This window comes from Melanerpes formicivorus, unplaced genomic scaffold, assembly GCF_026170545.1.
Source record: "Melanerpes formicivorus ecotype bairdi unplaced genomic scaffold, bMelFor1.0.p_v2 SCAF_157, whole genome shotgun sequence".
Classification (NCBI taxonomy): domain Eukaryota; kingdom Metazoa; phylum Chordata; class Aves; order Piciformes; family Picidae; genus Melanerpes; species Melanerpes formicivorus.
The window spans coordinates 685,102-746,394 of NW_027142509.1; the positions used below are offsets into that span (position 1 = coordinate 685,102).

The 61,293-nt window shown below is 47.9% G+C and overlaps 1 protein-coding gene across 1 annotated transcript; it reads left to right on the forward strand.

Annotated features, from left to right (window-relative positions):
- The first annotated feature begins 6,383 nt into the window (after window positions 1-6,383).
- LOC137457021 (potassium voltage-gated channel subfamily H member 1-like) lies at window positions 6,384-60,257 on the forward strand. Its single transcript, XM_068168770.1, has 5 exons — window positions 6,384-6,531; window positions 28,909-29,032; window positions 29,285-29,391; window positions 48,195-48,323; window positions 60,233-60,257. Exons 1-5 carry the CDS (start codon window positions 6,459-6,461, stop codon window positions 60,241-60,243), a joined length of 444 nt encoding a protein of 147 aa, XP_068024871.1. The 5' UTR covers window positions 6,384-6,458; the 3' UTR covers window positions 60,244-60,257.
- The last annotated feature ends 1,036 nt before the right edge of the window (window positions 60,258-61,293 follow it).

Sequence of the window (61,293 nt, forward strand, 5' to 3'; positions counted from 1 at the left end):
GGCCGAGTAACTTGTGCATCACCTCCTGCAATTTGTTATCCTATCAATTAATGTAGGTGAGAGCTTAGCAAAAGACATAGGGTAGTACACAAATGAAATTCAATTTAAAGATTTCCAGGTAAGTGGCAGTTCATTATAACTTTGCCTTACAATCCTGGTTGTTGACAGTTTATGCTTTTGCAAAGAACTTGTTTTACTGAGAACAAAAGGTAGCTTGCACAACAGGGTAGGGCTGCCCAGGGAGGTGGTGGAGTCACTGTCCCCGGAGGTGTTCTATGACTTTGTCCAGCAAGCAAAAAGGCTCTGAATAAAACCATTGCTTTTCAATAATTTAATTAATTAAATTAATTAAATAATTCTATATAAATTAATTGATATTCCCAAACCCCTGTGTTTCTTTACTGATTTGATGGTATGAAAGTGCAGTGGCAAGTCCTGAAGAGCTGACAGAGACTGACAGCAAAAGCATTATGGAACCTGGAAAGAACTGGGCTTGTTCAGACTGAAAGGCAGCAGGGGCAGACAGGGGAGCGTTATAGCAGCTTTTCATGTGCTTGGAAACTTAGGAAAGGCTTGATTTTTGGTGTCTGCAGAGGAAGGACAGCTTTACTAGCTTTAAAGACCAGATGACTCAGCAGTATTTTAGGAAGAGCCTTTGTTAGATGTTGGAACAAATTAGCCAGGGACACTGTATGGCTGGCTGAGGTTAAGTCTTTAAAGGAAGTTACAGTAGTAGCTCTCAGGAGCGAAGCTTGTGATGAAATCAAATAAATTAGCTCTGTCCTGTTTCAGCATTTTTATCTCATAGATGGCATGGAGTTTAGTGACATTCCCACAAGTCAGTGCCCAGAAACAATGCATTTATTGATGATAGTGTTCTACACGTTTGTGTGTATCAGCAGTGGAGTTAAGGTCATGTTGGTAAATTGGTTGGTGTAAATACAGGCTACTGCCACAAAGGGAGGTGTCTCAGCTGCTTTTCCTTGTTAACCAGCAGTGCTGTGTTTCTTTTCAGGCTGCTTTTCAATTCAAGTGGTCTGATAAATATGCACAGCTTAGATGAAGGCAGATCTGTCCTTTTTCTTGCAGCAGCAGCAGCAGCTGCTTGAAGTACCTGAGAAACAGTGGCTGAAGGCTCTGCAGCCAAGGCACAGTCACTTCCTGGCATACTACTAAAAGTCCTGACCTAGGGCCTTTTTCAGGAAAGAAACCCCAACAGGCTGAAAGAGCAGCATAATAAACCACAGATGAATGTCCTCTAGAGCAAACAATGACCTTTTCTATTAGGCTTAAGTGGAAGTGGTTGGTATTGAGCTCTGTTCAGTTTGCTTTAGAAAACAGGCAAATTAAGCAAGCCCAGTTTTCAGCTTTCCAAAAACAAACACACAAAAAGGGTGACTGAAGATAACCATCAATGAAATCGGGTAGAGCTGCTTCAGGTAGAGCTGCTTCAGGTGGGGCTTTGCTACCAGCTCTATATAACTTGCAAGATTTGCCACTAATGGCAAGAATATGAGTATGGAATGCAAAACAATCACAGTGAAACGTTAGCACAGACTCCCTCTGCCCCACTTGTGAAAAATTTGTATCACTGGCAGGAATCATATTTTGCAATTGGGAGAAAGTATAAAGGTGGAAAATGAAAGACAGATCTTCCATTGGCTGTAATATTCTATTAATTTGCCATGGTACAAGATCTATGTACATCTCTGACTAACTAAACTGGTACCTTTGGCACAGAACTTGTGAGGCTCAGTGTGGTGCTCTGAAAAACTAGAGAATAGAATAGAATAGAATAGAATAGAATAGAATAGAATAGAATAGAATAGACCAGGTTGGAAGAGACCTTCAAGATCATCGTGTCCAACCCATCAACCAATCCAACCCACCTAAACAACTAAACCATGGCACCAAGCACCCTATCAAGTCTCCTCCTGAACACCTACAGTGATGGTGACTCCACCACCTCCCCAGGCAGCCCATTCCAATGGGCAATCACTCTCTCTGTGTAAAACTTCCTCCTAACCTCCAGCCTGAACCTCCCCTGGCGCAGCCTGAGACTGTGTCCTCTTGTTCTGGTGCTGGCTGCCTGGGAGAAGAGACCAACCTCTGCCTGTCTACAACCTCCCTTCAGGTAGTTGTAGAGAGTAATAAGGTCACCCCTGAGTCTCCTCTTCTCCAGGCTAAGCAACCCCAGCTCCCTCAGTCTCTCCTCATAAGGCTTCTTTTCCAAGACCCTCACCAACTTTGTTGCCCTTCTCTGGACTTATTCCAGCAAGTCAACCTCCTTCCTAAACTGAGGGGCCCAGAACTGGACACAGGACTCGAGGTGTGGCCTAACCAGTGCAGTGTACAGGGGCAGAATGACCTCCCTGCTCCTGCTGGCCACACTGTTCCTGATGCAGGCCAGGATGCCATTGGCCCTCCTGGCTGCCTGGGCACATTGCAGGCTCATGTTCAGCCTACCATCGACCAGTACCCCATCATCAGAGCCAGGACCACACAGTGCCACACAAACTACAGCCATCCTGCACTTCCTGGGAGTTCCAGGAAAAAAAGTTATCTTTTCTTTCTGTGTCTCCTTGCTCCCCACTTCTGGATACTTGCTGATTCAGTCTAAAATCTTGCCTTTCTTTAAAGGCCTCAAAGTTTCTCTAATGTACACCAGCTGCCAGATGTCTCCAAGTCATAGTGGTTTAGAGGAGCAATGAAACAATCTTTCAGATCCCAGTTTTTCAAAGCCTCACTCTTGGTTGTCAGTGGTGTAAATTCAGTGCCAGATGTCACAGATACAATTCTTTTTTTCTGGGGAAATTGCTAGAGAGTTCCTTAGAATCATAGAATCAATAAGGCTGGAAAAGACCTCAAAGATCATCAAGTCCAACCTGCCACCCAACTCCTCATGACTACTAAACCATGGCACCAAGTGCCACGTCCAATCCTCTCTTGAACACCTCCAGGGATGGGGACTCCACCGCCTCCCTGGGCAGCACATTCCAATGGCCAACAACTCTCTCAGTGAAGAACTTTCTCCTCACCTCCAGCCTTGGGTGTGGTTCATGCTACTGAGACAAGCAGGAACTAAATAACCTGGAGTCTGTGTGTGTACAGTTGTTAGGGATAGGTTTAGATGTGTAAAGATGCAAATAAGTGCTTCTACAGCAACATTTCAGGGAGAATTAGTAGCCTTTTTTGCAACTTCAGGCACTTGATTTTTCTCTCCTAACCTGCCTGGCACTAAATACAGGGGTGGCCAGTATACAGTTCATGAGCAGTTTAAAAGCAGCTTCCATGGCACCGCTGCTTCATAGGCCTAGCTGCAGGACTGGGCCATTCTGGACTTTGAGTAATTGCCCAGGTCTCTGGCTGTGTGAGGAGCTGTTGACACTACGGTGCTCTGGGGCCTGGTCTGTAGCTCTGGCTACAATGAAGCTGTCACCTGCTTCCCCCCCTCAACTCTGAACAACATGCAGTGCATGTCCTTGCACTTAAAAATACGGTGGCAGGCAGGAGGCTGGTGGCAGGAGGATCAGGCTTTTTTGCCAGTGTATGCACAGAGTCAGCATTCAGTCACAACCATGGGCTGCACTGTGTGGTTGAATCAGACCATGCAGGTGGCCATGCTGGAGCTGGCTGCAGTTTCTGTCTGAGCTGTGGCCTAGCATATGGCCCTGGCCCAAGCATCACCTAAGGGAGAACTCACTGGGCTGTGCCAGGGTTCTGTGGGAGCAGTGCTAATGCTTCCAAACTCCAAGTTACACGTGTCATTGTCTTTGCCATGCTTATTTCCTCATATTGTGAAAAATAGCTTTTCCCCAGGTGTGTGATCATGCAGAAACATCATACTCATGTCTTGAATGTACCCTCAGATGCATGCCTGAAGGAGCTACACTCAATGAGGCATTACAACCAGTAAATGCCAATGCCAGCAAGAAAACCTGCCTTCTGCCTTAAAAAGATTTGAGTGGGGCTTTTTTGTGTGTATGCTTTGTTTGTATTGGTAAGGGGGAAAGAACAAAGTCAATTACCATCCTTTACTAGCAGTGCTGGCTAACCAGGTAGGTCCCAACTGACTGGAGATCAGCAAGATGACAGCAAGATGTCAGCCTGTGGCATGGAGAGCAGCACTGTGCTGGCTTAGGAACTGGCTGGAGGGCCAAGCCCAGAGAGTGGTGGTGAATGGTGCCACATCCAGCTGGAGGACAGTCACTAGTGGTATCCCCCAGGGATCAGTGCAGGGCCGCATCCTGTTCAATATCTTTATTGATGATCTGGATGAGGACATGGAGTCCATCATCAGTAAGTTTGCAGACGACACCAAGCTGGGGGCAGGAGTTGATCTGTTAGAGGGTTGGAGAGATCTGCAGAGGGACCTTGCCAGGCTGGACAGATGGGCAGAGTCCAACAGGATGGCATTCAACAAGTCCAAGTGCTGGGTGCTGCACTTCGGCCACAACAACCCCATGCAGTGCTACAGGCTGGGGTCAGAGTGGCTGAGAGCTGCCAAACAGGGAGGGACCTGGGGATACTGATTGAGAGCTGGCTGAACATGAGCCAGCAGTGTGCCCAGGCAGCCAAGAGGGCCAATAGCATCCTGGCCTGCATCAAGAATAGTGTGGCCAGCAGGAGCAGGGAAGTCAATGTGCTCTGTGCTCAGCACTGGTCAGGCCATACCTTGAGTCCTGTGTCCAGTTCTGGGCACAGAACAGGTTTTTAAGAAGGACATTGAGACACTTGAAGGTGTCCAGAGAAGGGCAATGAGGCTGGGGAGGGGTTTGGAGCACAGCCCTGTGAGGAGAGGCTGAGGGAGCTGGGGTTGCTTAACCTGGGGAGTAGGAGGCTCAGGGGTGACCTTATTGCTGTCTACAACTCCCTGAAGGGAGCTTGTAGCCAGGTGGGGGTTGTCTCTTCTCCCAGGCAAGCAGCATCAGAACAAGAGGACACAGTCTTGAGCTGTGCCAGGGGAGTTTTAAGCTGGAGGTGAGGAGAAAGTTCTTCCCAGAGAGAGTTGTTATCCATTGGAATGTGCTGCCCAGGGAGGTGGTGGCATCCCTGTCTCTGGAGATGTTCAACAGGGGACTGGACGTGGCACTTGGTGCCATGGTTTAGTAGTCTTGGGTGACAGGCTGGACTTGGTGATCTTTGAGGTCTTTTCCAACCTTATTGATTCTATGATTCTATGATTCAATGTGATGCTCATCTACAAGGGCTAGAAGGAAGATCCAGGGAACTACAATCTGACTTTGATGCCGGGGAAAGACCACGGAGCAGATCATCTTGCATGTTGTTATGCAGCTTGTGCAGAACAACCAGGTGATCAGACCCAGTCAACATGGATTCATGAAGGGCAGGTTCTGCTTCATGAACTTGATCTCCTCCTATGACAAGGTGACCTACTTAGTGGATGAGAGAAATGTGAATGTTGTTTACTTGTACTTTAGTGAAACCTTTGATGCTGTCTCCTATAACATCCTTCTTGGGAAGCTGGCTGCTCATGGCTTGGATGGGTGAATGCTTTGCTGTGTAAAAGAACTGTCTGAACACGTGGGCACACAGAGTGGTGCTGAATGGATTTAAGCTGGTGGATGGTCACAAGTGGTGTGACAAGGTCTTTTCCAGCGGGAATGATCCTGTGAAAACTCATTGTAAATTAAATATTTCCAAGAGTTTAAGACCTATCAAAGGTTATATTAAACAGTTTATCTTGCTGCTTCCGCTGAGCAGTTAATCAGTTGGACCACATCACATTATGCCAAGTGTTTCTGAACGAAGTATCAAAGGCAGGTGTGAAACGTGAGTAGGGTGACAGTGGCAGGTGGCAGCAGCCCACCGGGAGGGGAGTGCAAAGGCTTCAGTGTTTCTCGGCGGTGTCCCACCGGGGCGGTAGACACAGGTTGCCTCTCGCCTCCCCGGAGAGCTGCGGCCACGGGGCTGTGAAGGGTTTTAAAGCACTCCTGAGTTTGTGAGCGCCCGGGGAACACTGGTGAGGGGCCGAGCCCCGCCGCAGCCGCCCCCGGGCGGGTGACGAGGACGCCGTGAGGCACCAGCTGCTCCCTGACGGGGACAGTCTCCTCTGGGGTTCCGTCGAGGCCCTGGCGCGTCACGTTTGTCCTTAAGCCAGAGGCGTGAGCGGCGCGGGTAGCTGTTCCCAGCTCCCCGGGGCAGGCAGCGCGGCCGGTAGCCCCTCAGGCAGTGCAGCGTTTCTGCCAGGCGATGGCGATGCAGCACCGGCCTTACGACGGGGCGGCACGGGGTGGTGGGGGCCGGCAGGGGGCGCTGCAGGGAGGTCCGGCGGCGGCGGCGGCGGCGGGGCTGCGGTGCGCGGGAGGCGGCGGCGGGAGCTGATGCCGCACAGCGCTGTCGGTCCCGGCGGAGGCATGAGGCGCGCGGGGCGGGCAGAGCGCGGGTCGGCGCGGCCCTGAGCGAAGACCTCCTCGCCGCGCTCCCGCAGAGCGACTATGGCCGGGGGAAGGCGAGGGCTGGTGGCGCCTCAGAACACGTTTCTGGAGAACATCGTACGAAGATCTAACGGTAAGGGGGCACCGGGGCGGCGGGGAGGCGCCCCGGGGATGAGAACGAGCGGTCCCTAGGGCGAAGCAGCCTGCCGCTTCCTCGGCGGGGGCAGCTCCGAGCGGAGAGGCGCTGAGCCGCGGCCGCTCCCATGCGGTTCCGCCGAAGCGGCGCATCCCAGGTGTCGGGGCCGAAGCTGGCGCTGGCTGCCGGCTGCACCGCCCGAGTCCTGCGGAGAGCCCCTGGCCCGGGCGGTGCGGCGGCCGCCTCCCAGCGGGGCTCCGGCTGCAGGTGCGCCGGCACGGGGAGAGCTGCCGCTCCAGGTCCGCGTCCGAGAGGCGAGCCGGGGGCAGCACCGGGGCCTGACCCGGCGCGAGAGCGGGGGCGGTCGGGGCAGCGGTGGGGTCCGGCGGCCGGTGGGGGCGGCGGCTGCCGGGGCGCAGCGGCTTCGGCCGGGGAGGCGGTGCGGGAATCCAAGATGGTCTCTGGGAAGGGCAAGCCCGGTGCTGGGCGATCGGCGAGGGCTGCCCGGCTGAGTTGAACGGGAAGGTTTGTCACAAGTGAGGAGAGAGTTTGCCGTTTGGAGGGCTGAGGGGAGGTCATTATTTTTATTTTTAATTTTTTTTTTCCCCCCCCTAATGCACTGTAACCAGGTCTTTCTCTTGGAAAAGTGTGGAGTGGAAAATGCCTCGAATTTCACAACTGCATGCAAATATGCATTAATGTTAACCAGATTCTTCCACTAAGAGACTTACCAAAAGCTGCTCCCTCAGTAAGCCTGGGACCATGCAGGGGTTGATGCTTAAACCTAGGCATGTGCATTGCTGCTTCTAATTCGTGTTTTTTTTAAAGCTCAGAGCCTATGGCTTGCCGTTTTTAATGCTTCCATTACCTCCAAGTAGGGTTACAGAAGGTCCTAAAAACTTGTAGTACGATTGAGAACATGCAGAGTCAGGACAAAATTAATGAATTTAAAATGTAGCCCATTTAGTTCTGATAAGACAAAGAGAATTAACCCTCTTGATAAGCAGCTAAGCCCTCCAATTATCCAAAGAACAATTTCCAATTGTTCTTTGTTTTATGTTTTATCCCCCTGTTGTGGAGATGTCATTAGAGAAACAGGCTTTGATAAGATTGTCCACATGAAATTGTGAGGCTCTTCTTATAGGTTTCCTCTCTGCAACTTTCCTGTAGATAGGAAGGGCTTGAAAGCTGCATCCCTGAAAAAAAAACCACTTGCCAGTATTACAGTGGATCTTGCTCTCCTTCATAAAATCTGAAATGCTACATTTCTTCCCATCCAGGCTGCTTCTCTGATCTTCCAACACCACTGACCTAAGGTTTTTGTCAAAACTGTCTTGAGATTGTCGATTATTTTCTTCGTTAAATCCCAATTTTCCCTTCTGATTTGCAATGCTGAAAACCTCGATGCAATAAGTCAGCTGAGGTTTGGAGATGGGGGAAATCATGCAGCAGAAGCTATGCTCTGTTTCATTCCCTCTTTCCCTGTTATTAAGAAGGTGTCATAACAGTGTGGTGCTAGACAGCGCAGGTAAAATGACCGCACTCTGTTTTCCAATGCTCAGCAACTCCCAAGTGCTGTAATCAATACAAGTTTTTAGGTGAAACTTGGTAGGAGTTGATGCACAGTTTAGGCATATTAGGAGAAGCTTATGGAATTGACTCAGATTTAGAAGCCAAATGTCTTCTTTTTTCCCCTTTTTCTTCTTCTTCTTCTTTTTTTTTCCCCCCTGGGCCCAGCCCAGCTCTGCTGTAAATGTGATGCTGTTGTATGCAAATGCTGTATGAATCAGTAAGGTGGGACCATCAGCCTCTTCTCACCTCTGTCTCTTTCAGGAAAGGAGGATAGTCTCCTTTCTCCCCTCCCCTGGCAGGGCTGTGCTGGCCAGGTTGGAGGCAGTACAAAACCAAACCGATTCCTTGTTGCCTGTCTCATCTTAGCCTGCCGGCTTGGCCTTGGTGGTGATTTGGGATGCCCACAGGATGAGTGCTTAAATAGGCTGAAAAAGCTTGAGGTTTGGCTGCCCCTTCTTGGTCTCATTCAATTGGGTGGCAATGTGACCCACAATGAAACTGTCTAGGCCATTTGGGATTTGCCAAATAAACCGTGGGCTTGGTGTCAAACTGTATTTGCTGGCACATGCAAGCAAGTTAAGTAGTGCCAACAGAGGCTGAGTTGATACAGATATGGGAATGCTGCTGATTGGGGGAGGATTTCCTTTGCAAGGAGAGGAATTTGGTCACTGAGCTGCTTTACCTGAAGGTGCTTGTGCATGACATGCATTCCAGAATCAGAGATGAACTGAGGGAAAAGCATTCTTGCTACTTGTCATATTTTGGGTCAGGGGCTGCTAACTCAGTGAAGGAGGCCATATGATAATAACAAAGTAATTGGCATGCCACCTCATTTGGGAACTTTTCTCAGCACTAATTATATATATATATATATTTGTATATATATGTGTGTGTGTATATATATATAGAAATCAATAATTTAACAAGGAATTCTTTGGACAACCTTTTACATTAGGTGTGGGACTTGTAAGCTGATGCACAGTCAAAGGCTAAAGGTAGTAGCAGTCTACATACATGTGCAGGGTTTCTCCATTAGGTTTAATGTTTTGCTCTTGTTTATATCACACCATCTGCAGCAAGACTGACCTCAAACTCCTGCTGGTCAGAATCGTCTCCCTGAGAGTTATTAGGGATGAGAGCTGCTTCTTGGTTTGCAAATCAACTGAGACAGATTCCCGTACACTGAATGCCAGCCAGAAGAGCTATGCTAGGGTTAGAAGGTGCCCAGCATCTCCTCCCTGCACACTGGAGTAAAGAATAAACAGAGAATTTCTCAATCCACCCAGGGATGGGATGGCCTTAAGGCAGCACACACAGTGAAGCCTATATAAGGTGTCATCCACCTAGCCTTGTGCCTGTCAGGTAGCCTTCTGTGATTTCTTCTCTGAAGATGACCATTGGGTGATGTGTGAACTTTAGAGCCTCTCCTCTTTGAGACGAGGGACATCATGATCCTGCTTGTCATAGTTGATGTTTTAAAGCTGTGTTTCTATACCAGCCATGCAGCTCTAGAAAAAGAAATATATGAATGTTTCATGCAAGGCATGGTTGACAAAACATCGTTTGGAGCATTGAAATATTTAAAGGCCGGAACACCCGATGGGACAGAAAATGAGGCGATGCCGTAAACCAGTGCAGTATGTAAAGAATCCCTAGCCTCTGATGGCTACTGCTAATGTGGTATTAATGTTTTTCTTGGGTAATATAATGCACTCACAGTATAAAAGCACTGTAACAATAGCAGCTGTAATCTTGGTTCAAGGCACTCAGTTGAGGTGGTGCAGTGTGTTACAAGCACTGCTGGTTGTGGTATTCCAACACTTTAGCATTAACTGGAGGCAGAAATACTTCTCGAGTTCATGTAAATGCCAGATACATTCTGCAGCCCTTCCTTTGCTAAAATACTCTCTGAAGTGTCTTATAGCTGTGCATGTGTAAGGATGACAGAAGCAAGTGCTGTGTTTGCGTGGCTTTGGAATTGCAGTGTAAGTCACAAAGGCTTTTTCTGATACACTGACTTTGCCAACCTTATTGATTGTATGTATGATTCTAAAATGAGAGGATGAGGAGAAGGGGTGGGTAGAGTGGAGAAGGGTTGGGTAGAGTGGAGAAGGGTTAGGTAGAGTGGAGAAGGGTTGGGTAGAGTGGAGAAGGGTTGGGTAGAGGGGAGAAGGCTTGTGGGAATTTTCTCTTGCTCTCACTGAATTCCCTGGGAACACCTGAAGGAGACATTAGGTGTGGAGGCAAGCAACCCTTTGATAGAAAATGTAGCAAGCTCCCTGTAGAGGGAAAGACAAAGCACCTTCAGACACAAATGCTGTGAATAACAGACATTTGTATGATTTATGGCATTACTTCCATTGGAGACTATTAAACCCCAGTACAATAAACATTTTGCAACATGGGCAGGCTAACCTTGTAACGTTTCCTGAGACCTGGGAGAGAAATTAACTTTATTGTAAACAGCTCCAAAAATGAAAAACCTGGGCTTGTGCTCAGCCAGAGGGAAGCATAAAAGAAACTAACAGAGAATGAAGAAAGGAACAGGGGTTTGTTTTCACACTTTCACACTCGAATACCGTGTTCATTTCAATCAAATGCTTGCAAAAGATCCTTAACTTGACAGTGCTGTGTCTGCTGCAACCTGGCCCTGCCTGCCTTGCTTTCAAAACCTAGAGCAGTGAGCAGCATAGAATCATAGAAAAAATAAGGTTGGAAAAGACCTCAAAGATCATCAAGTCCAACCTGTCACTCAGCACCTCATGACTAACTAAACCATGGCACCAAGTGTCCAGTCCCCTCTTGAATACCTGCAGCGATGGTGACTCCACCACCTCCCTGGGCAGCACATTCCAATGGCCAATTACTCTTTCTGGGAAAAACTTTCTCCTCACCTTGAGCCTAAACTTCCCCTGGTGCAGCTTGAGACTGTGTCCTCTTGTTCTGGTGTTGGTTGCCTGGGAGAAGAGACCAACCTCCTCCTCGCTACAACCTTAGTATCACAGAATCACCAAGGTTGGAAGAGACCTCAAAGATCATCGAGTCCAACCTGTCAGCACAGACCTCATGACTAAACCATGGCACCAAGTGCCACATCCAATCCCCTCTTGAACATCTGCAGGGACGGTGACTCCACCACCTACCAGGGCAGCACATTCCAGTGGCCAATTACTCTTTCTGGGAAGACCTTTCTCCTCACCTCAAGCCTAAATTTCCCCTGATGAAGCTTGAGGCTGTGTCCTCTTATTCTGGTGTTGGTTGCCTGGGAGAAGAGACCAGCCCCCACCTGGCTACAACCTCCCTTCAGGGAGTTGTAGAGAGCAATGAGGTCTCCCCTGAGCCTCCTCTTCTCCAGGCTAAGCAACCCCAGCTCCCTCAGCCTCTCCTCACAGGGCTGTGCTCAAGGCCTCTCCCCAGCCTTGTTGCCCTTCTCTGGACACCTTCAAGTGTCTCAATGTCCTTCTTAAACTCAGGGGCCCAGAATTGGACACAGGACTCAAGGTGTGGCCTAACCAGTGCAGAAGCTAGATGTGAGGAGGAGGTTCTTCACCATGAGAGTGGTGAAGCCCTGGAATGTGTTGTCCAGGGAGGTGGTCGAGGCGCCGTCCCTGGGGGTGTTTAAGCCCAGGCTGGATGAGGCTCTGTCCAGCCTGATGTAGTGTGGGGTGTCCCTGCCCATGGCAGGGGGGTTGGAACTAGATGATCCTTGTGGTCCATTCCAACCCTGAATGAAACTATAACTATGAGTACAGGGGCACAATGACCTCCCTACTCCTACTCTTCATGCAGGCCAGGATGCTATTGGCCCTCTTGGCTGCCTGGGCACACTGCTGGCTCATGTTCAGCTGCTGTCAATCAGCACCCCCAGGTCCCTTTCTGTTTGGCAGCTCTCCAGCCACTCTGACCTGTAGCACTGCACGGGGTTACCATGAGACCCAGATCTGGCTGCAGGTAAAGTGACTTGTGTTCAGAAGCAGTATAGGCATGCTTCTCCAACACCTTAAGTGTGGTGGGTCTAATGGCTTTCACACAATGAGCTGTTATGTTGGTGATGAACATGACAATCTGTGCATCACTCTTTGATGTATGGCGTGCCAGGGGTGGTCAGGTCAGGGCCATCACTGGGGTACCTCATACTACTGCAGTGCTTCAGGTAAATAGTCATCATGAAAGTATTTTGATAGTAAGAACAGGAGTGTTCTTGTTGAGATGAACAAGTGTATTTTTGGGGTGGAGTACACTGCTCTGTTTCCTTTTTGGTGGCATATGTTTGGTTTCCTGACACTTCATAAATTTCCATAATTTTCAATGAATCTTCAAGCAGCACTGGGTGAAATTCCTTCTTTGCAGAGCAGGAGCTCAAAAGCCTTGTGCTGCAGGTGAATGACATCCTAGTGTGATCTCGTGTTGAATAGGGAAATGTATTTTAGTGACTTTTTTAGACATGAAAGTATTGAGAAGGACAAAGTTAACTGTGCCCAGGGAAGAGCTTTATTGAGGTGAAATGACTGGTTTAAGCTATCCTAGCTCTTCAAGCTTACAAATGGGCTGACTTGGAAGGCTGTAGCAGATATGCAGGAGATTTTCTGCTTCATGCTGCCAGTTTAAAGTCCCACCCACCTCCAGGACTTTCAGTGAGTCAACTTCAGCATAAAAAAAACCAATCTAAGGGAGCAGGGGGATCTGGCTTGGAGAATACTTCTCTTCCCTTGTGTGGAAGGCTTTTTGCCAGTCATGTCTTGCGTGTCTTGGGTGCTGGTTGATGGTAGGATGACCATGAGCCTGCAGTGTGCCCAGGTGGCCAGGAGGGCCAATGGCATCCTGGCCTGCATGAGGAACAGTGTGGCCAGCAGGAGCAGGGAGGTCATTCTGCCCCTCTACACTGCACTGGTTAGGCCACACCTTGAGTCCTGTGTCCAGTTCTGGGCCCCTCAGTTTAGGAAGGAGGTTGACTTGCTGGAAGGTGTCCAGAGAAGGGCAACAAAGTTGGTGAGGGGCTTGGAACACAGCCCTGTGAGGAGAGACTGAGGGAGCTGGGGCTGCTTAGCCTGGAGAAGAGGAGACTCAGGGGAGACCTTATTGCTCTCTGCAACTCCCTGAAGGGAGGTTGTAAACAGGCAGAGGTTGGTCTCTTCTCCCAGGCAGCCAGCACCAGAGCAAGAGGACACAGTCTCAGGCTGGAGGTCAGGAGGAAGTTTTACACAGAGAGAGTGATTGCCCATTGGAATGTGCTGCTTGGGGAGGTGGTGGAGTCACCATCACTGGAGGTGTTCAGGAGGAGACTTGACAGGGTGCTTGGTTACATGGGTTAGTTGATTAGGTGGTGTTGGATGATAGGTTGGCCACGATGATCTTGAAGGTCTCTTCCACCCTGGTCTGGTCTATTCTATTCTATTCTGTTCTGTTCTATTCTATTCTATTCTATTCTATTCTATTCTATGCATGGAAAACTGCTAGATCAGCAATAAGCTGGTGCTACATGTATAGAGTGCCTTTAGCTGAAGATTTGGTTTCTCTTGCCATTCCTACTGCTTGCCCTGTGCAAGGCAAAGTTAATTGTTATCCTCCACAAATCTGACATCCAGGGATTGAACTGTGGTCTGTACCCTTTCGTATCTCATCCTGCAAGATCCAGTTTAGTCAAGATGTCCTGTAAAATCACTTTTTAGCTGTAGATATGTCTGGCACTGATTAAAACAAGACGTTTCACCACGAAAGCAGCAGACCTTCAAAAGCCACAAGGGCAAACTTGTTGGTTGTGTGTTAAGGACATTTTCCCAAGCTGAGAATGAACAAAGGGAAGAGTTTTGATTCTCCCTGATCTTCCTTCTTTTCTAAATTACCAGCCATGGAGATGCTTTTAGTTTCATACCTGCTTATCAAAATAACTATTCACTATTGACTCAGTTTAGGAAGGACATTGAGACACTTGAACGTGTCCAGAGAAGGGCAACCAGGCTGGGGAGAGGCCTTGAGCACAGCCCTGTGAGGAGAGGCTGAGGGAGCTGGGGTTGTTTAGCCTGGAGAAGAGGAGGCTCAGGGGAAACCTCATTGCTGTCTACAGCTCCCTGAAGGGAGGTTGTAGGCAGGAGTGGGTTGGTCTCTTCTCCCAGGCAACCAGCACCAGAACAAGAGGACACAGTCTCAAGCTGTGCCAGGGGAAGTTTAGTCTGGAGGTGAGGAGAAAGTTCTTCCCAGAGAGAGTTGTTAGCCATTGGAATGTGCTGCCCAGGGAGGTGGTGGAGTCCCCATCCCTGGAGGTGTTCAAGAGGGGATTGGATGTGGCACTTGGTGCCATGGTTTAGTCATGAGGTCTGTGGTGACAGGTTGGACTTGATGATCTTTGAGGTCTCTTCCAACCTTGGTGATTCTGTGATTCTGTGACTTTTTTGTTTGGTTGTTATTTTCCCCCTCACTATGACCAGAGTTGAATATAAAATGTGTTTTTTTACCCCTGGCTTATACTAGGTCAGAAGCTTCTAGTTTTGTGCATGCATCTTTGTGCATTAGCAATGTACAACCCAAATGCCTTAAAATGGCTTTCACAGATAGTAAGGGAAAAAAAAAGGATATACAACACAGACATGAAAGATAATGTGTTTTAAAATGAATGTCCTGAAAGCTCAAGGAATTCTACTGGGACAATTAAACATAGCAATCAATTTCTGTGTTAAATCCTAGAGCAGATCACAAACCAAGTATTAAGGAAACTCCTTTACTGGGGAATGTTCATGCAGGTTTGTAACTCATAACTAAAAGTGAGTAAGAAGTTAGGTCCTGTCAAAGGCATTACATAGAATCAATAAGGTTGGAAAAGACCTCAGAGATCATCAAGTCCAACCTGTCACCCATGTGGCAGTTTCAGGCTATGCCTTTAAAAGTTAGAATTTCCCATCAACACACCCAACACCTCCTGACTAACTAAACCATGGCACCAAGTGCCACATCCAATCCTTTCTTGAACACCTCCAGGGATGGTGACTCCACCACCTCCCTGGGCAGCACATTCCAATGGCCAATTACTCTTTCTGTGAAGAACTTTCTCCTCACCTCCAGCCTATTCTTGTTCCATTATTCTGCACTAATTTGTTTTATTTTGTTTTCAAATACAGTTAATTAAATGTTTTTTGCAGCTCCTAGTGTTGGTGTATTTTTTATGTCTCCTGAAACTGAAACATTCAACAGGTAGAGGCCTGCTGTGAAATATTTGCTACAGTAATGCAAAATAAGAAATGCTGAGATGGAACCTATGGTTTTTATCTATACTGCTGTCTGAAATTGCCATCACTTCTGTGTGATGATTGAAATTGAGTCACTTGACTCTTGCTATTCATGGCAAGGATATTTTTTACTAATTCTTTTCTGCCTCTACAAGTCCTGTGCTTTGGAGTACTTAGTATCATAGTATCATAGAATCAGTCAGGGTTGGAAGGGACCACAAGGATCATCTAGTTCCAACCCCCCTGCCATGGGCAGGGACACCCCACACTACATCAGCCTGGCCAGAGCCTCAGCCAGCCTGGGCTTAAACACCTCCAGGGACGGGGCCTCAACCACCTCCATGGACAACCCATTCCAGGGCTTCACCACTCTCATGGGGAAGAACTTCCTCCTCACCTCCAGCCTGAGACTTATGACAGTGTAAGTCATGTTTGAATAAAGCACAAAATGCCTGCATTTAGGGGATTGTTTCATGCCATAGCAGCCAGGGAATTTCTAAATCCATTTCTATTTGCAAGACCTGGAAGCACAAATGAACCTCTCCATAGAGTTTTATAATACATTGGGTTTTGTTAGAGAGAGGCTACATGTGACAATAGTATGGTTTCAATAATAAGAATCATAGAATCAATAGGGTTGGAAAAGACCTCAGAGCTCATCAAGTCCAACCTGTCACCCAACACCTCCTGACTAACTAAACCATGGCTTCAAGTGCCACGTCCAGTCCCCTCTTGACCACCTCCAGTGATGGTGATTCCACCACCTCCCTGGGCAGCACATTCCAATGGGCAATTCCTCTTTCTGGGAAGTACTTTCTCCTCACCTCCAGCCTAAACTTCTCCTGTGTCCTCTTGTTCTGGTGCTGGTTGCCTGGGAGAAGAGACCAACGCCCACCTGGCTACAACTCCCTTCAGGGAGTTGCAGAGGGCAATGAGGTCTCCCCTGAGCCTCCTCTTCTGCAGGCTCATCAACCCCAGCTCCCTCAGCCTCTCCTCACAGGGTTGTGATCCAGACCCCTCCCCAGCCTTTCTCTGTTGCCTTTCTCTGGACACCTTCCAGCAACTCAACATCTTTCTTAAACTGAGGGGCCCAGAACTGGACACAGGACTCAAGGTGTGACCTAACCAGTGCAGAGTACAGGGCAGAATGACCTCCCTGCTCCTGCTGGTCACACTGTTCCTGATGCAGGCCAGGATGCTATTGCCCTTCTTGGCCACCTGGGCACACTGCAGGCTCATGTTCAGCTGCTGTCAACCAGCACCTCCAGGTCCCTCTCTACCTGGCCACACTCCAGTCACTCTGACCCCAGCCTGTAGCTCTGCATGGGGTTGTTGTGGCCAATGTGTAGAACCTGGCACTTGGACTTGTTGAATGCCATCCTGTTGGACTCTGCCCATCTGTCCAGCCTGTCAAGGTCCCTCTGCAGATCTCTCCAACCCTCTAACAGATGAACTCCTGCCCCCAGCTTGATGTCATCTGCAGATTTACTGATGATGGACTCAATGCCCTCATCCAGATTGTCAATAAAATATTGAACAGGATGGGGCCCAGCACTGATCCCTGGGGGACACCACTAGTGCCTGGCTGCCAGCTGGCTGTGGCACCATTCACCACCACTCTCTGGGCTCAGCCTCCAGCCAGTTCCTAACCCAGCTCAGAGTGCTGCTGTCCAAGCCAGGGGCTGACAGCTCGGCCAGGAGTTTGCTGTGGGGGATGGTGTCAAAGGCCTTGCTGATGTCCAGGCAGACTACATCCACAGCCTGCCCCACATCCACCAGGCAGTCACCTGGGCATAGAAGATCAGGTTGGTGAGGCAGGACCTGCCCTTCCTACATCCTCAATAAGGCTGTACAATTTGAGGACACTATATTATGATGCTATAGAGAGGTCAAGTTGTTTAATGGAATATTTAAGCATTGATGCAGTTTCAGTCTAGGAAGAATAAAAGTTGATACATGATGAGTGTGTGTCCATGTAACACCTTTGACCTCTCTACAGGAGAATGTGGGTAGGAAAGCAGAATTTTGTCTTGCTACTTTCATTCTACTCTGTGTGTAGTATTTGGGTCCTTTGAGGAGCTCAGTACACTTTGAATACAGTTACAGTGTTTCTGTTAAGATTACAATCTAATTGGTTCCTTTCCAGTATCTGAAGGGGGCCTACAGGAAGGCTGGGGAGGGACTGCTCAGGATCTCAGGTAGTGATAGGAGTAGGGGGAATGGATTGAAGCTGGAGGTGGGGAGATTCAGGCTGGAGGTGAGGAGGAAGTTCTTCCCCATGAGAGTGGTGAAGCCCTGGAATGGGTTGTCCAGGGAGGTGGTTGAGGCCCTGTCCCTGGAGGTGTTTAAGCCCAGGCTGGCTGAGGCTGTGGCCAGGCTGATGTAGTGTGGGGTGTCCCTGCCCATGGCAGGGGGGTTGGAACTAGATGATCCTTGTGGTCCCTTCCAACCCTGACTGATACTATGATTCTCTCCTCCCTGCAGTGTGCCCTGAGCACCATGCATGGAAAGAAAGGATTCCATCGGTGCTTGAAATTCAGGTGGACTTATTTGTGCCAATTTAGGGCCATAGTTTGATCTGGGAAGTTCCATTTGAACAGTGTATCTGATGAGTGTGACTAACTACTTCTGCTTTCTCCAAGCAAAGACTCGACATGAGCAATAATTCCTACATACCTGTCCTTTGCAAACTGCTGAAGCCAAAGCAGGATAAGAGCTGATTGTAGCAATTGTGACAGGCCTCCTTACAAACAGCTTTCTATTTCCATGCATCCTGCTCCTTACCAAACCTGAAACTGCTTCTTTTGTCCCTATGTCCAAATAGTGCTGCTTTTGATGGAAAGCACCAAGCTGGTAAACACTGGAATTATTTAGTTTGTCCCCTGTGCTTAAGCTCTGTGATACAGCCTTTGATCACAACAGATGCACATGATTTTCACTTGCTGCAGGTTTATTGTGCTGTGACACAGCAGCTATGCTGCTTTATGCCCACTGAACAGTAGCTAAGGAGCCTCTATCCCCCACTCCTATCCCCACTGATCATGGGTAGGGTAAGAAACCTATTTACTAAGTAGTGCTGTTAGTTGTGCTGTAGTAGTGGCTTGTGCTCTGTAATGCTAGAAGTTTGCTTCACTGAAGATCCATGGAGGAATCTGAGATGTTGTCTCGGTCCAGAGAGGGAAAGAGACTCAAGTTCTTTTGAACATTCCAGTGATGTGAAATTAGAGGCACAAATGAGGCCAAAATATCAACAGCTAGACTATTTATTACATAAATTAAGGGGAAATAAGAAGGGGAGAGGGAGAAAATAGAGAGGGAGAGAGAGAAGAGAGGGAGAAGAGGGAAGGAATTATATTACCACACCCCTCACCCCCCCCAAGACAGTTTGAGTCTGTGGAGGAAAGGTGCTGCAGGAGATGTTGGGTTGGTACAGGAACGGTGCTGAGGCTCTGGCTGGAGAAGAGCTGTGGTCCTCTGGGCAGCCTGGGTCTGTAGGGAAAGGGGGCTGAGGCTTTGGCTGGAGAAGAGCTGTGGTCCTCTGGGCAGCTCCATGGCCTCTTTTCTCCGGAGCAGCATTGTCCCAGGCTTTTCCTTCTCAGAGGCATGGTCCATCTCCTGTGTTTTCCTTCACCTCTGTTTTTCTCCTGCGCTTTTCTTCCTTTAATCATCCAGTCAGGGGGACACAGTCCCCCACATTTTTCTTCCACATTTTTCTTCTTACCTAGCCAGTAGTGGCTCCAGTCTTTTATACAGTTTTTAGTCCTTAGGAATGTGTCCAAGTATTGTCCCTCAGGAATTCCAGGGGCCAGGAAATCATCCTTAGGTAAATGTCCAGGTATCGTTCCCCTGGAAATCTTTCTGTGAGTTCCTTTGTGTTTGGATGGAGGGGGAGGCCTCTGCCTCCTCCATCCTCATCCAGACAAGCCCCCACACTCACTACACATCAGGAAACAGGTGGTGAATCCATTGTGTCACCCTTCCCAGGGTACTTGATGGGTGGAGATTATCTTGTCTCATGCATATTCCCAAAGGTGGCCTCGGTCCATTGTTGTAGGCCAGCTGTGGCCCAGTGAGCAATGTTATCTTTGCACCTTCCAAGAGTCCTTCCAGTGGCTCTGCCCAACAGATATCAGCTATTGTCTGGGCAAGCAGCAAGTGATTTTATCTTTGTTGAGTCACAACAAGAGAGACAAACTTTTAGTCTCTCACAGATGTGCTGGTCTCAATAACCAGGGTCCTCACCCAGAGTGGTAAAGGATGTGGTCTGGAATGAGAAGGACAGTTTCTGTCCTTTTGTAGACTGATGGGACAATTAGCAAGTTGGGTGAGGAGCAGGTCTTCCCCTCATGGTGAGCCTGATTCTCCTTTCACTTAAAGGGGAATAAATTAGAGGCAAATTTTTGGAGTGTGATGACTGTAGGAAAATATATTAATAGATTTAAATTGTGTTTGTGTAATATGCCAACTTCAGCACAGCTGTGGGGGCTTGGAGAGACCTGCAAACATATGTGAAAGTGCAGTGGGCACCAGCCTCAGCTGACACCAAAGTCTGCACTACAACCCAATGAGCAGAGGTTTTCTCTTGGCATCCTCTGTGTGTTTCCTCTGTGCAGACAGCAGTGCAGAAAGGTGTCTGATAGTGTCCAGTTCTGTGCCCCTCAGTTTAGGAAGGAGGTTGACTTGCTGGAAGGTGTCCAGAGAAGGGCAATGAAGTTGGTGAGGGGTTTGGAACATAAGCCCTATGAGGAGAGGCTGAGGGAGATGGGGTTGCTTAGTCTGGACTCAGGGGTGACCTTATTGCTCTCTACAACTCCCTGAAGGGAGGTTGTAGACAGGCAGAGGTTGGTCTCTTCTCCCAGGCAACCAGCACCAGAACAAGAGGACACACTCTCAAGCTGTGCCAGGGGAGGTTTAGGCTGGATGTTAGGAAGAAGTTCTACACAGAGAGAGTGATTGCCCATTGGAATGGGCTGCCTAGGGAGGTGGTGGAGTCACCATCACTGGAGGTGTTCAAGAGGAGACTTGATGGGGTGCTTGGTGCCATGGGTTAGTTGTTTGGGTGGTGTTGGATTGGTTGATGGGTTGGACACGATGATCTTGAAGGTCTCTTCCAGTCTATTCTATTCTATTCTATTCTATTCTATTCTATTCTATTCTATTCTATTCTATTCTATTCTATTCTATTCTATTCTATTCTATTCTATTCTATTCTATTCCATTCCATTCCATTCCATTCCATTCCATTCCATTCCATTCCATTCCATTCCATTCCCTCAGTCAGCTAGCCCTGACCAGATGTGTCTGTGAGGTGCTGCTTGTCCTCAGGCATTTTGGAAGCTTGAGGTGATGAACAGTTTTGGTTAAACAAAGCACTTCATGTAGCAAGGAGACTCAGTGACTACAGGAGTTTTGGTGAAGCTGGATGCTCTGAAGTCTCGCTGCTGTTGTTGTTACAGTGCCCTTCTTTGAATCAGACATTTTGTGATTCTTCTGTGAGGTTGTGTTGTGTGAGTGGTACTGGCTTCAGCTGCTGAGCACAATCCATTCTTGGATTTTGGAAGGAGTTAAAATGTTTTTCTTGTTGCTTTGAAGTGATAATGCAAAATGGGTCTGACATTTGTGTACGGGCTGGTGTGTGGAGAGAGATGCAGGGAACAGAACTGACGGGTGGAAAATGCAGGCTGGAAAATGTGAAGGGAGGCACTTCACAAAGTAACCACTGCTGCAGACCCTCATCACAGAAGCCTGCCTGACTCATGCCAGTGATTGTGCTGCCTCTGAGTTGCTACACCTCCTTCATGTGCTTCTGCAGTGTGGTTGTGCTCTGTCTGCACTTGTGCACGTTTCTGTGCTTCCCAGTGCTCTTGAGAAACCCATGTCTTCATTTCTATGAGCCCACCTTCTCCAATTCCTATCTCAGCTCTCCTTGGCGCTGATAAGAAGGGCCAGTGATGCTTACAGCTTCTCCTTGGGCCAAGCAATACTGCTAACCCAACTGGCATTGTGATAGAAATTGATTTCCTGGGAAGAGGAATCAGTTTGTGTCCTTTCAAAGAGGTGCCTCAAGTCACTAAGTAGTTTGAGTGTTGCAGCTATCACATGTACATTTTACCAGGTGGCTTTGAAGAGAATGTAGCTGTGGGTTTCTTCTTGGCCTTGCCCTAACCAACTCCATTCCTGGCCTTGTTGACCCTCTTGTGAGCCCCCAAGAGGCTTTGCCCTGTGATGCTCAAAGAGTTCACCCAGCACATGGACGTGTTCCATCTCATGCCGTTGGACTCCACCCATCTGTCCATCCTGCAGAGGGACCTCGACAGGCTGGACAGATGGGCAGAGTCCAAGGGCAGGAGACTGAACACATCCAAGTGCCAGGTTCTGCACATTGGCCACAGCAACCCCATGCAGTGCTACAGGCTGGGGTCAGAGTGGCTGAGAGCAGCCAGGCAGAGAGGGACCTGGGGGTACTGGTCGATGGTAGGCTGAACATGAGCCTGCAGTGTGCCCAGGCAGCCAGAAGGGCCAATGGCATCCTGGCCTGCATGAGGAACAGTGTGGCCAGCAGGAACATGGAGGTCATTCTGCCCCTGTACACTGCACTGGTTAGGCCACAGCTTGAGTCCTGTGTCCAGTTCTGGGCCCCTCAGTTTAGGAAGGAGGTTGACTTGTTGGAACGAGTCCAGAGAAGGGCAGTGAAGTTGGTGAGGGGTTTGGAACATAGCCCTGTGAGGAGAGGCTGAGGGAGCTGGGGCTGCTTAGCCTGGAGAAGAGGAGACTCAGAGGTGACCTTATTGCTGTCTACAACTACCTGAAGGGAGGTTGTAGACAGGTGGATGTTGGTCTCTTCTCCCAGGCAGCCAGCACCAGAACAGGAGGACACAGTCTCAGGCTGCACCAGGGGAGGTTTAGTCTGGAGGTCAGGAAGGAAGTTTTACACAGAGAGAGTGATTGCCCATTGGAATGGGCTGCCTGGGGAGGTGGTTGGGTCACCATCACTGGAGGTGTTCAGAAGGAGACTTGATGGGGTGCTTGGTGCCATGATTTAGTTGATTAGGTGGTGTTGGATGATAGGTTGGACACAATGATCTTGAAGGTCTCTTCCAACCTGGTCTATTCTATTCTATTCTATTCTATTCTATTCTATTCTATTCTATTCTATTCTATTCTATTCTATTCTATTCTATTCTATTCTATTCTATTCTATTCTATTCTATTCTATTCTATTCTATTCTATTCTATTCTATTCTATTCTATTCTCTAGAGCATCCCTCATGCTTCTAGTTTAACAAAGCCACAGCTGTTTCCTGGCCTCTAGGGCCCTATGTCCCTGCAGTTGGAGAGGCAATATTTGCCTCAGTGGATGTTATTTAGTATTTTCTTTTGTTAGGAACAATTGTTTAACAGCTTATGAGCTGTCTCCAAGCAGCACATTGTCAAGGATGTCAATACAATTGAATATAAACAATAGCAATGAGAACAGCCCTTCTACCTCCAGGTTATCTGTCAGAATAAGCTATGCAGGGGAGTTATAAACAGGAGTCCTTATGTTATGTTATTTTGCCAGTGTTTGCACAGGCAAAACACTGCTGTTGGAGACACTCTAAAGAAATGCAGGTGTGTTCTCCACATCTGCATAGGTGCATAGGTTGTGTCATTGTTTTGTCTTTAAAGAGATCTGGGAAGAGGGGGGAGTACCTGAGAGGAAATTGCCTTGTTTGTCTCCAGGACTCTCTTTGCAGCTGCTGGGGGCTCCCACTCTGTGAGCTGTTGGGACACAGCAGGCTTAAAAACAACAAAAAGTCTACAGGAAGTTTTGAAAAGACCAGTGCAGGTCATCTGTCCTTTTGCAACCAAATCAGGAACAAAGGAATTGATCATTCTGAGCCTGGTGACCTCCTAAGGGAGTGATGGGTTGGAAGCCTCTTTCCTGGCCTGATATTTTGGATGGTGCTACACTGATGCTCCTCTTAGTTGCTTGGCTACTGTGCTCAAGAGGGTCTACTGGCTTCTCTACAGGCTTTCAGCTACGTGGACGGGTTTCCAAGCACTGGTTCCTGAAGGACATTTTTTGGATCTCGGAAACAAACCTAGGGCAAGAACTAGAGAAAACGTGACAGTGGAGTTGGAGGAGCAAGGCTGAAGATCAGTTAGGGAATGGTGTTGACTCCAGAGAATTAATCCAGCTTCAGTATTTACTTCCTGTGTGTTTGTAAGCTAGGTAAACCCTGAATCAAAGAAGTGTGAAGATGCATAAAGTGCATAAAGGCAGCCAGTACCAGAACAAGAGGACACAGTCTCAGGCTGTGGCAGGGGAGGTTTAGGTTGGATGTCAGGAAGAAGTTCTACACAGAGAGAGTGATTGCCCATTGGAATGGGCTGCCTGGGGAGGTGGTGGAGTCACCATCACTGGAGGTGTTCAGGAGGAGACTTGATGGGGTGCTTGGTGCCATGGGTTAGTTGTTTAGGTGGTGTTGGATTGGATGATAGGTTGGACACGATGATCTTGAAGGTCTCTTCCAACCTGGTCTGGTCTGGTCTATTCTATTCTATTCTATTCTATTCTATTCTATTCTATTCTATTCTATTCTATTCTATTCTATTCTATTCTATTCTATGCTATTCTATTCTATTCTATTCTATTCTATTCTATTCTATTCTATTCTATTCTATTCTATTCTATTCTATTCTATTCTATTCCATTCTATTCTACCCTACCCTACCCTACCCTACCCTACCCTACCCTACCCTACCCTACCCTATCCTATCCTATCCTATCCTATCCTATCCTATCCTATCCTATCCTATCCTATCCTATCCTGCTAGAAGTGGGACACTTGGAAAACAGTGGGATCATCAAAAACCTCTTACTTATCTTCAAATTGATAGGTGGCCAAGTTTTTGTCTTTAAAGCTTTGCAGGTACATAAAGATCTCGCAGCATGGTTGTAACTCACAGCTAAACCAAACCTGGCCTCTCCGGTGAAGTGTTCTACCTCTGTCTCCCAGTGAAGCTCACTCAGTGTAAACTAACAGAATTGCCTAAAAGGAATGCATGAAGCACAACAGCCAAGCCACACTGGGCTTAAACACTCAAGTGGCGGCAATGTTATCATCTGTTCTCTTCAGCAGCTTGATAGTTGGAACAGTTGTTCAAGCCCCTGTACTCTACATCGGTTAGGCCTCACCTTGAGTCCTGTGTCCAGTTCTGGGCCCCTCAGTTTAAGAAGGACATTGAGACACTTGAATGTGTCCAGAGAAGGGCAACAAGGCTGGGGAGAGGCCTTGAGCACAGCCCTGTGAGGAGAGGCTGAGGGAGCTGGGATTGTTTAGCCTGGAGAGGAGGAGACTCAGGGGTGACCCCATTGCCCTCTACAACTACCTGAAGGGAGGTTGTAGCCAGGAAGGGGTTGGTCTCTTCTCTCAGGCAACCAGCACCAGAACAAGAGGACACAGTCTCAAGCTGTGCCAGGGGAAGTTTAGGCTGGAGGTGAGGAGAAAGTTCTTGACCGAAAGAGTCATTGGTCATTGGAATGTGCTGCCCAGGGAGGTGGTGGAGTCCCCATCCCTGGGGGTGTTCAAGAGGAGATTGGATGTGGCACTTGGTGCCATGGTCTAGTCCATGGGTCTGTGGTGACAGGTTGGACTCGATGATCCTCGAGGACTCTTCCAACCTTGGCGATACTGTGACACTGTGATACTGTAGCTGAACTGAGGGCTGAGCTTTCATTGCCTGTGGTTGGTTCTACATCTCACAGGAGAACACCTGAACTGTTAGGCTGTCAGTGGGGAGAGGAATATCTGTACCTTCTCTAAGCATCCCTTGGAAATTTTCAGTCCGAAAAACCCCAGGATTCAATGGGCCAAAAGGTAGGTTAGGGGGAATGTGATTCCCGAGCTCCTGCAGTAATGGCAGAGAACCTGGGGCATTGTCTGTGAGAACTGGGCTAATCATAAACACTAGATATCCCCTTTTCTCATTGTTTTCCATAGTCTAACTAGAGCAAGTTACCATTTTCTATCCTATTTTGTTTTTCAGTTCTGTCTCACCAACACTATGCACAGAGCCTCCAGCTGCTAAATCCCTGTGAGCTGGAGATCTGCAGGCTGGAGCAGGCTCTCCTTTTGATGCTTAAATCCTCCTGTGGACTCAGTGCTTTGGTTTTACTTGTAAAAAGGGGATAAGAGTACTGTTGTGCCTCGCAGAAATGTTGCTAGGCTAGATAAAAGCAGGATTAGCACAGTAATGGTCACCAGAAAGTTGCAGTATATAGCTTTTAGTGAAAGAAGATATTTATCTGAAGACAATGTTGAGGTTTAAGTGTGAAAGCAAGGTCACTGCTTAAGTTGGTAGAAGCTCTTCAAGGTGTTCTTGAGCTGGTGAGAGGGGTATGGAGCACAAGCCCTATGAGGAGAGGCTGAGGGAGCTGGGGTTGCTTAGCCTGAAGATGAGGAGGCTCAGGGAGACCTTATTGCTCTCTACAACTACCTGAAGGGAGGTTGTAGACAGGTGGAGGGTTGGTCTCTTCTCCCAGGCAACCAGCACCAGAACAAGAGGGCACAGTGTCAAGCAGCAACAGGGGAAGTTGAGGCTGGAGGTTAGGAAGAAGTTCTTCATAGAAAGAGTGATTACCCATTGGAATGTGCTGCCCAGGGAGGTGGTGGAGTCACCATCACTGGAGGTGTTTAGGAAGAGACTTGATGGGGTGCTTGGTGCCATGGTTTAGTGGATTAGATGGTGTTGGGTGACAGGTTGGACTCGATGATCTCAAAGGTCTTTTCCAACCTGGTTAATTCTATTCTATTCTATTCTATTCTATTCTATTCCATTCCATTCCATTCCATTCCATTCCATTCCATTCCATTCCATTCCATCCCATCCCATCCCATCCCATCCCATCCCATCCCATCCCATCCCATCCCATCCCATTCGTAGAGAGAAGAGTTAAGTTACCTTTTGAGAAGGGAAGACAGTGAGGAGAAATGCATGGATGGAATAACACCATTCAGATCAGGGCAGGACCTGGCCTAGCATTTGTATTTGCATATTTTTCTGTCACTTTATTGTACTTCCTGATGCAAATGTAAAAATACCTTAATGCAGTAGAGTGCAGTGTTTATAGTGGACACTCCAGAGCACTTGATTTGGCCATGACAAATGACTTGGCTTCCTTCTTTGTAGGAAGGGGTAAAAGATGTGTATTGTTTCTGGAACAAAGTGCTTCAAGCAAGCAAAACCCGTGGTATTTAAAGGAGGTTGTGAGAAACAGAGCAGTTAAAATGTCCTGCAGTTATATTACTGGTGTATTTCATTCTAAAGAGTGCATAAAGATGCACTTAATTATGCTCATGGGGTTGGGCAATGGATTTAGATAGCTACAGGAATGTTTTATTTAAACCCACTTGAAGTTCACACTGGGACAAAGGATTTTGAAAGGGCAAGATAAAATAAACAACACTCATTGTATTTAACAGGTAAAATGTCTTGTGTGTGTCTCCTGTTTGCAGGAAGCATGACAGCTGTGTGTGACTGAGCAGCTGTGGGCTGTAGATCCTGAGAAGTAGATGGGGTAGTGGTCTCCCTTAAAGGTTCTCCTTAAATATTATAGAATAGAATAGAATAGAATAGAATAGAATAGAATAGAATAGAATAGAATGGAATGGAATGGAATAGAATAGAATAGAATAGACCAGGTTGGAAGAAACCTTCAAGATCATCATGTCCAACCCATCAACCAATCCAACACCACCTAAACAACTAACCCATGGCACCAAGCACCCCATCAAGTCTCCTCCTAAACACCTCCAATGATGGTGACTCCACCACCTCCCCAGGCAGCCCATTCCAAAGGGCAATCACTCTCTCTGTGTAGAATTTCTTATGAATGTGTCTTAATCTCCTGTGGGTGTGTAGCCTTTCTGTCAAAAGCTAGGTGGTCTCAGCAGCTTTGAAAGGAGTCCCCATCTTCTGCCTGCAAATGCCCAAGCAGTGGCGCTGCTGTCTCCTTTGGTACAGGTATAGTTAGTTGCCTGCACAACAGCCAAAGCAGCAGGGAAAAACAAGGTTCTGGGACCAGTATTGAGTATGGGAAGGGAGATGTGAATCTCTCAGTTTTTCTGTTCCTAATGGAAACTCCTCCTGGCTTGTAGAGCAAAAGTCCTGTGTCCAGTTCTGGGCCCCTCAGTTTAGGAAAGATGTTGAAGGTGTCCAGAGAAGGTCAACAAAGCTGGGGAGGGGTTTGGAGCACAGCTCTGTGAGGAGAGGCTGAGGGAGCTGGGCTTGTTTAGCCTGGAGAAGAGGAGGCTCAGGGGAGACCTTCTTGCTCCATACAGCTACCTGAAGGGAGGGTGTAGCCAGGTGGGAATTGGTCTCTTCTCCCAGGCAACCAGCAACAGAACAAGAGGACACAGTCTCAAGCTGTGCCAGGAGAAGTTTAGACTGGATGCTAGGAAGAAGTTCTTCACAGAAAGAGTAATTGCCCATTGGAATGTGCTGCCCAGGGAGGTGGTGGAGTCACCATCACTGGAGGTGTTTAGGGAGAGACTGGATGGGGTTCTTGGTGCCATGGTTTAGTTGATCAGATGGTGTTGGGTGATAGGTTGGACTGGATGATCTCAAAGGTCTCTTCCAACCTGGTCTGGTCTATTCTATTCTATTCTATTCTATTCTATTCTATTCTATTCTATTCTATTCTATTCTATTCTATTCTATTCTATTCAAATTTGTTAGTTCTTTCTGCTGGTGTAAGTACTAACCCTAGTTGTGTGGTGTCTGTTTTGAAGTGCTGTTCTTTACGTGTCACACAAGAACTGTTGGAGCTTGTATGGCCATCAGTGAAGACAATATTGAGAGGAGCCACTGTGTCTACATTCAGAGAGGAGAAATATCACTCATGATGCTTTGTGTGTGTGTGTGTAAGAGGCTTCATATTCAAACTGAGTGTCATGGTGGATTGGTGCGTGTGGCAGAGAGGGGAAGAGTTTGGTGAACCTGTCATCAGTTGAGATGAATTTTCTTGCTTAACTCTCCTGTGTGTTAACCCACCCTCCTGAGCTGTGCATAAGTAATTAATTAATTACTTCTTAAAACAGGAATTTACTTAAAACTGACAATCATTCTGTTGACTGCTGTGGGAATATTATCTGGGGAAAGCTGTGTAGGGACCGAAGCAGTCAAACTCCTGGCCAAGCTGTCAGCCCATGGCTTGGACAGGAGCACACTGCATTGGATTAGGAACTGGCTGGAGGTCCAAGCCCAGAGAGTGGTGGTGAATGGTGCCACATCCAGCTGGCAGCCAGGCACCAGTGGTGTGCCCCAGGGATCAGTGCTGGGCCCTGTGCTCTAACATCTTCATTGATGATCTGGATGAGGGCATTGAGTCCATCATCAGTAAATTTGCTGACAACACCAAGCTGGGGGCAGGAGTTGATCTGCTGGAGGGTAGAGAGGCTCTGCAGAGGGACCTTGCCAGGCTGGACAGATGGGCAGAGTCCAAGGGCATGAGATTTAATTAGGTCCTGAAATGAATATTTCCTCCAGTGCAACCATACCCTTACCTGATGTCTAACTGATGTGCTCTCTCAAACAGATACTAATTTTGTCTTGGGTAATGCCCAGATAGTGGATTGGCCCATTGTCTACAGCAATGATGGATTTTGCAAGCTCTCAGGATATCACAGAGCAGAAGTTATGCAAAAAAGCAGCACCTGCAGGTATTTGAAAACGGATTTCTCTTTCTTTGTTGTTCAACAGCTTGTAGTGTTGTGCTTGCTGCTCCAGGAGAAAAGTCATCTGTTTATTCCAATTTTGCCTGCTGTCTCCTGGGGCTGCAGCTGTCAAACATGCTTTCCAGGTGAAATAAAATCAAAGATGAGCTCTTTCTAAAGAGGCCCTTTCCATGTTGTAAACAAATGGCTTTGCCTCCTTCTCCAGTGTCTGAGTTGACTTTCTCCCTCTGTTTGCAGTTTTATGTATGGGGAGCTGACAGACAAAGAGACAATCGACAAGGTCCGGCAAACCTTTGAGAACTATGAGATGAACTCCTTCGAAATCTTGATGTACAAGAAGAACAGTAAGTAGTTTGCTTAGCTGGTTCATTAATAAAGGTGTGTCAAGTTGCTTTAAATTGGTGTGGAAACTGCAAGGCTGGCAGCCTGGAGGACCGTGCTTCATCGATGACTGAAGCAGCCCCAGTTCTAGTGGCTGATCCACCAGGCAGAAATGAGAACATTGGAGATGAAGAACAACTCAGGGAGGCAGGATAAGCTCTCTAATGTGTTCTGACATCTAGAGCAATTTGTGTGTGATGTTTTAAGACAACACTGAAGATTCCCTCAGCAGTGGTAACACACAGGCTAGGTTTGTGCAAAGGGTTTCTGTTACAGGCAATGTACCTTTTCAGTTCTTAAAGGCAGTATGTACATGTAGTTTCAGAAGAAAAAGAACCCACCTTTTCTTTTAGAAGCTGAACTAATTTTGATGTTTTCAGATGAAACTGTTTTTTGGTCTGGACAAAAATGTCTTGAATGAGATATGGCTAGATGTGAGGAGGAGGTTCTTCACCATGAGAGTGGTGAAACCCTGGAATGGGTTGTCCAGGGAGGTGGTCGAGGCCCCGTCCCTGGAGGTGTTTATGCCCAGGCTGGATGAGGCTCTGGCCAGGCTGATGTAGTGTGGGGTGTCCCTGCCCATGGCAGGGGCGTTGGAACTAGATGATCCTTGTGGTCCCTTCCAACCCTGACTGATACTGTGATACTATGACTGTTTTTCCTAGGCGTTTCAGTGTGTCTGCAGCTGCTCACATCAGCAGAAACTTGCCCACGACTTGTTGCCCCATCTAGTGTAGACTATGTCATGGCACAGTTATTTTCATTTATTTGCTGTCACCTGAAGTGTAAATATGCTGAGATAGGATAGGATAGATTAGGATAGGATAGGATAGGATAGGATAGGATAGGATAGGATAGGATAGGATAGGATAGGGTAGGATAGGATGGAATAGGATAGAATGGGATAGGATAGGATAGGATGGAATGGAATAGGATAGGATAGGATAGGATAGGATAGGATAGGATAGGATAGGATAGGATAGGATAGGATAGGATAGGATAGGATAGGATAGGGTAGATTAGGGTAGGATAGAATAGGGTAGGATAGAACAGAATAGGATAGAACAGAACAGAACAGATCAGAACAGAACAGAACAGAATAGAATAGAGTAGAATAGAATAGAATAGAATAGAATAGAATAGAATAGAATAGAATAGAATAGAATAGAATAGAATAGAATAGAATAGAATAAGCCAGGTTGGAAAAGACCTTTGAGATCATCGAGTCCAACCTATCACCCACCACCATCTAATCAATCTAATCTTCACCCAGGCCAAATATTAAGATGAAAGTTCACATTATGTAACTTATTTTGCTCATAACAGTTATACTTCCTGTGTCCAGTTCTGCCCCCTCAGTTTAGGAAGGAGGTTGACTTGCTGGAACGAGTCCAGAGAAGGGCAACAAAGCTGGGGAGGGGTTTGGAGCACAGCCCTGTGAGGAGGGACTGAGGGAGCTGGGGTTGCTTATCCTGGAGAAGAGGAGGCTCACAGGAGACCTTCTTGCTGTTTTCAACTCCCTGAAGGGAGGTTGTAGCCAGGTGGGGGTTGGTCTCTTCTCCCAGGCAACCAGCACCAGAATAAGAGGACAGAGTCTCAAGCTGCACCAGGGGAGGTTTAGGCTGGAGGTTAGGAGGAAGTTCTTCCCAGAAAGAGAGATTGGCCACTGGGATGTGCTGCCCAGGGAGGTGGTGGAGTCACCATCCCTGGAGGTGTTTAGGAAGAGACTTGATGGGGTGCTTGGTGCCATGGTTTAGTTGGTTAGATGGTGTTGGATGATAGGTTGGATTCAATGATTTCAAAGGTCTTTTCCAACCTGATTAATTCTGTTCTGCTCAGGACACCAAAACAGTGCATATTAAGTTTGCATTAGATGATAACTGAAGAAATGACCAGTGTTCTGGGAAAGGTTATCCAATCTCTCTCTGTGTGTGAACCATTGGTGTTTCTGTTGAAATGACTACCTTGTGCTGATGGAGTTTGATGAGAGAACCACAGGCACCTTTCACAAAAGCTAACAGATAATCCTTGTATGCTGGTAGTGAGCTGAAGCTGTGTGGAGATCCTTGTTTTGTACCAGAATTAATCTGTTCTTCTAAGAAGTGGTGGACCCCAAGTACATGGAATTGATTTTTGTTATCTTTTAGAGAGATTAAAATTTTGGAGAGTTTTTTTGCTTTACCTCTCTTCTAGTCTTTTTATTCTCTTTTTAGGCTGTACAGAGCATCCTGACCTCTGACACAATGCCATTGCTCTGGGCTCTTCTGCAGCACAGCTTTGCTGGTCCAACTCATTTGGAAAGCTATATGTGTTATCTCTATGACCTTGCTTTGTCCTTCTTTCTTTCCAGTGTTACCAGCCTCCAATGTTTAGCAATTTCTTAAAGGTGATGTCTGTTCCTAGCTCAGTTTGAGGCCATAAGGACCATATACAGCTCATGCCAATGTATCCAAAGCCAAATAAATAAGCTGCAGTCATGGGATCTAGGAGGGTTTGGAATTCTCTCTTAGTTAACGGTGATTTGGCACCAAGGGGCTATGCAGCTACACTTTTGCCATTGCTGCAGCATATGGCCACGGCCTGTAGTAGGGCCTGGGGCCTCTCTGTCTTGTATGCAGAAATAAACCAAGGTAACTGTGGAATGAGGAATGTTTCCTGCCTTACTGTTCACTTCCCTGAGGAGAGGCAGCCTAGAACAAAGTCCAGCTGTGCAGAAGCTGGGTTGTGTGACATGCCAGAAAGCAGATCTGTGATGATTCTGTGTGCACAGAGGGTCACAGGCATGGGAAAAAGGAAAGCACAGAGCTAGCTTTTAAGTTTAACAAAACACAGTGCTCTTATTTTTGTTAGATTCATGGCTTCAGAGGTACATTAGCTACTGTTACAGAGACTGACCAGCACTAGAGAATTGTAACTGAAAACAGCAAGAAGGGGACATGCTGGAGACTTCTCTCAGAATAAACCAGATCATAGAAAACCATTGCCTTGGTCACAGCACCCTGACTGCTAAGTGGTCATGCCTTTGTGGTCTTCTGACCTCTGCCTGCAGCTATTGGTGCCTGCCTTCTTGTCAGTGAGCAGGGTACATTGCAACCTACTCTGAAGATTTTGGAAAGGACCCTGAATCTTTTCTTGTCTTATTTTTCTGCTTTTTGTTTCCATTTTTGCCTCTCTGTTCTTCCCTCATTCTAGTTTTCTTCTTCAAACTAGCCAATAAAGGAGATAGAATAGAATAGAATAGAATAGAATAGAATAGAATAGAATAGAATAGAATAGAATAGAATAGAATAGATGAGGTTGGAAGAGACCTTCAAGATCATCGCGTCCAGCCTATCATCCAACACCACCTAAACAACTAACCCATGGCACCAAGCACCCCATCAAGTCTTCTCTTGAACACCTCCTGTGATGGTGACTCCACCACCTCCCTGGGCAGCCCATTCCAATGGGCAATCACTCTCTCTGTATAGAACTTCTTCCTAATCTCCAGCATAAATCTCCCCTGGTGCAGCCTGAGACTGTGTCCTCTTGCTCTGGTGCTGTCTGCCTGGGAGAAGAGACCAACCTCTGCCTGTCTACAACCTCCCTTAAAGTAGCTGTAGAGAGCAATAAGGTCACCCCTGAGTCTCCTCCTCTCCAGGCTAAGCAACCCCAGCTCCCTCAGCCTCTCCTCACAGGGCTGTGCTCCAAGCCCCTCACCAAATCTGTTGCCCTTCTCTGGACTCGTTCCAGCAAGTCAACCTCCTTCCTAAACTGAGGGGCCCAGAACTGGACACAGGACTCAAGGTGTGGCCTAACCAGTGCAGAGTACAGGGCACAATGACCTTCCTGTTCCTGCTAGCCACACTGTTCCTGATGCAGGCCAGGATGCCATTGGCCCTCCTGGCTGCCTGGGCACACTGCAGGGTCATGTTCAGCCTACCATCAACCAGTACCCCCAGGTCCCGCTCTGCCTGGCTGCTCTCCTGCCGCTCTGACCCCAGCCTGTAGCACTGCATGGGGTTGTTGTGGCCAATGTGCAGAACCTGGCACTTGGATGTGTTCAATCTCCTGCCCTTGGACTCTGCCCAGCTGTCCAGCCTGTCGAGGTCCTTCTGGAGAGCCTCTTGACCCTCTAACAGATCAACTCCTGCCCCCAGCTTGGTGTCATATGCAAATTTACTGATGATGGACTCAATCCCCTCATTCAGATCATCAATAAAGATGTTAAAGATCTGATCCTTGGGGCACACCACTGGTGCCTGGCTGCCAGCTGGCTGTGGCACCATTCACCACCACTCTCTGGGCTCAGCCTCCAGCCAGTTCCCAACCCAGCTCAGAGTGCTGCTGTCCAAGCCAGGGGCTGACAGCTTGGTCAGCAGTTTGCTATGGGGGGACAGTGTCAAAGGCCTTGCTGAAGTCCAGGCAGACTACATCCACAGGCCTCCCCACATCCACCAGGCAGTCACCTGAGCATAGAAGGAGATCAGGTTGGTCAGGCAGGACCTGCCCTTCCTAAATCCATGCTGGCTGGGCCTGATCCCTTGGCCATGCTGTAAGTGCTGTGTGATTGCACTCAAGATGACCTGCCCCATAATTCTGCCTGGCACTGAGGTCAGGCTGGCAGGCCTGGAGGTTGCAGGTTCCAAGTTCTTTATTATATTATAGTTTCTACCTCTTTATACCTCACTGGCACAAATATTGCTGTGATGCTAAATCCCATATAAAAACCTCTAATGCCATCCCTAATCCTGCAACCACTGCTTAAGCCTAAGAGCACAGCAGCTTGGCATTTTTAATGCATGGAGTTATACCAACATATAAAATCCACGTGAAGAATGAAGTAGAGAAGTGAGGGACTTTTTCCAAGTCTTGGCATTAAATAACAACAGGCCCCAGGACACAGACATTCTGAAAATGCAGTTGTGCACAGAGCAGTTCAGGGCAACTGAAGCTTCCTCAGGTATTTGGGACAGTCTACATCCACAGGCCTCCCCACATCCACCAGGCAGTCACCTGATCATAGAAGGAGATCAGGTTGGTGAGGCAGGACCTGCCCTTCCTAAATCCACGCTGGCTGGGCCTGATCCCTTGGCCATCCTGTAAGTGCTGTGTGATTGCACTCAGGATGACCTGTTCCATGATCTTGCCTGGCACTGAGGTCAGGCTGACAGGCCTATAATTCCCTGGCTCATCCAACCTGCCCTTCTTGTGGATGGGCACCACACTGGCCAGCTTCCAGTCTTCTGGGATCTCTCCAGTGAGCCAGGACTGCTGAAAAATGATGGAGAGCGGCTTGGCCAGCTCATCTGCCAGCTCCCTCAGCACCCTAGGATGAATCCCATCTGGTCCCATGGACTTGTGGGGATCCAAGTGGCTGAGGAGAGTTCCAACTATCTGCTCATGGAACATAGGGAAACTGTGCAGCTCCCTGGCTCCTTCTGCCAGCTCTGCAGGCCAGCTGTCTGGAAGACATTCGGTCCTGCTAGTAAAAATTGAGGCAAAGCAGGTGTTAAGTACCTTTGCCTTTTCCTCATCCTTTGTTACAACGTTCCCCTCCGTGTCCACCAAGGAGTGGAGGTTGTCTCTGCCCTTCTTCTTGCTATTGATGTAGGAAATAGTCTTTTGTTGTTGTTTTTCTTCACCTGTCCACTCCCTCCTTATAAAAAACCCTGTAATGATAAATGCAAGTGTTGCTTCCATTTTTGTATTGTTCTATAACTGGTATATTTTCCACATTTGATGTACTTCCATCTGTTTTAACAATAACCTTTAAGGGGAAAGAAGAGGATAAGCAGGAGTTTCAAGTTCACTATGTTGTTGTTAGTGGAAGTCAGTCTTCATCTTGTATCTTTATGAGCAGCAGTCATGTTTCTGATTCTCTGAGTAGCAGTTATGTCCTGATTTTACACTAAATGTGTCAACAATACACCGAGACATTTAATACTGCTACTAGAAGTGACAGGCTTTTTGTTTTCACGTGGCACTCTCTGTGGTGCTGACCCAGTGCTAGTATTTACTTGAGTGCCTGAGAAGAATAGAATAGAATAGAATAGAATAGAATAGAATAGAATAGAATAGAATAGAATAGACCAGACCAGGTTGGAAGAGACTTTCAAGATCATCGTGTCCAACCTATCATCCAACACCACCCAACCAACTAAACCATGGCACCAAGCACCCTGTCAAGTCTCCCCCTGAACATCTCCAATGATGGTGACTCCACCACCTCCCCAGGCAGCACATTCCAATGGGCAATCACTCTCGCTGTGTAAAAATTCCTCCTGGCCTCCAGCCTGAACCTCCTCTGGTGAAGCCTGAGACTGCCTGGGAGAAGAAACCAACCTCTGCCTGTCTGCAACCTCCCTTCAGGTAGTTGTAGACAGCAATAAGGTCACCCCTGAGTCTCCTCCATGCTAAGCAACCCGAGCTCCCTCAGCCTCTCCTCACAGGGCTGTGTTCCAAACCCTTCACCAACTTTGTTGCCCTTCTCTGGACACCTTCCAGCAAGTCAACCTCCTTCCTAAACTGAGGGGCCCAGAACTGGACACAGGACTCAAGGTGTGGCCTAACCAGTGCAGTGTACAGGGGCAGAATGACCTCCCTGCTCCTCCCCATCCAGAAATTGGTAGGTACAGTATATTCCAGCTTCCTAACAATTCACAATATCAACTCTAGAAACAACATAGGCTGTAGTATTCCAAATAGTGATACAGTTTTTTTGCCTTCATTATGTTTGCATTTGCAGTTGCCATTTCTATGCTGGCCTCTTTCTCTGTCCACCACTCCAATAAAAAGTGACTAGCCTCTGTCTTTTCAGAACTTCTAGTTAAGGTGCTGTGGAGATTTGATGGTTTCTTGGGCTAGGCTCTTGATCACTTAGCAGAGATGTGATGATTGCTGTTCTTTTCTGGAAGAGCTGCTTTCTAGAAATGCAGGGGTCCTGCAGAAAAATGGGGAAGAATTGGAGCAAGCAGCTGCACAGCCACCACATGTTTATCATGGTCCTGGACTCAGCACTGGTTAGGCCACACCTGGAGTCCTGTGTCCAGTTCTGGATCCCTCAGTTTAGGAAAGATGTTGAGTTGATGGAATGTGTCCAGAGAAGGGCAATGAGGTTGGGGAGAGGTCTTGAGCACAAGCCCTGTGAGGAGAGGCTGAGGGAGCTGGGCTTGCTTAGCCTGGAGAAGAGGAGGCTCAGAGGAGACCGAGGTGAGGAGAAAGTGCTTCACACAGAGAGTTGTTAGCCATTGGAATGTGCTGCCCAGGGAGGTGGTGGAGTCACCATCCCTGGAGGTGTTCAAAAAGGGACTGAACATGGCACTTGAAGCCATGGTTTAATTAGTCATGAGGTGTTGGGTGACAGGTTGGACTTGATGATCTCTGAGGTCTTTTCCAACCTTATTGATTCTATGATCATTGTTGCTCTGATGCCATCCTGTTGCATTCAGTGAAGATTTGTGGTCACACCTCTAATGAGACCAAGTGGAAGCTGGACTGATAAAAAGACAACAGATGGGTTGACATTAATTTCATGTGAGAGCTTCAGTTCCATTGTTTGATTAGATGTGAGTGTCCAGTGATGCTGGAAGTATTGTTTATTTTTATACTGGAAAATCAAACCATTGCTAATTCTTACTGAAATAAGTGGAGCTATGTTAACTTATACCAAGGAAAGATGTGCTGGAATGGAATGGAATGGAATGGAATGAACCAGGCTGGAAAAGACCTTTGACATCATCTATTGGAAAATATTTTATGTCTGATCCTAGTCAGCAGTGCTGGGCCCTGTGCTCTTTATCTTCTTTATTGATGATCTGGATGAGGGCATTGAGTCCATCATCAGTAAATTTGCAGATGACACCAAGCTGGGGGCAGGAGTTGATCTGCTGGAGGGTGGAGAGGCTCTGCAGAGGGACCTCGACAGGCTGGACAGATGGGCAGAGGCCAAGGGCAGGAGATTGAACACATCCAAGTGCCAGGTTCTGCACATTGGCCACAACAACCCCATGCAGTGCTACAGGCTGGGGTCAGAGTGGCTGGAGAGCAGCCAGGTAGAGAGGGACCTGGGGGTGCTGGTTGATGGTAGGCTGAACATGAGCCTGCAGTATGCCCAGGCAGCCAGGAGGGCCAATGGCATCCTGGCCTGCATGAGGAACAGTGTGGCCAGCAGGAGCAGGGAGGTCATTCTGCCCCTGCACACTGCACTGGTTAGGCCACACCTCAAGTCCTGTGTCCAGTTCTGGGCCCCTCGGTTTAGGAAGGAGGTTGACTTGCTGGAACGAGTCCAGAGAAGAGCAACAGAGTTGGTGAGGGGCTTGGAACACAGCCCTGTGAGGAGAGGCTGAGGGAGCTGGGGTTGCTTAGCCTGGAGAAGAGGAGACTCAGAGGTGACCTTATTGCTGTCTACAACTACCTGAAGAGGCAGAGGTTGGTCTCTTCTCCCAGGCAGTCAAAACCTGAACAAGAGGACACAGTCTCAGCCTGCACCAGGGGAGGTTCAGTCTGGAGATCAGGAGGAAGTTTTACACAGAGAGAGAGTGATTGCCCATTGGAATGGGCTGCCCGAGGAGGTGGTGGAGTCACCGTCTCTGGAGGTGTTCAGGAGGAGACTTGACAGGGTGCTTGGTGCCATGGGTTAATTGGTTGGGTGGTGTTGGATGATAGGCCAATGGCATCGTGGCCTGCATTAGGAATAGTGTGGCCAGCAGGAGCAGGGAGGTCATTGTGCCCCTGTACTCTGCTTTGGTTAGGCCACACCTTGAGTCCTGTGTCCAGTTCTGGGCCCCTCAATTTAAGAAGGACACTGAGACACCTGAAGGTGTCCAGAGAAGGGCAACAAGGCTGGGGAGAGGCCTTGAGCACAGCCCTGTGAGGAGAGGCTGAGGGAGCTGGGGTTGTTTAGCCTGGAGAAGAGGAGGCTCAGGGGTGACCTCATTGCTCTCTACAACTACCTGAAGGGAGGTTGTAGCCAGGTAGGGGTTGGTCTCTTCTCCCAGGCAACCAGCATCAGAACAAGAGGACACAGTCTCAAGCTGTGCCAGGGGAAGTTTAGGCTGGAGGTGAGGAGAAAGTTCTTCACTGAGAGAGTCATTCATCATTGGAATGTGCTGCCCAGGGAGGTGGTGGAGTCCCCATCCCTGGAGGTGTTCAAGAGGGGATTGGATGTGGCACTTGGTGCCATGGTCTAGTCATGAGGTCTGTGGTGACAGGTTGGACTTGATGATCCTCGAGGTCTCTTCCAACCTTGGTGACACTGTGATACTGTGATACAATGCATGTAGAGTTTTGAAGAGCCTTCAAGTCTTCTGATCAGACATTCCCATAGCAGTGCTGCAGGGAGTTGTTGATGGTTGATTTTCTTCCCCCTCAGAGTTTTCTACAGGTGGGTCTGGTACAATGGCAGCATCCTGAGGGGTTAGCCGTAGGTAATTAATTTGCACACTGCCAAGTGATTGGGGTCAGCAGTGTCTTTTGGTTTAGTCCCTAAGGCTGGGCTCCGCTTTCAGTTTGTGCTGGGTTTCACTCCTGCTGTTTTATGGAGGCTTGCATGTTTAGTCAAGGTAATACCATGGATGTATGTATGGGGTCTGGGCTTTGTTTTCCTGGCTTTTTATTTCTTTTTTTTAACAAACACACCATGTGCACACAATGCATTAAGAGGCTTTTAGATGTCAGAGAATATCAAATAAGGCCAAAGCAGTGGTTTAGCAGATTCTGCTTGCACTTACCTTTGGGAGCAGTGCTTTCTACAGAGATCAAAATGTAGACAAGCAACTCCATCCTAATTTATAGAGGGGAAAATTCATTTCAGGGTGGTCAACCTGTGGTTGCCCACTCCCAGGGAGAATTTACCATAATTGTGATTGGTTAAAACCAATTATCTTGGTGTGTGCTGTGCCTCTTTACTCAACCAAATGGTTGCACAGGAGCAGAAGCAGGAAAGAATGAGGGGTTTTTGAGAAAGGTGTTATGTATCCTCCTGAGCCTCCAGTTGAAACTTAGCTCCCTATTTGTCAAGCAGCGTGCACACCTGCTTCTTGTCCCTATGAAGTCTATCTGCATGAATTCAGCTACCTTCATCAAGGTCAAATCTAAGTAGTTTTGATTCATAAACCTCATCATTCCCACTGATCTTGTCAACTTCAAATACATTGCCAAGCAAGTCTCAAGCTGCGCCAGGGGAGGTTTAGACTCGAGGTGAGGAGGAAGTTCTTCACCGAGCGAGTCATTCGTCATTGGAACAGGTTGCCCAGGGAGGTGGTTGAGTCATCGACCCTGGAGGCGTTCAAGGGGAGATTGGACGTGGCACTTGGTGCCATGGTCTAGTCATGGGGTCTGTGTTGATAGGTTGGACTTGATGATCCTCGAGGTCCTTTCCAACCTAAGCAATACTGTGATACTGTGATACTGTGATACCTGCTGCTGTCTCCTCAAATATGTACTGAAGAGTAAGGCTTACCAGTAGTAATCCTCAAATACTTTTTCTGAGGTAGATGGAAAGAAGCTGTCAAAGCTCCCTGATGTCTTCCCCATCCTTATACTTACTTTCTCTCCTTCAGAGAACTCAGAATTAGGTAAACCATATCAGTGCTGCTGCAGTACAAGGTTGTGTGGTCCCACTGTGTTGTTTCAGTGTCCTGGGATACCCCTTATGCGAGGTGATACCATCATTGGGGACTGAAATCGACTTTCCTTATCCTAGCATGCCAAGAGCTGGCCTTTAGAAGCATTAGCTGCCAAAACATAGCAGCACCACATGTGGAAGACGTGAAGGTAATGGCTTTTAAAGTGCTGGAAATGCATTGTAAGGTCTGTTAGTACTGGCACAGAGTGGTGAGCTACACACTGTGTTGGTTTGTTCTCATTCAGTGCACACTCTGCTAGAAGGCAGAGTTTATAGAAAGACTTTTGCTCCTTGTCTTGCATGATCAAATGTCACAGGCTCCTCTGTGCTCCTAGTTGAAATCTCTGTGGATATATTGATTTACCTAACTTTTTCCAGTCACATCTCATCAGCTGGCTTGCCAATTGGGCAAACTATTCAGTCCGTGTGGGATAGAAACAATTTCATACTGAGTGCTGGGGCATTGGAGAAACCCCAAATGGGATAACTCTAATGGCCAACCCTGCTGTATATGTAACTGAAGTCCTGCTGTCTGCATCACTGCTTGTAGCAATTGGTGGAGAGGCAGCACATGCTTCTATCCTTTTCATTTTCATGCTGCTCAATGGCATGAGATTGAACACATCCAAGTGCTGGGTTCTGCATGTTGGCCACAGCAACCCCAGGCAGTGCTGCAGGCTGGGGTCAGAGTGGCTGGAGAGCAGCCAGGCAGAGAGGGACCTGAGAGTACTGGTTGACAGTAGGCTGAACATGAGCCAGCAGTGTGCCCAGGCAGCCAGGAGGGCCAATGGCATCCTGGCCTGTATCAGGAACAGTGTGGCCAGCAGGAGCAGGGAGGTCATTCTGCCCCTGTACACTGCACTGGTTAGGCCACACCTTGAGTCCTGTGTCCAGTTCTGGGCCCCTCAGTTTAGGAAGGAGGTTGACTTGCTGGAACGAGTCCAGAGAAGGACAACAAAGTTGGTGAGGGGTTTGGAACACAGCCCTGTGAGGAGAGGCTGAGGGAGCTGGGGTTGCTCAGCCTGGAGAGGAGGAGACTCAGGGGTGACCTTCTTGCTCTCTACAACTACCTTAAGGAAGGTTGTAGATAGGCAGAGGTTGGTCTCTTCTCCCAGGCAACCAGCACCAGAACAAGAGGACACAGTCTCAGGCTGCACCAGGGGAAGTTTAGGCTGGAGGTTAGAAGGAAGTTTTACACAGAGAGAGAGTGATTGCCCATTGGAATGTGCTGCCTGGGGAGGTGGTGGGGTCGACATCACAGGAGGTGTTCAGGAGGAGACTTGATGGGGTGCTTGGTGCCATGGGTTAGTTGATTAGATGGTATTGGATGATAGGCTGGACACGATCTTGAAGGTCTCTTCCAACCTGGTTTATTATTGTATTCTATTCTATTCTATTCTATTCTATTCTATTCTATTCTATTCTATTCTATTCTATTCTATTCTATTCTATTCTATTCTATTCTATTCTATTCTATTCTATTCTATTCTCTTCACCTTCAAGGCAGTACCTGTCTGATGACCACTTGGGACACTATCAAGTAATGCAGAGATTGTGCTGCTTTGAGGAAACCTACCCCATTCAGTGAGGGCAGTGAAGATGTCAACTAAATTGTCAAGCCATGGGGCTCGTAACTGTGCTTATACACAATGGCTGTTTTCTTTTGTGGGAAGAAAGCATTGCCGTTTTGTTTAAACAATGCTCTGTGGAGTTTGGAAATGCAGCTGTCCTCTCTGCTCAAATGCTTCAAGGGATGGGGGTAAGGGCATACTTAGACAGCAATTTTGATTTTTATTATAGCCTTTCCTTTTTGTTGACAGGAGGCAGATGGGAAATTAAAAGGTGTGGGGGCATTTACTGTGTAGTAGCCTGGAGAATGCTTGGGGCTCGAATCATAGCTCTGCAAATCGTGTCGCCTTTAAGGCAAGGCTGTAAATACTGTGCTCAGGCCTGTGAAGACTCTTAAGAGCTGCATCTGTTAATTCTGGAATGAGCTGCATAATTTGGGTACCATGAGGCAGGCTGGTCCTATGGCTACTCTCAGAAGTTCATTGTAGATGTTCATTTCGTCCCAGATGTTCACACTTCTCTGCTGGCTTTGAAGTGACATTCCCTTTTCTAGCAGGGTTGCTTCTATGCCATTAGACAAACTTTGGATTCTTTCACTGTTGATTCCAAACCTAACAGAAGCCAATGTGGCTCATGAGTGTTTACTTCTTTGTTTGTGCATTGGCATTGGCATTGAACTTCACCAGTGAGAGAGCTTGCCAGGACAGAGCACAAAATGTAAATGGAAGTGGATATATTGTTGGAAACAGCAGTAAACAGTTCCTGCGTGTCTGTACGTCAGTGCAGGCTGGGGGCATATGGGAAAGCTACTCTTGTTTTGCTGGGAGAGTTCTGAAATATGCTGCAGTTTCCATGCCTGGATAACCCATAGGCTGAAACTGAAAAGTCACATTTTGGCCTTGTGTGTGGTTCTCACCAGTAGTGATTGTCTGGCTGAGCAGGGACATCCGCTTTGACACCAGGAGTATGAGAGCTGTCTCTCGGAGGTTGCAATTCTGGTTTCCGACCTGATTTATAAGTGGTTTATACTTAGAGCTTTCCTGTTTAATAGTTAAATAAACTGTTTAATGTTTAAAAAATAGAATTCTTCTGATAATTAAACCAGTATGGAGGAAAAAAGCCCAGCAGAGCCATGTCCTGGTGGAGCCTTTCAGTGCGTTCCCACAGTTCAGACCCCAGTTCTGCTACGAACGAGCTGCTGGTTGCAGAGCACGATGGAAAGCTCATGTAGCCCAGCACTGTGAGCACTCACCTCATGACTGCATTTTTTTCTTATCCACTTGTTTTCTGTTGACAGAAGAGACTGACAGGATGGTGGGGAGCACACTGCAGGGAAAAATATCTGGGAAGCAGATACAGGGGCCTGGAAAAATGTTCAGTCTGCTTATTTCTGCTGTTGCTGTGTTAGTCTGCAGATACAGACCTGGAGGATGATTTACACAGACCATGAGTGCCACCTTGATTTTGTGTTCTGCCCTGGAATACACCCTCTTTGTGGCACTCTGACACTGGATATTGTAAGGGTACCCAAATAGTGACAGTGATCACCTAGGTTTAGCTATCAAAGATGTCTGGCTCTTTCTCATTGCCTGTGGGGCACATCACTGAGAGCTACACTTGGTTCTAGGTAAAGCAGCATTTTGTTTTCCTTTTTGCTATAAATAATGCAGCATAGGAGTGGGAGTCAAGGGAGTCAGGAAGTAAGAACCCTGCTGATGTAAGCTTCTTGCCTGGCAGCAACCTACATTCAGAGCATTAGAAAAAAATCTGGCAACAACATACCACAAGATAATCATCAAGAGAAGATGATAGCATTCATCTGACAGATAGCCAGAATAAGAGGGTGAATTGCAGCCCTTCTGTGATGTGTACAGCATATTCAAAATCAGGGTAATATGTTTTCATAGCTCTGAGAAACACAGATGAAGCTGAGTCTGTAATTCAGCCTCAGTTCAGTGAAGGTCAATATGAGCATCCCATAGCAGAAGGGTTGTAGCTTGAAGGAGCAAAACAATACAAGGTGTTTTTGGGGAGGATGGGAAAAAATCCCTAATCAAAAAAAGCAAGTACTTGGAGATCATAGAATCACAGTATCAGTCAGAGTAGGAAGGGACCACAAGGATCATCTAGTTCCAACCCCCCTGCCATGGGCAGGGACATTACACAGTAGATCAGCCTGGCCAGAGCCTCATCCAGCCTGGGCTTAAACACCTCCAGGGACAGGGCCTCAACCACCTCCCTGGACAACCCATTCCAGAGCTTCACCACCCTCATGGGGAAGAACTTCCTCCTCACCTCCAGCCTCAATCTCCCCACCTCCAGCTTCATTCCATTCCCCCTAGTCCTATCACTGCCTGAGATCCTGAGCAGTCCCTCCCCAGCCTTCTTGTAGCCCCCTTCAGATACTGGGAGGCCACAATGAGGTCACCTCAGAGCCTTCTCTTCTGCAGACTGAACAGCCCCAACTCCTTCAGTCTGTCCTCATAGGAGAGGTGCTCCAGCCCTCTGCTCATCCTCCTGGCCCTTCTCTGGACACCATCCAGCACCTCCAGAGCCCTCTTGTAATAGGGGCTCCAGATCTGGATGCAGTACTCCAGGTGGGGTCTCCCCAGAGCTGAGTAGAGGGGGAGAATCACCTCCCTTGATCTGCTGAGGTAAAAAAGCAATGCTGTAGATAGATCCTGGCTGATTAATAAGTTGTAGTGTTAGTTAAGGATACTGAAGCTGGTAAAATAAAAAGCAATTAGTTACTGAGAATTCTCTGTAAAAGCAAGAAAAAGGAATTTAGTTAACTTCAGAATGGTTCACATGTAAAGATGGGAAAAACAAGTAATAATAATAACAACAACAATAAGAGACCAGGTTGGAAGAGACCTTCAAGATCATCGAGTCCAACCTATCAACCAATCCAACACCACCTAAACAACTAACCCATGGCACCAAGCACCCCATCAAGTCTCCTCCTGAGCACCTCCAATGATGGTGACTCCACCACATCCCCAGGCAGCCCATTCCAATGGGCAATCACTCTCTCTGTATAGGATTTCTTCCTAACATCCAGCCTAAACCTCCCCTGGCGCAGCCTGAGACTGTGTCCTCTTGTTCTGGTGCTGGCTGCCTGGGAGAAGAGACCAACCTCTGCCTGTCTACAACCTCCCTTCAGGGAGTTGTAGAGAGCAATAAGGTCTCCCCTGAGTCTTCTCCTCTCCAGGCTAAGCAACCCCAGCTCCCTCAGCCTCTCCTCATAGGGCTTGTGTTCCAAGCCCCTCACCAACTTTGTTGCCCTTCTCTGGACACCTTCCAGCAAGTCAACCTCCTTCCTAAACTGAGGGGCCCAGAACTGGACACAGGACTCGAGGTGCAGCCTAACCAGTAGGCAAGAAGAAATGGAGATAGGCAATTTTAGGAGCTCCTGAGATGGGGTAGTGTCAAGGGTGTTCTTGTCTTGCACATTGCTGTTGGCTCATTTGTGGCAGTGCCTTGTAAGCTCATTAGCAAGTTAACGATGGTTTTACTTGCATAGCTACTTTGCCTGATATTTTCTTGCATTTAGCATTTTTGTTTGCTCATACTTTTTTGAAAGTGGGGGTGCTCAGGAATGCTAGCTCATAAAAAACCCAACAGACAACAAACCCTGACCCCTCAATACTTTCTGCCATGCTGCAGAAACGGCCATCAGTAATTCCATCTGGATTCCTCTGCTTTTTGAGCAGGGGCCTCCATGCATCATCTACCCTGCTGTTTATCGAGGTGGCTCTACATATGGCATGAAATCTCAGCCAGGGTTTGAAACTGCCTGTGTTATCTAGGCACAGTGGGAGCTTTAGGAATTGAACTTCATTTATGGAAGTTATCCATGTGTCTTGGAGATGCCCTGGCCTTCTGTGGCCAGCAAAGATGGTTAAGCACAGAGGCTGGGAAGCAGCCAGTTGAGGCACCGGTAGCAACATCCTCTGTTGTGTTAACATAATTGCCTTTGCTTGCTTTGCTGGGCAGTAAGTTGTGTATTACTGAGGCTCCCTTGTGACCTTTTGACAGTCAGGAAACACAAGTGGCCCTTGCTGTTATAAAACAGAAATAGAAATATTAAAAATAGTTGTTATAGGAAAAACTACATTAAAAGAACCCTAGAACCAAAAACCCTACAGAACAGTACTCCTGTGAAAAGTACTGAGCAATTCAGATGAAGACAATCTGATCTCTAGTCTAGAGAAGGGCTCTGAGATCAAGAAAGAAAAGAGTCTTCTAAGATCACTGTGTCTTAAATAGGTTTTCCTATACAAGTGACAAAAATGCTGTGTGGTGCTGTTTCTCCTGGCTTTGAGAGATGGTCAAAATCTTGTTGATTATTATATAGAAACAACAAGGTTGGAAAAGACCTCAAAGATCATCAAGTCCAACCTGTCACCCAAGACCTCATGTCTACTAAACCATGGCACCAAGTGCCACATCCAATTCCCTCTTGAACACCTCCAGGGATGGTGTCTTCATCATCTCCCTGGGCAGCACATTCCAATGGCTAACAACTCTCTCTGTGAAGAACTTTCTCCTCACCTCCAGCCTAAACTTCCCCTGGCACAGCTTGAGACTGTGTGCTCTTGTTCTGGTGCTGGTTGCCTGGGAGAAGAAACCAACCCCCACCTGGCTACAACCTCCTTTCAGGTAGTTGTAGACAGCAAGAAGGTCTCCACTGAGCCTCCTCTTCTCCAGGCTAAACAACCTCAGCTCCCTCAGCCTCTCCTCACAGGGCTCTGCTCAAGGCCTCTCCCCAGCCTCGATGCCCTTCTCTGGACACCTTCAAGTGTCTTAATGTCCTTCCTAAACTGAGGGGCCCAGAACTGGACACAGGACTCAAGGTGTGGCCTAACCAGTGCTGAGTACAGGGGCACAATGACTTCCCTGCTCCTGCTGGCCACACTATTCTTTATGCAGGCCAGGATGCCATTGGCCTTCTTGGCCACCTGGGCACACTGCTGGCTCACGTTCAGCCGGCTGTCAATCAGTATCACCCCAGGTCCCTTTCTGCCAGGCTGCTCTCCAGCCAATCCGACCCCAGCCATATCTTACATTCTCCCCCAGTATCACAGTATCGCCAAGTTTGGAAGAGACCTCAAAGATCAGCAAGTCCAACCTGTCACCACAGACCTCATGACTAGACCGTATGTACATCCTTCTCACGAAACATAGCTCACAAGGGACCCTCAAGCGAAAAGCTGCTCAGAGCAAGCAAGTCTGAAAGTCTCTCTTTGGCTCTTCTTACGCTTGTAAAAGCAATGGTAATTTTTTTGTCATCATCACTTACGGTGCAGGGACAGTCTGAAAACTCGTGTCCAAGCTTCTTACAGGCCTAGGCCTGGTGACTTTGGGATCTGCTGATTGTCATATACCTCACAATGGAGAAGGAATTGTTATGGTGCAAGTTAAGGCTGCAAACTGAAAAATGGTGCCTTCAGGAAAGCCATATTATGATACACAGGAGCCAACTGCCTTATTCTGAGCCCTACAGTGAAATACCACTAAATATCACCAAGTATCAGTGTGGTGACTCCTGTGAAATGAGAGTGGTAGACAAGGTCTTGTTCCATGGAGCTTCACTGCTATCACTAGGGTCCTTTTAGCAGCCTCAGCAGAACTGCCAGAAACATAGAAAGGGGAGGGCTGACTGACAGTTTCTCTTCTCAGCATGGTGTGTGGATAGGCATCAAGGAAAACTGACAGCAGCATCTGAAGAGGTCATCACCTGGGTTACTTTTTGTTGCTGTTGTGTTGTAATGTGCAAGTTCTAATCTCACAAGCAATTGTCATTAGTAGTTTCATCCAGTAATCAGAAAAGCAGTTTGATGCAGTACAACTTACTCTCATCTGCAGCCCCTGGTCTGGTCCTGATAGCTTGTTTCTCTCTTGAATTCAGTGGAGACTTAAGTTCACACCAGAGTGATTATGAGCAGGCTCAGGCCTAGGCATGCTGAAAGGCAGCTTGCAAAGTATTTGCCTTTCGTGGGAGGATTTGCAGGCTAGACCAGAGCTCCTAAAGCCTGGCTTGTGAAGCTGAGTGTAGGCTGAGGTTGTTAGGGGGCGATGCTCCCTGTTTGCAGAGAATTGATCTTTGAGGTCTTTTCCAACCTTATTGATTCTATGAAAAATGTCATGCTCTATGAAATGTCAGCCAAACTGGTCATGCTCTTGAGTTGCAACTCTATTGTTGTCATGGTCTAGGCAGTCTAGGCACAGCTGGCCTGTTCTCAAGTCCTGCACAGAACCAGCAAGACCCTGTTGTGTGCAACTGTCGCATGTATATGGGTCTCTTCCAGGAGATTACAAAGCACTTCATAAGTTCAGGTATTCACTTTGTAGCTGAAGCTCAGAAATAGTTTTTAATCCTGAAGTTTAAAAAGCTGATTTAGAAGCAGAGAACTTAACTAATGCTCACATCAGCTGCTCTGCCTGTTTCGCTACGAGAGGTTTGCAAACCCCTCAACGTTAGAGGAACATTTACAGCTGGCTGATTTTGAAATGTAGCCATCTAAAAGCCAGCTCATTTACTGTTCTGCCTGCTGCCACTGACCACCTTTCTGATGTGTTTGTTTCCAGGAACACCTGTCTGGTTCTTTGTGAAAATCGCTCCCATCCGAAACGAGCAGGATAAAGTGGTTTTGTTTCTTTGCACTTTCAACGACATAACAGCTTTCAAGCAGCCCATTGAGGACGACTCATGTAAAGGTTTGTCTTTGTCACAATTATGCATTTACACTGCTTCTGTTCATTTGCCCCGGTCTTGAAAGAGCTGAAGTCCTTTAAATACCAAAGCCAAAGAGCTGGGTGTAAAATTAGCTTGCAGCTATGCCACCAGGGACTGCATTTGTGCTGGGTTTTTGAAGCAAATTTGCTCTGGCCTGTACTGGAAAGGGTCACTGCTGGATGAAACCTCCAAGTGCTTCAGGAAGTGCACAGGGTTTACTTTGCAAATAGGTGCTGCTCTTCCTTTAAAACTCATTATTAATCCACACTTCAGCCCAGATTTCAAGGGGTCACAGTGTTGCTAAACAACCTCATTGATGTTAGGGTCGTTGGGCCCTGTACAGGTTGCGAAGAGGTTCCCATTATATAAGCTGAGTCACTGTTAAGCTGTCCCGGGTGAAATATCATGGCTGGCTTTTTCTGTTAACCCTTTGCTGAGTGCCACCCAGGAAACCTGGAAGCAAACCTCTCTGTGACAGCAGCACAAACTTGTACTCAGGTTTAGGTCCTGTCAGAAAGAGACTTTTTGTAGCCATACAGAGAAAGAACGACAGACTTGTGTCCTCTGGGGTGAAAAAGGCCTAAGTTCTCCTGTTTGCATTTTTGTAGTCTTTAATAATATTTGTAGTATTAAATTAAACAGGAAACTTACTGTGAAGGTGAACTGATTTACATTTGTGCTCAAAATGTTATTCTTTAAAAATGTAGTTTCTCAAAGTGCAGGCAACTGTTACCGTGAAAAAACAAGTGCAGCCTTGACAAATGTGCTGCCTTCCAGGCCATGTGGGTTATTTCCCACTCCCCTCTTTTAATAGTACTTGTTTGGTGCACCAGGAAGGCTGGGGCGGGACTGCTCAGGATCTCAGGTAGTGATAGGACTAGGGGGAATGGAATGAAGCTGGAGGTGGGGAGATTCAGGCTGGAGGTAAGGAGGAAGTTCTTCCCCCTGAGAGTGGTGAAGCCCTGGAATGGGTTGTCCAGGGAGGTGGTTGAGGCCCCGTCCCTGGAGGTGTTTAAGCCCAGGCTGGATGAGGCTCTGGCCAGCCTGATGTAGTGTGGGGTGTCCCTGCCCATGGCAGGGGGCTTGGAACTGGATGATCCTTGTGGTCCCTTCCAACCCTGACTGATACTATGATCATTGCTTTAATAAAACCAAAAATCCTGTCTTGTCAGAAAGCTTGGGTCTCTATTGTTTGTTCTTTCCTGCCTAGTGGTCTTCACTGTATCCTGATGAAGACTGACAACAAAATTAAATCAGCATAGTATCATAGTATCAATTGTCTGTGGGCTCTAGGACTCATGGAGGGGGGAAGCATTTTTGGACTATCTAAAAGGGGTAGAATTGTATTAGCTGCTTCTAAGAATCATTGCTTATACAGACTTGAGCTGAGGACTTGAGGAACTATCCTTTGCACTGTGTACAACATTACATAGGACTTTTGTGCTATGCTTCTGAAGTATAGGATTTTTTGTAGGAGTCTTTCTCATGCTTAAAAGCCAAATGCAATCTCAATTGAAGACCTCAAAGCTCTGAACTTAGAGAGTCTATTGTTTAATTGAAACAACTGAAAATGGATTGCTGTCAGTCATTTTCCTGTCCTTCACCTCCAGTTGGCTTTTATTAATTATTTTAATATGTTTATGTGTGAAATAGGTTTCATAAGACCACTGTATTTAGAATAGACCAGGTTGGAAGAGACCTTCAAGATCATCGAGTCCAACCCATCAACCAATCCAACACCACCTAAACAACTAACCCATGGCACCAAGCACCCCATCAAGTCTCCTCCTGAACACCTCCAGTGATGGTGACTCCACCACCTCCCCAGGCAGCCCATTCCAATGGACAATCACTCTCTCTGTGTAGAACTTCTTCCTAACATCCAACCTAAACCTCCCCTGGCGCAGCCTGAGACTGTGTCCTCTTGTTCTGGTGCTGGTTGCCTGGGAGAAGAGACCAACCTCTGCCTGTCTACAACCTCCCTTCAGGTAGTTGTAGAGAGTGATAAGGTCTCCCCTGAGTCTCCTCTTCTCCAGGCTAAGCAACCCCATCTCCCTCAGCCTCTCCTCACAGGGCTGTGTTCCAAACCCCTCACCAAGTTTGTTGCCCTTCTCTGGACTCGTTCCAGCAAGTCAACCTCCTTCCTAAACTGAGGGGCCCAGAACTGGACACAGGACTCGAGGTGTGGCCTAACCAGTGCAGTGTACAGGGGCAGAATGACCTCCCTGCTCCTGCTGGCCACACTGTTCCTCATGCAGGCCAGGATGCCATTGGCCCTCTTGGCTGCCTGGGCACACTACAGGCTCATGTTCAGCCTGCCATCAACCAGTACCCCCAGGTCCCTCTCTGCCTGGCTGCTCTCCAGCCACTCTGACCCCAGCCTGTAGCTCTGCCTGGGGTTGTTGTGGCCAATGTGCAGAACCTGGCACTTAGATGTGTTCAATCTCCTGCCCTTGGACTCTGCCCATCTGTCCAGCCTGTCGAGGTCCCTCTGCAGAGCCTCTCTACCCTCCAGTAGATCAACTCCTGCCCCCAGCTTGGTGTCATCTGCAAATTTACTGCTGATGGACTCAATGCCCTCATCCAGATCATCAATAAAGATATTGAACAGGCTGCAGCCCAGCACTGATCCCTGGGGCACACCACTGGTACCTGGCTGCCAGCTGGCTGTGGCACCATTCACCACCACTCTCTGGGCTCAGCCTCCAGCCAGTTCCTAACCCAGCTCAGAGTGGTGCTGTCCAAGCCAGGGGCTGACAGCTTGGCCAGGAGTTTGCTGTGGGGGACAGTGTAGTTAGGCTGTCTGCAATCACACATGTTTTATTCACACAAGTGCCATTTGCAGAGTTGCATAGTGTAAAGCAATTTAAGTTTTTCAAAATCAATGCCTGTGTGCCTATGTAAAGAAAAGCAGTATGTAGTACAGGAACACAATCAGTTTAAGGAGAGACTACTCTGTCAGGCTAAACTTGCTTAACTGTGCTACATCTCAGTTTTCTGTCACCTGCTGGCTGTTTCAAAGAGGATTGTTCACCTGCAAACATTGTAGTGACTCCTGGAGTGAAAAGTCCTGAGCTCTAATGACAGGTGTTTGATTTGTACACAGAAATGAATGGGCATCTGTGGTGGTTTGAGCCTTAACTGGGATTTAAGAGCTCTGTTGGGGGCAAATCTGAGAATCCCTCCCCTGTTCCTTTCTCCTCTTTCCCAATAGAGAGGAAAAAAAAGTCAAGGGGGGCAAATCCACTGAGAAATAATTTGGAGTTGGTCTGGAAGTAGAGAGGTAAAAGTTTTCTTTAAACAATGTGTGTGTGTGTGTGTGTGTGTGTGTGTGTGTACATACACATCTATAACAGGAAGGCTTCACAAGGGTAAGGAACAAGGATGGATGGGGAAAATAATTGTATACAAAACCAGTCCACCAGGCATAGATGTAGCAGGGAGAGGACCAGGCCTGGCCACGTGGCAGAAAAGCAGGAAGCCAGCAGCAGTCCTCTCATCCAGGCAAGGCAGGAGCCAAAGGAAAGCTAATGGCTGCAGTGTCTTCCTTTTATAGGCTTGCTGGACAGGGAGGGGGAGTGGAACAGACTAACTCAGTTTCCCAGGGGAAAAACCCCCTCCAGGGAGGGCAATGCTCCCACAAGCCCTTCCCCCATGCTTTCAGGATGGGTGTAACCCATCACAGCATCTTTTGTCTGAAGCTGGTTTACAGGCTAGGTCCCAGTGCCATTTTCCATTCATTTTAATGTTTTATATGTAATGCTTTAATATCAGATATTGGAAACAAATATTTCTAAAGTCAGGTAAAAAGCAGACTTCTAAATGTAGTCTTTGTTATCTTATTCAGATAAATATATCATAGTATCATAGTATCATTCAGGGTTGGAAGGGACCACAAGGATCATCTAGTTCCAAGCACCCTGCCACGGGCAGGGACACCCCACACTACATCAGCCTGGCCAGAGCCTCAGCCAGCCTGGGCTTAAACACCTCCAGGGACAGGGCCTCAACCACCTCCCTGGACAACCCATTCCAGGGCTTCACCACTCTCATGGGGAAGAACTTCCTCCTCACCTCCAGCCTGAATCTCCCCACCTGCAGCTTCATTCCATTCCCCCTAGTCCTATCACTACCTGAGATCCTGAGCAGTCCCTCCCCAGCCTTCCTGTAGGCCCCTTCAGATACTGGAAGGCCACAATGAGGTCACCTGGGAGCCTTCTCTTCTGCAGACTGAACAGCCCCAACTCCTTCAGTCTGTCCTCACAGGAGAGGTGCTCCAGCCCTCTGATCATCCTCATGGCCCTTCTCTGGGCACCTTCCAGCACCTCCAGATCCCTCTTGGAATAGGGGCTCCAGACCTGGATGCAGTACTCCAGGTGGGGTCTCATCAGAGCTGAGTAGAGGGGGAGAATCACCTCCCTTGCCCTGCTGGCCACACACAATTTAGAAGATGCTTATTTTATAATTGCTCTGGAAGTTAAGTAAATTTCCTTTTAAGTGCAGCAGCTTTACAAAGACTGCATTCTAAATAAAGCCATTTAAAAATAGTGTTAATGATGATGATATAATACTTTTAAGCAGTCTCTTCTACTCTTCCCTGGCTGTTTGGCCCTTGAAAAATCAGGGGAAAAAACAGGTTTACTTGAGTAGGAGTAGGCAAAATCAAGCTATAGCAGCGCTAAATTTGGATTATGAAGTGATAGGTCACCTTCTTATCTGAATTTTGCAGTAGGTGCTATATTTGGAATTGATGCATTTTGTCTGTACATGCCATTTTGGATTGGAGACACAACACACCAGGTATGAGATCTTGGAGACCAGTGCATAAAGTGGAATGCATCACTTGATGAAAACAATAAGTATCACAGTATCACCAAGGTTGGAAGAGACCTCAAGGATCATCAAGTCCAACCTGTCACCACAGACCTCATGACTAGACCATGGCACCAAGTGCTACGTCCAATCCCCTCTTGAACACCTCCAGGGATGGTGACTCTACCACCTCCCTGGGCAGCACATTCCAATGATGAATGACTCTCTCAGTGAAGAACTTTCTCCTCACCTCGAGTCTAAACCTGCCCTGGCACAGCTTGAGACTGTGTACAAATAGAATCTGTGCCTGCACTCTGAGCCTAGCTCGTAACAAAGGTTGCCTGAACAGGTTTTGCATATATGAGTACAGTGTGGACATATGCAGATGGATGTGTGCTGCTGTAGAGGAGTCTGGAAATTATGCTTTGGGTCCCAGTTTTTCCTGTTTGTGCTTCATTTTTATAAGAAAAGGTGATCAAATGTAACACCACTGAGTCATGTAGGAGAAGGGGGGGTAGCCTGCTGGCTATTGTAACCTCCTGTGTTTTGCAGCAATCATCATTGTCTGCAGAGGCAGCTTCATTTCATTTTGCAGCTGAGCTACTCTGTGCATCACAAGCAGGGCTACACAACAAAAAATGTTTTGATTGCTGCCTCAATCTTGATTCAGGGAAAACTCCAAGCATTTCCTTTTATTTCTGCTGCTGTGGGGGGGGAGGGGTTGTGCATTGCTGTCTTATTTTTTTGGTCTGTGTTTAAAGATGTATTTACGTGAGCAGAGCCAGTGTGGGAAATATTTTGATTAAGTTACACTCTACTTTCATCTAGATGAAATGTTTTCTTAAAAAAGGAAACAAGTGAAAGGGAAGTGGTGAGTGTATTCAAAAACTTTGCTGTGCTTCCTCAGTCCAGATGGAAAAATAAGGCTGTTTTAAGTCATGAAGTTTCAAAGGAAAGGAGCATTAAGACTGCAGAGAGGCATGACTGATATAAGCAGGGAAAGTTGTTGTGTAGCAAAACAAAGTGGCCAGCAGGAGCAGGGAAGTCATTGTGCCCTGCACTCAGCACTTGGTTAGGCCACACCTTGAGTCCTGTGTCCAGTTCTGGCCTCCTCAGTTTAAGAAGGACATTGAGACACTTGAAGGTGTCCAGAGAAGGGCAATGAGGCTGGGGAGAGGCCTTGAGCACAGCCCTGTGAGGAGAGGCTGAGGGAGCTGGGGTTGCTTAGCCTGGAGAAGACGAGGCTCAGGGGAGACCTCCTTGCTGTCTACAACTACCTGAAGGGTCTCTTCACTCAAGCAACCAGCACCAGAACAAGAGGACACAGTCTCAAGCTGCACCAGGGGAGGTTTAGCCTGGAGGTGAGGAGAAAGTTCTTCACAGAGAGAGTCGTTCGTCATTGGAGTGTGCTGCCCAGGGAGGTGGTGGAGTCCCCATCCCTGGAGGTGTTCAAGAGGAGATTGGATGTGGCACTTGGTGCCATGGTCTAGTCATGAGGTCTGTGGTGACAGGTTGGACTGGGTGATCTTTGAGGTCTCTTCCAACCTTGGTGATTCTGTGATACTGTGTGATTCTGTGAAAGGTGGTTTGGGTGGAGGCAAGAGCTGTCAGGATCCTGATTTACTCGCATTTACACCGTTGTGTGTGAGCAATAGACCCATGACCAAATGAGCTTATTCTCTGGCAGGCAGTGGCTCCCTGTTCTAACTCTAGGGACTGCATAACTCATGGATCAGCAATTTGATAACAAGGGTTCTGTAACTGCCACAGTTCCTAATGTTTTAGTTTATGAATCATCGTGATGAGACTGAGGAGAGTGGTAGGAAGGAAATAATTACCTACAGATAAATAATAAATGTTGTTGTGGATTGAGCATCAACAGATCATCCTCACCCCAAAACACAGAGAAACAGTTCCTTCAGCTGAAGAGCATTCATAGTATCATAGTATCAGTCAGGGTAGGAAGGGACCACAAGGATCATCCAGTTCCAACCCCCTTGCCATGGGCAGGGACACCCCACACTACATCAGCCTGGCCAGAGCCTCAGCCAGCCTGGGCTTAAACACCTCCAGGGACGGGGCCTCAACCACCTCCCCGGACAACCCATTCCAGGGCTTCACCACTCTCATGGTGAAGAACTTCCTCCTCACATCTAGCCTGAATCTCCCCACCTCCAGCTTCATTCCATTCCCCCTAGTCCTATCACTACCTGAGATCCTGAGCAGTCCCTCCCCAGCCTTCCTGTAGGCCCCTTCAGATACTGGAAGGCCACAATGAGGTCACCTGGGAGCCTTCTCTTCTGCAGACTGAACAGCCCCAACTCCTTCAGTCTGTCCTCGTAGGAGAGGTGCTCCAGCCCTCTGCTCATCCTCGTTAAATTCATCTTCATCTCTTAAAGAAGCATTGATGTTAAACATCATACCACAAAGATGTATTTCCCTGCCATGTTCCTCCATGAAACAAAGCAGAGGGGACACCTTTTGTCCCTATTGTAGGCATCTTCTCTTCTTGGGTGTTTCCAGAAGCAGTTTCTATTCAGCTCTCTGCAATGAAATGGTGGAAAACTGAAAAAGCCTCCTGCAACCCAGGACAACTGAAATCAGTAACCAGGAAGGGGTTGGCCTCTTCTCCCAGGCAACCAGCACCAGAACAAGAGGACACAATCTCAAGCTGTGCCAGGGGAGGTTTAGACTCGAGGTGAGGAGAAAGTTCTTCACCAAGAGAGTCATTTGTCGTTGGAATGTGCTGCCCAGGGAGGTGGTGGAGTCCCCATCCCTGGAGGTGTTCAAGAGGGGATTGGATGTGGCACTTGGTGCCATGGTTTAGTCATGGGGTCAGTGTTGATAGGTTGGATTCAATGATCCTCGAGGTCTCTTCCAACCTTTGTTATACTGTGATACAGTGATTCTGTGATACAGTGATTCTGTGATACAGTGATACTGTGATACAGTGCTGTTAATCTGGAAGGCTGTTTATCCTTTTGAAGCTGAAGATGTTTTAGTGCCATCTCATTGCTTTGTCCCTGCATGCTGTTCTTCTGCAGAGCAGAAGAAGGGGACCAAACAGTGATTAAAAAGTGGTTAGAATCAAAGACACAGGCACAGGCACACACAGCCATGGGGCTGGCATCCAGTTTTATCTTGGGTTCCCAAATTCTAAGCTGTTTTCTCTGTGGGGTGAGCTCTTGTCTGAGGAATATATATACACCTATATGAGAATCACTGATGCTCATTAGATTGCAATTCAGTTTATATTTTCCCTGCTTCTGGAGGAAAAGAATAGGTGTAGGCATATAACAACTGCTTGTGGTGAGAGAGAACTCCTAATCCATATCATCTTGTCACCCTGTCCTAGCAGCTCTGACTTCTATATGCTTAGACCATTCTGAACCCTAGCTTCCAAGAGCCTTGGAAAACTCCATCTTCTTCCTGTAATCAGCTCCTTACAATTTCATGTTTATGCTCTCGCCTGTGGCTTCAATCCATCATTTGACCTGTCTTCACTGGATAAATATTTGATGTGCTGTCAGCTCTGTCTGTTCCTGGGCTTCTGGAAGAAAAATAGTAGTAAAATCAACAGGTATGGCTGGCTTTTTAAGCAGTGCTGGAGAAGTTGTCATTCAACAGGCTTAACACTGGCATTCTCTCTCATTTCCACAACCTGCAGGTCTGTTATAATTACACTTTGAAATTCCCACATTTTCCTTTCGGGAAACCAACCAAAACCATCCAAGACTCTCCATACTGAAAAAAACATCCCCACAACCCAAACCCCCAACAAAGGCAGTGTAAAGAGGGAGAGTGTTCTGTCCTGAAGATGAGATTCATACACCTGAGACATTTGCACAATGATCCAGTGCTTGGTTTTAAGCATATCATCACACAGTGGCATCTGCACCGGAACCCAGTGTGCTCTACCCAGTAGATGGAAAGAGTTAGAGTTTGTATTCCCAGCCTGCCATTTTCAGATCCATGCTGGATCAAAAAGGCAAGCCAAAAAGAGGGCCATGCTTCTGGAGGGCAGGCTCTTAGTATCATAGTATCATAGTATCAGTCAGGGTTGGAAGGGACCACAAGGATCATCTAGTTCCAACCCTCCTGCCATGGGCAGGGACACCCCACACTACATCAGGCTGGCCACAGCCTCATCCAGCCTGGGCTTAAACACCTCCAGGGACAGGGCCTCAACCACCTCCCTGGACAACCCATTCCAGGGCTTCACCACTCTCATGGGGAAGAACTTCCTCCTCACCTCCAGCCTCAATCTCCCCACCTCCAGCTTCATTCCATTCCCCCTACTCCTATCACTACCTGAGATCCTGAGCAGTCCCTCCCCTGCCTTCCTGTAGCCCCCTTCAGATACTGGAAGGCCATAATGAGGTCACCTGGGAGCCTTCTCTTCTGCAGACTGAACAGCCCCAACTCCTTCAGTCTGTCCTCACAGGAGAGGTGCTCCAGCCCTCTGCTCATCCTCGTGGCCCTTCTCTGGGCACCTTCCAGCACCTCCAGATCCCTCTTGGAATAGGGGCTCCAGACCTGGAGGCAGTCCTCCAGGTGGGGTCTCAGCAGAGCTGAGCAGAGGGGGAGAATCACCTCCCTTGCCCTGCTGGCCACACTTCTCCTGATGCAGCCCAGGATCTGATTGGCTTTCTGGGCTGCAAGTGCACACTGAGAGCTCTTCTTGAGCTTCTCCTCCACCAGCACCCCCAAGTCTCTCTCCTCAGGGCTGCTCTCAAGCCAGTCCCTGCCCAGCCTGGATTTGTGCCTGGGATTGCCTCCACCCAGCTGCAGGACCCTGCCCTTGGTCTTGTTGAACCTCCTGAGTTTGGCTTGTGCCCACCTCTCCAGCCTGTCCAGGTCCCTCTGGATGGCCTCCCTTCCCTCCAGCTGTCTGCTGCACCACACAGCTTGGTGTCATCAGCAAACCTGCTGAGGGTGCACTCAATGCCACTGTCCATGGCACCCACAAAGATGTTGAACAAGACATCTTGCCTCTAACAGTTGTATTTTCAGATTGGAGTTCGGGGTATGTGGTGAGAGATCTCATGTTCATGCGAGCAGTTCTTTCACATACTGTTTAGGCACCCACAAATGAGGTTTGCAGTGTGGGGGGCAGTGAATGTGCTCATAGGGAATGCTGAGTGTTAGATGTACCTTTCAAAAGGTTTCTGAATGTGCTTGGTATTCATAGCCAGAAAACATTCTTCAGTGGTGTCTGGCAATGGTTTTGTGCAAGACAGCTCAGGTGAGGCGCTTCCTTTTCCTCCTTCCTCTGTTTATGTCTGAATAACGCAGCACTTAGAGAAGCCAAGGGCAGGATAAACATACACACTGAAGTATGTCCTCAGATTTTGAAATGAATTTTGAGTCATCTGGGAAAACGCCCTACCCACCAGCCCGTTTCAAGGTAGAAAAAGGGGCTGTATTTGATGTCATTAAAAACACGATGTGTATGGTGAGGGAGGCAGGTCCCGAGTTCCCTTGTGAATCTCCAGCTGTTTGGTCTCTCTGCCGTCAGGGCTGCCAGTCGCGGCCAAGCCGCCGGCAGCAGTCGGCGCTCCCTGCGCTTCAGCACCATGGCCAGCGCCGAGACCGCAGCTCCTGCCGCGCCGCCCGCGCCCCGCCCTGGCTGCCCCGCTGGCGCCTGGGCAGCGGTTTGAGTCCTGCTGGGACACACAATCACAGAATGGTTTGAGTTGGGAAGGACCTCTAAAGGTCATCTAGGTCCCTCTGCAGTAAGCAGGGACATCCTCAACTAGATCAGGTTGTCCAGAGCCCTGTCGAACCTCACCTTGAACACCTCCAGGGATGGGGCCTCAACCCTGGGCGACCTGTTCCAGTGTTCCACCACTCTCATGGCAAAGAATGTGTTCCTAACATCCAATCTAAATCTGCTTTTCTCTAGTGTGGAACCATTGCCCCTTGTCCTATCACTACAGCCCTTTGCAAGCAGTCTCTCTCCATCCTTCTTGTAGGCCCCCTTCAGGTACTGGAAGGTCACTATTTGGTCTCCCTGAAGCCTTCTGTTCTGCAGGCTGAACAACTCCAGCTCCCTCAGCCTGTCTTTGTAAGAGAGGCTTTCCAACCCCTTGATCGTTTTCATGGCCCTCTTCTGGACCCACTCCATCAGGTCCATGTCATTCCTGTATTGAGGGCTCCAGAGGTGGAAACAGTACTCCAGGAGAGGTCTCAGCAGAGCAGAGTGAAGTGGCAGGATCACCTCTCTGGATCTGCTGGCCCTGCTTCTTTTTGGTGCAGCCCAGGCTGTGATTTGCCTTCTGGGCTGCAAGCACACACTCTTGGCTTGTGTCCAGCTTCTCATCCACCAGAAAACCCAAGTCCTTTTCTGCAGGGCTACTTTCTATCACCTCATCCCCCAGCCTGTGTTGATAGTGAGGATTGTTCCAGCCCAGGTGCAGGACCCTGCACTTGCTCTTGTTGAACCTCATGAGATTCACCTCGGCCCACCTCTCCAGCTTGTCTCGGTCCCTCTGCATGGCATCCTGTCTCTTTGGCATGTTGACAGCACCACTCAGCTTGGTGTCCTCTGCAAACTTGCCGATGGTGCACTTGATCCCACTGGCTAGAGCACTGATAAAAGTATTAAACAGTACAGGTCCCAGTACTGACCCCTGAGGGACACCACTTGTCACTGCTCTCCATCTGGACTTCAAGCCATTGAGCACTACTCTCTGGATGTGACCACCCAGCCAATTCCTTATCCAGTGAACAGTCCCCCCATCAAATACATATGTCTCCAGCTTGGCAAGTAGGATGTGGTGGGGGACCATGTCAAAGGCCTTGCAGAAGTCCAGATAGATCACATCCATGGGTCCTTGTCCACTGACATAGTCAATTTGTCCTAGAAAGCCACTAGATTAGGCAGGATTTTCCCCTAGCAAAGCCATGCTGGCTGTCTTGAGTCACCTCCCTCTCCTCCATGTGCCTTAGCATGGTGTCTAGGAGGATCTGTTCCATGGTCTTCCCAGGCACAGAGGTGAGACTGACAGGCCAGTAGTTCCCAGGGTTCTCCTTCATACCCATTTTGAAAATGGATTTGATGTTTCCTATTTTCCAGACTTCACCTGACTGCCAGGGCTTGGCAACTGCATCAGCCAGTTCCCTCAGGACTCTGGGAAGCATCTCATCAGGTCCCACGGACTTGTATATCTTCAGGTTTCTCAGGTGGTCACACACCTTGTCTTCATGTACAGTGGGAGGGACTTTGTGTCCCTGATCTCTCTTGTGGACCATCAACATGAGGGCCATGAGGAGAGGGGTTGCCAGTGAAGACTGAGGCAAAACAGTTGTTGAGAATCTCTGCCTTCTCCTCATCCATTGATACAAGTTCCCCACTGTTGTTCATCATGGGAATGCTTTCTTTTACCTTTCTTTTCTGGTTAATGTACCTGTAGAAGCCTTTCTTGTTTTTCTTTACATGCCTGCCAAGTTCAGTGCCAGCTGTGCCTTGGCCTTCCTGATCAAAGAACCCAAAAGTCCAGTGGTGGAGCCATGCATTAATCAGGTGTTTTCCTCCCTCTTGCAGTATTCTTCCCTGCCAATTAAGGGATTGATGAGAACACCACCAGCACACCCAAGCCTTCAACTACTCATCCCAGTGCCTTGAAGTCTTCTATCATTGCTTTTGGGCTTTCCCTCTGCAACCTCATCATTGCTAACCTGAAAAACCAGCAAAGGGCAATAGTCAGAGGGCTGCACCAGACCAGAGAGCTTCCTTTTAGCATCTCTAACCTGAGCCTCAGGGAAGCAGCGGACATCCCTGTGGAATGGGTCTGGTCAACAAATGGGGCCCTCTGTTCCCCTCAGAAGGGAGTCACCTGCTACAGTTACCCTCCTTTGCTTCTTAGTTGAGGCAGTCCTAAGGCGTGGGGGTGAGTGACCAGCCCTGGGTGACTTACTGGGTGGATCTTCCTTTCCATCCTTGTTCACCAAGCCCTCAAGTTCCAGAGCCCCAAGCCTATTGTTCAAAGCCACCTGGGAAGGTGAGAGGGGCTGGGGGCAGTGGTTCACTTGCCTTTCTGAGGGGGGACCTGTCTCCCTTCCCACTGTCTCTTAGGTAGCATCTCTCCCTCCCCTGCTGGGCCTCCAGGGTCTGCATTTACATTGCAGAAAATACTC

Excerpts from the sequence above, each read along its gene's own strand:
- LOC137457021 (XM_068168770.1), top strand. The coding sequence starts at position 6,459 with ATGGCCGGGGGAAGGCGAGGGCTGGTGGCGCCTCAGAACACGTTTCTG. Across the intron at positions 29,033-29,284 it reads CAAAAAAGCAGCACCTGCAG|TTTTATGTATGGGGAGCTGA; the intron begins GTATTTGAAAAC and ends CTCTGTTTGCAG. Across the intron at positions 29,392-48,194 it reads CTTGATGTACAAGAAGAACA|GAACACCTGTCTGGTTCTTT; the intron begins GTAAGTAGTTTG and ends GTTTGTTTCCAG.